General features: G+C 38.9%; 1 protein-coding gene across 1 annotated transcript; it reads right to left on the reverse strand.

Moving 5' to 3' along the window:
- Positions 1–495: 495 nt before the first annotated feature.
- ALDH1A1 (aldehyde dehydrogenase 1 family member A1) lies at positions 496–59,299 on the reverse strand. Its single transcript, XM_007077497.3, has 13 exons — positions 59,177–59,299; positions 45,240–45,344; positions 37,346–37,486; positions 35,024–35,153; positions 32,834–32,895; positions 30,932–31,060; positions 29,403–29,516; positions 24,652–24,754; positions 22,907–23,091; positions 18,179–18,343; positions 12,758–12,915; positions 5,832–5,906; positions 496–1,112 (listed from the first exon to the last, which is right to left on the reverse strand). Exons 1-13 carry the CDS (start codon positions 59,240–59,242, stop codon positions 1,040–1,042), a joined length of 1,506 nt encoding a protein of 501 aa, XP_007077559.2. The 5' UTR covers positions 59,243–59,299; the 3' UTR covers positions 496–1,039.
- Positions 59,300–72,089: the final 12,790 nt, after the last annotated feature.

The raw sequence follows: 72,089 nt of genomic DNA on the forward strand, positions 1-72,089 counted from the left end.
AAATTTCTTCCACGAGGTTCTTCCCAATTCCCTCAGTTAAAGGTCATCTCTACCCCATTGGTACATTATTATCACGCTCTTCAGTTTTCTTCAATTCTCATTCCCTTTCTATGCCCCATCACTAAAAAATTTTTTTTGGTGTATGGCGTCTTTGTTCCCCACTAAATCAAAGCATTTTGAGGTAATGGAACATCCACTATTCACCTGTTTTTTTTTTTTTCAATAATACCTAATGTAATGCACAGAACTATCTGCAAACTCAATAAATACTTGCTGAAAGACTGAAGCCATTTACTTTAAATGTTTACTATTGATTTCAAGAATTCCTCTAGAAAAGAAAATCTCTTTCTTTACCTATTTGAGAATGAGTGGTTTTGACTTTTCTTCTTAAATACATATTTGTGCCCAATTTAACATTGCTTTTGAATGACAGGGAGAGTAGAGTAAATCCCCATAACCAAAACTTCTACTTAAAAAATCCAAACTTGACAAAAATCATGCAAGGTTGTTTTTATTAAGCTTTACGTTTAGATTACAGCTAAGTATTTCAAGCAGGACTTCATTTGACAAGCAGACATGACATTCTAGGAAACATTTCAACAAACTCCAGTGACGTCAAAACTATTGGGAACAGAACACATCTACTCTGCAGTTCAAGGGTGTGTTGAGGACTTTAAGGGGTCATTAGAGAAAGAAGCTACATGGCAACTGGTCCTCTTCTATAACATGATTATTCTGGACAAGTAGCTACAAAGAGAAGCACGTAACTATCACAGAGCTTAGAGAGATCTTGCCTCAAATCCATCCTTTTTATTACCAATAGGACTTGGGGGTCACATATCAGAAGAAAAAGGATTCTTTCAGAATAAGCTACATGTCAAGTTTTCTATGTATAATCTTAATGCTAATACGATTAGCTTACGTTTTAAAACAAAATCAAGAAAAGAACAGTTTTATATTTAAAACCCACTACGATATATTAGCGACTGGAGGAGATGCTTATCCACTGAGGATTCTTTGCTCCACTCTTGTAGTTTCTTTATGAGTTCTTCTGAGAAATTTTCATTGTGACCGCCTTGACCTCTGTGTATTCGTGGAGACCATATTCTCCCCTAGACAGGGGGAAAACCCACAGAATTTAGCACAGCAGTACAATTGTACTAGTCCATGATTTGGTACACATTTGTTCTTGCCTATCTGGTTAGGGACAATGGAAAATATTTTCTGTGTACAGAAGCATTTCAAATAGTAGCCAGCCAGCCACCCATAAGATATCTGGTCTCACATAAATCCCCTTGTGGGGCAAATTTTCAATTTTTTTTTTTTTTTTGCATTTTAAATGACCGTGTACATTCTGTTGATTTGCACAGAAATTGTCCAGTTTTGACATTGTTCTATTTGACTATAAACAAACAGTCACCACACAAAAAAAGACGGTTCAGTCCAAGAAGAATTGTATCATTTCTAGTTTAGGTTCAAATAAACAAGACATATTAGTACAAGAGGAGAAGTAGTAATATACAATCACTTGAGTAGTGGAGTAAAACTGGAAATTCAAGTACAGCTTAGCTTAGTGTTTTTACTGTGTGTGATTGGCCTGGAAGTGATAAGGGGCCAAAAAATGGCCAGACTTCTATTTTCATTCTAAAGTGCCCTGATACGGTTTGACACAAAATATTCTCTAGCAGTAGTATTAACAGTATCTCTTGACTTTTGGGAAAACAAAACAAATCCTGACTTTTATTGTTATAGTTTTTCTTCCTCCCTCCCTCCCTTCCTTCCTTCCTTCCTTCCTTCCTCCCTTCCTCCCTCTCTCCCTCCCTTCTTTCTTTCTTTCTTTCTTTCTTTCTTTCTTTCTTTCTTCTTTCTTTCTGTTTTGTTTTGAAGGGAGAGAAGACAGGGTTCACTGGCCCAATTTCAGACCTTTGGGCTGCTTGTGGGTTTGGGGTTTTTCTATTCAGACAACCACTGCCATTTGCTTCTATAACTCTTAAATCCAAACCAAATGACCAAGAATTAACCTGAGTTAATCAATTAGGATCCTGGTACCCTATTATTGGGTTCATTGAGAGTTCCTACCCATTTTGGAAACTGTGATTTACCCTCTGCTGAAGAAATAACGAAAAGCATTGAGCTTCCTTATTCTCTGGATTATTTTGATGATAGGACTACATCGCATGTACATAGGAACACTCTTAAAATTATAACACTCAGGCACATGCAGGCTTGCAGAAGAAAATGATCTTGATCCTTTTCTACCCCTCCCATCTGGTGAGGTAGACAGGTATGTAGAAGACATCTTTTTCTCTTGGGTAACCTAATCTTCTTACACTGATTATTTTCCTGGGCAATTAAGCTTCTGAAAATACCTTCTAAAAGCTTCAATGAACATGTTCTTCAAAGTAATTAAAGGGCTTAGCCTCAGTTGTCTGAAACCCATTAAGGGATAATATTTTAGTAAGTATTTTGTCTCACAAAGTTAGATAAATTAACCCATGATTTCTGCCAATAGGCTTTCCATTGTATTTTGTTACAGGGACACTTGAAACTCTCAGGAGAGTACTAAGTGTCATTATTGTCATACTCAGGTTGAACTAAGTCCCACTCCGGAGTATTCCAATGCGTAGACATTCCTGTCTATAATATAACACAAAAACATCTGTTTGCATTTCTCGTTATCTTGCCAGTCTATGAGCTACTAGTTTTGTGCTAAATTCCTCAATGTGCCAATCACCTGGGACCTTATTAAAATGCTGATTCTGTTTCAGTAGTAGTATTTCCAACAAACTTACACGTGATAACCTTGCTTCTCACCCAAGGTCCACACTGTAGTAATAAGGTACTAGTAAATAAGCTACATCTGTTGTTTTTTTTTTTTTTCACTCTGTACCCAGAACTGAGCCTGGCACTACTTAAGTAAGCACAGAGGTAATGTTTGTTAGACTGACTTGGTGAACATAATCAAACAAAAAATATTCCTGCGAGCTTGGTTTGTAAGCCCAGTGGTTCACAACAATTTCATGCTCCCCTTTTCTCCAAGGGACAGGAGGAAAGAAAGAGCTTGTGAGGTGCCGAGAACCAACGGAGTTTGCAATGATATACTAGTAAAGTCACAAGTGACTTACGTTAACTGAAGTGAAAATTAGTACAATTACACACAGGAAGGAATGTCTACCACTTGACTCATTGCAGGGCCAGCACCATGATCTGAGACCCAAAGCCTGGTTTGGGCCCTTCGTATTACCACCACACTGAGGTCTGTGTATCACTATTTTTGGCTCTCTAAGGAATTTGTTCCCAACTGATCAATTATACCTTCCTATCTTTGAGGATAAATTGTAACTGAGCCCTTAGGAGTCGTGTGAGGTTATTGCTTCAGTAATTCTCTTTAAACATCTTGTAGCAAATGACTTGTTTATTAAGTTCACCAAATTTGGTTTCAAGTAGAAATTAACAGCATCCTCAACTGGAATTTTTGAAGGAAAAAATGACAGACTAACTCTTTTCTTTATATTTATACAGATGGAAAAAGGAATTATCTGTATTCATTTCCCAGAATTTTAAGAAATTACTGAAGTTTAATTCTGACATTCCATGCCCTCCCTTATTTGATTTCTGTATGCCTCAACCATAAAGTTGGACCAAACTATAATCAACAAAATTGACCTATTTGGTCCTTCTTCGTTATTTTGTCCCCTTTGATAGTTTTACCTTCAATATTCCTAGGGAAATGTCTTAGGTAGCTGGGCCAGCCACGAACTCCGCCCTTCAAAATAATCTAACCTTTGTTACAGCTTTTTGTACAAAGTGGTTCTGCCAAGGGACTCTCTAATAATGAATACTGTAAAGAAAAGAAACCAGGGAAGGAAGGAACCATTTGCCGAGTCCTCACCTTGTGACAGAATGCTGGCGACCAGGCACAGGGTGTGTCATTTCACTCTCAAACGACTATCTCAAGAGGCTTGCTAACATCGCCATTTTGAATAAGAGGAAATGGAGGCTCCAAAGTTGGACAACATGAAACAGGCTGCATGGCCAGCAAAAGGTGGAGTTGGGATACAAGTGCAGGTCGCTTAGTGTCCAATTAAGCTTCCTCTACCGGGCCATGCTCCCTTTATATGTTGATCCTTTGTCATTCCACCTCCCCAACGCCATTCTACAGATAGCCATGGCTTTTCACTGCTCTACTAATGAAATGTAAGCCAAGACTTCTTAATCTGTATCCTATTTAACTCTGGTATCATACTCTCCAACTCCACAAATCGTCGCCAGCCATCCAAATTCACAAACCCCTCCACGTGTCACATGTAACGTTGTGTTCAAGAATGCTCTCTTCTCTGCTTACTGACATCCTACATTTGTTTCCTGCCCTAGATCGAGTCCTGTATTTTCTGTAGGGTCAACTGCCAGTAAGTTCTTATCCACTGAGTTATCACAGGGGTTAATACTATAGAATCTTAAGTATGGAAAGGAGCTCGTAGACCTTCTACATCATTCTCCCATTCCTATCCCCACCCACAATTGCTGATTTTACCTGATGGATGAAAATTGTGGAAGATAGAGCCATGCCACAGATGTTATATTCTGGTGGTGCCCAGGTTTTCTGTCCTTCAGTGCTGTGTGCTCTGCATTTTATCTACTCTTCTACCTCATGACTTATGAACTCACAGTTTATGACTATTTACTTCATGTTGTGTATAGGTTATTTTGCACTACTTATCTTTTGACATATTCCTCCTGCCACCGCAATTATGTGGAGGATGGGATGTGGCATCATGTTTCTGGGGCTCCTGGGCAAGTACTTAACAAATGTGTATTGAGGAGAAGGATGGATCATTTTATCATCCTTCTTTTTTATTGGTTCTCCAAGGAGACTGCGTCATTTCAATTTCGCTGATTTATTCAAATGACAAAGTAGATGGCTACCTAATGCATTCATGACCTTTAGAAACTGAGACTCATTTGCTTTTGCTATTTACAGAATGAACAGCTTTAACTATGTTTGATTCCATAGGGTTTGTATATGATGTGTCTTTTTGCCGCATGACTTTTAAAATGTGTTGATAAATACAAGAAATGTTTAAGAAATAAAATGGTTAGAATTGTTTGAATAAAATCAACCAAACATTTTGTCACCCCTTTCTGTGTATACACGTGTATATGCACATTATAAAAAGTCTATACACCCAAGTTTCTAAAGCAACTAAAGGCTTGTAAATGATTTTGTATATATATTCTGAGCATAGTCATGACTATAAAACATGTTTTCCTTATTAAATTTCCCTTTCAGCTTATATTTTAGTACAAAAAGATAATTAATTGAGGTAATTTAAAATTTTAGATTCCACATCAAAAATATTTCAACACGTGAGAATCACTCTTCTTACGCTGAAAAGCTTTTTGAGATAAAGTCACATGATTTACTTGTTTAAGAGGCATATTTAAATGACTGGAGTGTTCTTATATATTCACACTTCTCACAGTCACCAACTTGTAGTTTCTGCCTCCTTTGTGGAAATGTTTCCCAGATGGATTACATTCTTATATACAGGAAGAAATCGTAAAAGTTGGCATTATTTCAATAACTAAGGTAAAGTGCTTAGCATGGTCCCTTATGAATAGTAGGAGCTTAATATGTTATATTTCCCCTATGCCATCACTTTTTTGCACTCATGGGCTAAATCCAGCTTTTAAAAGCTATTTGACAGTAGGAATTTCCAGGGAAGAACAGAGGTAGGTTTTAATTCAAATAGCAACTATGGATTAATTCCATTGAGTGACAACCATTTTTATCAAGGTAAACATTTGTCTTAATAGAAAGTGGTTCTTACAGTTCTCTTCCATTTCCAGACATCTTGAAACCACCAAAGGGGCACTGGGCAGATACCACGCTATAGCAATTCACCCTGAGGAAAAAAAGAAGTCTATGTAGATCATACATAACCTATGAAATAACTCCTAAATTTGGAATTTTAGAAATTCAGAAAGCTCTTTAACAACCTTGTTAATTTCAATGTTACATACTCATTGTTATTTAACAAAAAAGCAGTACTATAAATTAGAATGCAGAAGTATAAGTATATGGGTAAGTACTGCCTAGAAAGAAATACAATGGTACAGCTCTGTGTGTAGAGAGCCATTTTGAATGATAATAGGATAGCCAACATAGCATAGGAGAAAGGATATGGTTTGCCAGAGAATGGAGTCTGGTGGGTGGATATTCTTTACTGCCTATATTCATAACCTTTATAATTCTCTTGAGGACTGTGTACTCAACAGGCTAGAATCAGTTATCTTTTGCAATTGTAACATGTATCACATTCCTCAGTTTCCTTTTTTCATTAATTGCTTTCATACAACAGGCCTTGGCAGGAGTTGGATTTCACTATTAATTTGTTTTTTCCTTGCCGTATTTCATAAAATGTTTAAAGATGCTTGTATGAACAAATATAGTTACAAAAACATGAATAATTAGAATTAAAAAAAAAGTTACAGTAGAAAGTCAAGACAAGGAGGAAAGGTTAGAATGTAGTTTCGCAGGACATGAACAATTTGTTTAAATTTCCTCGTGGCCAAAGTCAACAGCAAAATTTAATTACCTATATGATTCTCATTATATATGAGGAAAAATATACTATTTAAAGGAGAAACAATATTTTTAAAGTATTTCCTCTCCTTTGATGTTATTATAATAGGCAAACAACAATGTGACTTCTAAATACATTGTATTACGCATGAAGTTTGGTTACTAATTTGATCCTGAAATAATATCCACAAATTTCCTCAGTAAAGCATTTACAATCCCGATTCCCAGAGCTCCATATTCTCACTGGACTACAGATTCTTATCCAAGTCTCTCCTTCTGGAGCATAGTTCCTTAAAAAAATGTATGCTTTCAAAAGACAACTTGTCCCAGTTTTGTTTAATTGCCCTTTAAACTGCAAAATAAGATCCCTACTCTGAAATTATGGGTAAAATCCCAGCAACCCTGGGATTCAGTAGTTATCTTGAATACACCATGTGGAAACTATGTCTGGGACAATGCCAGAACTAGAATTATGCTCTAGAATAAGTAGCAGTAAGAATATGCCTCTGTTTTAATAGCAGAGGAATTCCTGACTGGGGATTTCCATGCCACTGGGCAGAATGATGTCCTAAGCTTCTTGATCCAGCAGGCACATAGCATTCCAAAGTCAAAAACCTGAAACTTGTCTTTGTTGAAAGGTGCCGAAAATGAGTTTAGTCTTTTGACCCTATACTGGAAATGAAACTATTTTAGTTTAAGTAAATGGAGAACTAAGAAATATCCAGTTGGAGAAAACTGCAGATCAAAACAATCAGCCTGGCCAATTGGTTCTCCTTCCACAGTCCTTTCTTGTTATAAAGAAGGGAGGTTCCAAGCCCACAAATCCTGGCTTTGCCCCTTAGTACCCAGTTGGCACTGGGAAAGGTGTCTGGCTTCTCTAAATATATGCTTTCTCTCTGTACAACGGAAGTGACAATATTTAATTGGGTTATTTCAAGGTATAAGTAAGATGATGCATCAAATATGCTTCTTAGAATGCTTGGGACTGAGTAAGTTTTTAGTGACTGGAGATAATATTCATACATGCATTAGGAATGCTGAATCCTACAAATAATTTTATCGTAGGAAAATCCCACTGTAATCACTATCCTGACTGATTATTGCTTGACTTTAAGCCTCTGAAAGAAAACATCCCATTATAGAAAGAATCAGGCTTTTTGAGCAATTTCTCAGTCCTAGTCCCAGTCCTAGAATCACATGGGAGCTTTGAAAAATACTCTTTAAATAAAAATCCATATTGAATCACAGAGATTGATATAATTGATGGATTTTATGCGTACCACCCCACGCCGGATCAGTTTATTATTTTTAAAGCTCCCCAGATGACTAATGTACAGCTGGGTTGAGAATCACTACTTTAGAGTCTTGAAATAGGTCTGCATCTCGGCTGCCATTTATTGTGTTAGCTTTGATCAATGGCTGAACTTCACTAAACTTCAGTTTTTTCATTGACAAATTGCACAAATTACACAGATTAACAATTGCACAGTTGTTGTAAGGTGAAACGAGATAATGAACATAAGGAATGCAGAATAATGCCTAGCATAGAGTGTATTAATTAATGGTGACTCTCTTTGATTAGGAAAAAAGATTTCAGAGCTACGGAGAGAGGCAAGGACTGCTTGGCTGTCTCTTAAAGATAAATACCTTTCAATGTCCAGTGGATTTTTAACCTGAGTAGATGTGACTTATCATCAGGAAAGAAAATAAAACTTTGAATGTTGACACGACTGAGGGAACAAAGTGAGGTTTGGGGAGGGGGGAATTACCAAAAAAGCCATCCAGAGATTGGGGGCTGGACAGAAGTGTAGCAGTTTGTGAGGCATAGGCTTAAAGTATAAAATTCGGAGATATAAATAAAGATATAATATAAATCACAGGGCACCTGGGTGGCTTAGTTGGGTAAGCATCCGACTTCAGCTCAGGTCATGATCTCACGTCCATGGGTTTGAGCCCTGCGTCTGGCTCTGTGCTGACAGCTCAGAGCCTGGAGCCTGCTTCAGATTCTGTGTTTCTCTCTCTCTCTCTCTCTCTCTCTGCCCCTCTCCCTCTTGTGCAGCTCTCTCTCTCTTTTTCTCTCAAAATGGGTCTAAATCAGTTAAAAAGGAATAGACACGTTCCTCAAAACTCACTATGTTTTCCCAAATTAAGACCTTCAGACATTTCTAATAATCTTAGAAAAAGAAACTGAAATAAGAATTAAATGTTTTCTGACATAGGGACATTGAATAAATACTGTCCTAGCATTTAATTAACTTGATGAAAGCAGAACTTTCATCTCCTTTGTGTATAGCACAGTGCCAACTACCTAGAAATTAGTAACACTTATACTATATTAGCCAGACAATGAAATATTTTAGGGGAGCTATTTAGGAGGCCAGACAGAAAATACCCTTCCGAAGTTCTTCCAATATAGCAGGTTTTTAAAATTTTTTTTTAAATTTTTTAAACAAATTTGATTTTTGTTATTATTTTGTTTTGTATTGTTTTGTTTGTTTTTGGTGTGGTTTGGTTTTTAAGGCAGCAACTGCTTGTCTAATAGGACAGGTGAGTCTAGGAAAAAAAATCAAAGTCTGAAAAAATTCAAGTTAGGGGCAACTCAAAACAGTAGTATAAAAGCATCCTGAACTTACCTTTTTTCATGGATGCATATGTAAATAACCTAACTTTACACTTAAAGAAACCAAAAAAAAAAAAAAAAAAAAAAAAAGGAAAAATGAAGTCTAAAGTTGGTAGAAGGAAGGAAATAATAAAGATCATAGTGGAAATAAATGAAATAGAGACTGGAAAAATGGTAGAAAAGATCTATAAAATTAAGAGCATGTTACTTTTTTAAAAATGTTTATTTATTTATTTTGAGAGAGAGAGAGAGAGAGAGCCTGTGTGTGAGAGTGGGGAAGGGGACGAGGGAGGATGGGGTGTGGAATCCCAAACAGGATCCACCGTTAGTGCAGAGCCCCAAGTTGGGCTTGAAATCAGGACTGTGAGATCTTGACCTGAGCCAAAATTAAGAGTCAGATGCTTAACCAACTGAGCCATGCAGGTCCCCCAAGAGCATGTTCTTTAAAAAGATAAACCAATTGATAAATTTTGCCTAGACTCACCAAGAGCAAAAGAGAGAGATTTAAAAAATAAAATCAGAAATGAAAGAAGAAAAGTTATATCCAGTACCACAGAAATAAAAAAGATCATAAGAAAATACCATGAATTATACACCAATAAATTGGACTACTTAGAAGAAATACATAAATTCCAAAAAATATAAATCAGAGTTTTTCAGGATTGAATCATGAAGAATAGAAAATCTGAATAGACCAATTATTAATGAGGAAATTAAATCAGTTTTTAAAAAATTCCCAATAAACGTATTTCAGGACCAGACGACTTTACCAGTGAATTCTACAATACTTTCAAAGATTTAATATCTATCATTCTCAAACCCTTTCAAAAACTTAAAGACAAACTATTTTATTAGGCCACCACTACCCTGACACCAAAACCAGACAAGGACACCACCAAAAAAAAAAAAAAAAGAAAATGAATAGAAAATTATAGGCCAATATCCCTGATGAACATAGATGCAAAATCTCCAACAAAATATTAGCAAACCAAATTCAACGTTTGCATTAGCATTAAAAGAATCATACACCATGATCAAGTGGGATTTATTCCATGGATGCAAGGATGGTTCAATATCTGCCAATCAATCATCATGATACACCACATTAACAAAATGAAGGGTAAAAATCATATGATAAGCTCAATAGATGCATAAAAATTTTGACAAAATTCAACATCCATTAATGATAAAAACTCTCAAAAAGTGAGGATAGAGGGAATATAGCTCAATGTGATAAAAGCCATATATGACAAACCCACAGCTAACATCATACTCAATGGTGAAAAGCTGAAAGTTTTTCCTTTAAGATCAAGAACAAGACAAGGATATCCACTCTTATCACTTTTCTTCAACATAATATTGGAAGCCCTTACCTGAGTGATTAGGAAGAAAAGGAAAGAAAAGCTATCCAAATAGGAAAGGAAGAAGTAAAACTGTCACTACTTGCAGATGACATGATTTTATACATCGAAAACCTTATAGACTTCATAAAAAGACTCTACAAAAATCAGTTGCGTTTCTATACATTAAAAATGAAGTATCAAAAAAAGAGAAATTAAGAAAAAATACCATTTATAATTGTATGATAAAGAAAAATACCTAGGAAGAAATTTAACTAAGGAAGTAAAAGACCTGAAAACTATACTGAAAACTATAAAACCCTGATGAAAGAAATAGAAGACATAAATAAATGGAAAGATATTCTGTGCTCATGAATTGTAAGAATTACTATTGTTAAAATGTCCATACTCCCATAAGCGATCTACAGATTTAATACAATTCCTGTCAACATGTCCATGACATTTTTGACAGATACAGAACAAACAATTCTAAAATTTGTGTGGAACCACAAAAGATCCTTAAAAGCCAAAGCAATCTTGAAAAAGGAAAACAAATCTGGAGACATTAGTCTCCTCAATTTCAAACTATACTACAAAGCAATATTAATTAAAACAGTATGGTATTGGCATAAAAACAGACACACAGATCAATGGAACAGAATAGAAAACCCCCAAATAAGCCCATGCATATATACTGAATTGATTTATCACAAATGAGGCAAGAACGGACAATGGGAAAAGGACAGTCTCTTCAATCAGTGTTGTTGAGAAACATGCAAAATACTGGCTCTAGGCCACTGTTGGGCACCATACACAAAAAATAACTCAAAATAAATTGAAGACTTAAATTAAGACTTGAAACCATAAAAATATTAGAAAAAAACATAAGCAGTAAGCTACTTCAGTCTTGGTAATAAATTTTTGAGTCTGACTCTACAAGCAAAGTCAACAAAAGCGAAAGTAAACAAGTGGGGACTACAGCAACATAAAAGACTCAAGCGTCGCAAAGGAAACCAAATGAAAGGAAACAAAAGGAAAGTCCACCGAATGGGAGAAAGTATTTTCAGATCATCTATCTAATAAGAGATTGACATCCAAAACGCATAAAGAACTCATGCAACAAACAATCAAAAACCAGACAGTCCAGTAAAAAAACGGGGGAGATGATCTAACTAGACATTTTTCCAAAGAAGGTATGTAGATGGACAACAGACACATGAAAAGAGGCTCAACGTCCCTAATTATCGGGGGAATGCAAATCAAAACCGCTGGAGATATTGCCTCACACCTGTTAGAATGACTAGTTTCAAAAACGATAAGAAATAACAGTATTGGTGAGGATGTGAAGAAAAGGGAACTCTCTTGTGCTTTTGGCGAGGATGTGAATTGGTGGAGCCACTATGGAAAACAACAGAGAGATTCCTCAAAAGATTGAAAATAGAACTACCATATGATCCAGCAACTCTACTTCCGGGTATTTATCTAAAGAAAATAAAAATACTAGTTCGAAAAGACGTATGTGCCCCTATGTTCATTGCAACACTATTTGCAATAGCTAAGATATAGAAACAACCTAAGTCCCCGTCAACAGGTGACTGGATAAAGATGTATACGTATATAAAATGGAGTACTACTTAGCCATAAAAAAAGGGGATCGTGCCATTGGTGACAACACGGATGGACCTTGAAGGTATTATACTAAGTAAAATAAATCTGAGAAAAAACAAATACTGTAAGATTTCACTTACATTTGGAACTTTAAAAAATCCAAACAAAAGAAGACTTATAGATACTGGTGGTTGCCAGAAGGGCAGGGGTTTGGGGCGTGGAAGATATATGTGAAGGGGGGTCAAGATGTGCAAACTTCCAGGCATAAAATAAATAATTCATGGGGCTATGATATACAACATGGCAACTCTAGTTCATAACTTTGTATTGTATATTTGATAAAGTTGCCAAGACAGTAAATCTTAAAAGTTCTCACCACAAAAAAAAAAAAAATTAATTTTGTATAGTGACTGATGATAACTAGGTTATTGTAGTGATCACTTTGCAGTGGATACAAATATCAAATTATTGCGTCGTATGCCTGAAACTAATATAATGTGAATACCTCAAAAATAAATAAGTAAATAGAGAAACAAAAACGTTCAAAGTAACATGTTAACGCACTTAACAGTGAAAAGGCAAGATGATGTAGATTTGACTTACCACACTGTCCCAGCCTGCAGAGCGGAGGAGACTGTTATGGCTTTATCCACATCTTTGGTAAAGATCCCTGCTGATAAGCCATAAAGGGTATTGTTTGCTCTCTTGATCACTTCATCTAAAGATTTAAATTTCATGATTTGCTGCACTGGTCCAAATATCTATACCGTAAAAAGAAAATGAATGAAATAAATCAGAGTAGCAGGTGAAAACTAAATGTTTTACATGGTATTGTAGTTTTATTCCCCTACAAACTATCCCCGATCAAGATTTTATTTTGTATTTTAAAATTTAGGAATCAAAATGGTAGGTCCTGGGATGGCAGGTAAGGACAGGCAATGGTCATGGGTTAAATTCCCTTTGGAACAAAATGGAGCACAGATAAATAAGGCAATATTTATTTTCTTGGTGTTGGAATTAGACTTCCAAGACTTACCGTTGCGTAGAAAGTTACTAACTTTGAGTTTCTTTTACCTTTAGGAATGTGTTATATTCTCTCTCTTGTTTTCTTCATCATCCAAATCACTACCTAAACAGTAAACCCAAGAAACCAATACTTGTTCTACTGGATAAATGAGTAAAGCAACAATGGATAATAATTATAATTATTTGTCTTAGCTATCAGTGTACCGCCAACTGAAATCTATTGGACTTAGATCTTTTCACAATCAGTCAAATTAGGTGAAACAACATGAATTTTTGTTCAGCTCCTACTCTTCGGCCAAATCTTATGCAACTCACATATACCAAACCATATAGTCTATTACTGAAAGAGCTTAAACCTTCAACCACTAACCAAAACATGGTTTCATTAACAACGACCATAATCACAGGATAGGAAACAAAAATCACAGTTTGCTCATTCAAGCCTAAACTACTCTTTCACTTTTGCTGGATTCTCTAGTTAGCTCAGCCCGAAGTCAACTTATTCTTTATCTCCTCCCCAGATGGGAGAAAAGCGACTGAGTTTTCTCTTAAAACTTAAACTCCTGTATTATGTTTCTATAAAGCATATATTAAAACTAAAGGAAGAGGGGTCCTTCGGAGTGTTATGAGAATTTTCTGGGAAATGGAAATCAGGGGAGGCAAAGATCAGTGTTCATCACTGACCTAAGTATTGGGAGTTGGGGGCTACCATTCCACAGAGGCTGAGTGCAAATCCTAAGGCTGTGAATCTAATTATAATACCGTAACCTGGGAACCAGATATATAGCAGCAACCGTAATAAGTATGTTAATATCTTACATAATTTTAATTGAGTACAGCACGTGGCTCAAGTCTTCTTTGAAACAAGCAAAGCTACTCTACTATGTATATTATGGGGACACAATAAATGCGTCCTGGATTGAATGGTGTTTTACTTTGTTCTTTCCCATGGTATGCAAGAACGGCAGTTCTAATAAGACAAATATTTGTCAACACACGCAAAAATTATATGCAAATAAATGCAAAAAATCAGTGGAGGGCTGAATTGATGTGGAGAAACTGTTTGGTTATCCGTATGCATCTGTTTTGTTATGGTTTATTTTTCCTATTTGTTTACCGTTTGCAAATCTGATTCTGCACTTCCCCTCTTCCTTGATAACATTTTGGGGGGTAGAGAAAATAACTCTCCCAGATTCTCTATTGTATCACAAACATGAAATACAAGTTCACTGAATGAAAAGATTCTGATTCAGTATGTTTGAGTTGGCAGGGCCTTGCTGCTGTAATGCATATTGTGTAACACCTTCGTAGCCCAAAGTCAATGAATCGATCTCTGGATTTGCTAAAACCCTTCTCTCCATGAGGTAGATTATTCATAATTCCCAAGTGCAAATTAGCCTTTCCTAGTTACATATCATATCTCTGGATAATATCTTCTTGATGTCAATTGGTTTGTGCTCACAAAATATTTAGCTGAAATATATTTGTCTAGGAAAATTACGAAGTGTAAGAGCTGAAAACAGGGCCAAGAACATAGGGAAGGTAAGGAGTAATGTAGGGGACGAATGTTGTTTTCGATTATACGGATGGCTTTTATGTGGAAAAGGGCAGAGTGCAGATATGAGGCCAATAGATAGAACATAAGAGGAGGGATTCGTAGGCCGCCAGAAGCAGAACTTTCTAACGCTTAGCATTGTCTAAACATGGAAAAGCCTAAGAAATAATGAGTTACCCATTGATGGATTTGTTTAAAGAGACACTGGCTGGCCATTAGTCAGGAGCAAACGGATGGACATAGTGGAGATTGGAGAGGTGGGCTTAAGAGATCCTTCTAGTTTGATGAAGCTACCTACAATTCTGTAACAGTAAGAAGTCACCTAAGCTCTTTGCATCTTAATTACCTCATTTATAAATTTGACTTTTGGCTTAAATCATTCGTAATGTTCCTTGTAACATTCACATTCTATCACCTTTTAGCAGAAAGTTTCCCACATGCTCCATGGGGTTCTACAATGTCCGGTTAAGTGGAATTGGATGGATAACGAAGCTGGTATGAGCAAAAGTAGGTCACAGTAGAAAGAGCGGGGAACGGGGGTCATGAGAATCGGCTGTACTCCTAAGCTGCCTTTAGCTAGCCATGTGACCTACCCCTTTCTGCTCCAGAACTTAGGTTTTTCATTTACTATTTAGGACAAGAATCCCAAATCATAGTTGAGTCTGTGGATCAAAGGCAAACTCAAGACCCAGAACACATAACAATACAAAAAGGTTCAAAAAAGTTTGACATGTTATATTCATAGGGGTAATAAAATATGTATAATGTGTAGACGCTGAAAACAACTACCATGTCGTTACTTAGGAAAATTCTTGGACCGAAATATTATGTTTAATTTTATTTAATAACCAGTCATAACAATGTAATATAGGAATTATACACTTTATAAATGCCCTGAGGTTTTTATTAGAAAAATACTACCACTCTAAATAGGTGAAAATAATAAAAGAGAGCATTTGTTTCTGGGAAGAAAAGACTAAAGAAAAGAATATAATAATACTCCTCTCAAGAGGTTGATGTGAGAATGAAATGAGAATATTTTACATTATAGTAAATATTTTATATTTATTTATAAAAATATATTTATATACACTAAACTTTATAAAAAATAAATACAAATGTCATAAATATAAATATGTATTGATGATATAAATAAAATATTTATATTTAATATATTTCATAGGAACATATTTATGTTTTATATTGGTCCTGATAAGTCACTTAGCACTATATCTGGCATATAATAAGTAATCACTAAATGGTTCTTATTATAAAACAAACAAAACTATAGACCAATATCCCTCAGACTAAAGACGAATATCAACCACAGCAAAGGTTCTTGAAAAGCATTAACAAATAGTATTCAGCAATACATACAAAGAATTACACACCATTACCAAGTGAGATTCATTCCAGAGATGTACGGCTGGTTCATTATTCAAAAATCAATTAATATAATACACCACATTGGTAGAATGAAGAAAAAAAATACCGCATAATCATCTCAGTTAACACAGAAAAAGCATTTGACAAAACCATTCTCCTTTGGCTCTCAACAAATTAGAAGAAAGGCACTTCCCAAACCTGATTAAGGGCATTTACAAAAATCTCACAGCTAACATCACATTCAATGGCAAAGACTGAATGCTTTTCCCCCTCGATAGAGAACAAAGCAAAGGTGTCCGCTCTTGCTACTCTTATTCAACATAGTGCTAAACAGCTAAAATCAAAAACAATCGCAACATTAATGTGAGCGAGGGTGCAGGGAAACTGGGTTGCTCATACATTGCTAATGGGAACGTGAAAGTGTTCAGCCACTCTGGAAACCAGTTTGCCAGTTTCTTTAAAACTTCCGTCTAGGGGCGCCTGGGTGGCTCAGTCGGTTAAGCGGCCGACTTCGGCTCAGGTCATGATCTCACGGTCCGTGAGTTCGAGCCCGTGTCGGGCTCTGTGCTCACAGCTCAGAGCCTGGAGCCTGTTTCAGAGTCTGTGTCTCCCTCTCTCTGACCCTCCCCCGTTCATGCTCGGTCTCTCTCTGTCTCAAAAATAAATAAACGTTAAAAAAAAAATTAAAAAAAAAAACAAAAAAAACAAAAAAAACTTCCGTCTACCATACGGCCCAGTAATTGTACTCCTGGGCATTCATCCCAGAGAAAGGAAGACTTAGGTTCTTACAAAAACATGCACACCCATGTTTATAGCAGCGTTATTCATAGTAGCCCCAAATGGAAAACAATCCACACGTTCTTCTGTAGGTGAATGGTTAAATGGCGGTACATCCATACAACAGAGTACTACTCTGCAGTAAAAAAGAACAAACTATCCTTACATGCAACGACGTAGTTGAATCTGTAGAAAGTTAAGCGGAGTGAGAAAAACACCAAAAAAGCCAATCCTGAAGGGTTGCATGGAGAATGAATCTATTTATGTAAAATTCTTGAAACAACAAAGTAATAGAAATGGAGAACAGATAAGTGGTTAAGGGAACGCCTAGGGTGAAGGACAGTGTGGTGTAGGAGGCACATGGATTTGACTCGAAAGGAAACATGAAGGATTTATGTGGTGAGGAGACGTTCGGTGTTTTGCCTGTTTCAATGTCAACATACCTGCTGTAATGTTATGCTATAGTTGTGCAAGATGTTCCCATTTGAAGGAGACAGGGTAAAAAGCACATGGGACCCGTCTGCATCATTTCTCATAACAGCAGTTGAATCTACAATTACCTCAAAATAAGAGGCTTAATTTTGTTTCAAGTATTTTTTTTTTTTTTTACTTCTAGCTATAGTGTATATTAGTTTCAGGAGTAGAATTTAATGTTCATCACTCACCTATAACACCCAGTGCATATCACAATTAAGTGCCTTCATTAAAAAAAAAAAAAATCCTGCCTATCTGGGGCACCTGGGTGGCTCAGTCGGTTAAGTGTCCAACTTTTGACGCAGGTCATGATCTCATGGTTCATGAGTTCGAACCCCGTGTCTGGGTCTGTGGTGGCACTGCAAAGCCTGCTTGAGATTTCTGCCCCTCCAAACTCTCTCACTCTTTCTCTCTCTAAATAAATAAATAAACTTAAAAAAATTTTTAAAATCCTTCATATCATGTAATAATAATCAATCCAATAATCTTCAAATATATTATTTCCAGAGGAGAAAAAGAAACAATGAAGATGAAGTTTTCTTCATCTCTCAGGCTGTGGAAGAATCACCTAGAAGTTATTAAGCATCCTGATCTGCCCTTGGCTGGAAACTCTTGGCCAGCTCATGACTCCCTTACTATTTTGAGTCTTGATCACAAATAAACGTTTATCGGTAACAGAAATGGAAAGTTACATGCAAACCAATAACGATGTTCAAAGAACTGAGAATTTTAAAGGGACACTTTGTACCCACACACGTATTGAAAACTTGGCAACAAAGGGAACAGAGCAGGATGAAAGCATTTACCTCCTCTTTGGCGATGCGCATCTCGTCTGTAACATTAGAGAAAACTGTGGGCTGGATGAAGTAGCCTTTATTCCCCCAGGGGCCTCCACCGCATTCCAATTTGGCCCCTTCTTTCTTCCCACTCTCAATGAGGTCAAGTATTTTTTCATATTGTTCCTTGTCAATCTATTTGAAAAATATCATACGGAGCGGAAAATAAGTGAATGAATTAAGAAAGCAAGTTTATGGAAGTAATACATCACCCAGCCTGTTAATGAGGGCTTCAAAATGCTCGAATATTGTTATGAAGTCAAATATCCTATCAAAATAGCTGACAGAGGCTCAGATTAATTCTTTGTTTATTCTCCTGACTTTTCTGGAAAGAACACTTAAAGATAAATATTTGTATTTAGTATCTGTTTTATAGTTACATAAGGAAAGCACATGATCACTGCAAACAAGTGTTATTTATTTACATTATTTATGTATTTATCCTGGAAAAATGCCTGTTCATAGTCAAACATACTTAGTTGACTACTGTAGTCCAAAGTGAAATAAAGAGTGAAAGGAAAAAAGAACTTTGGGAATGGGTTTAATTAAATATGGCAATTGGCAAGCAGATGTTTTGGGACTTGGCCGATCCCTAGACCTCTCTTTGGTTCTCCTCATTCCTATCTCCTCTGGCCAGATCCATGCTGACCACAGTCTGGTCATCCTCTTCAGTTCAGGTCCCTCTCAGCAGGTTAAGGTTTAGTTTTAAAGGAAAAAGATTAGGGGCGCCTGCCTGGCTCAGTCGGTTAAGCATCCAATTTCAGCTCAGGTCACAACTTCAGCTCAGGTCATGACTTCGGCTCAGGTCATGATCTCACGGTTCGTGAGTTAGAGCCCCGTGTATCTGTGCTGACAGCTCAGAGCCTGAAGCCTGCTTCGGATTCTGTGTCTTCCTCTCTCTCTGCCCCTCCCCTTCTCTCTCTCTCAAAAATAAACAAACATTATTAAAAATTTTTAAAGGAAAACGATTGAAGATCCAGGAGTCAAGTGGGGGGGGGGACCCTCTTGCTAGCTCAACTTGTCTTTTCTCACTACTTAAAAAGTGTTGCTCTTTATCATCTTTTACCCTGCAATCTCCCCCATCTTCTAAATCCCAGAAAAAGGTTTCAAAGACCTCTGACCACACAAACCAGCTCCCATATCCAATTAGATTACGTGCTATCTGAAACCAGAAAAGGTTTTCTAAAATCTGGCACAATATTCGGTACGACGTTGCTCAATCCTCCGTAGTGCACGATATTTAATTGAATAGTCTCCAAAGAAAACGTTCTTTCATTTCCAGCAAATTAAGGAAGTCGTAGGGTTGGTTTAAGAACTGTTGGTTTGATATTTAAATTGCTGCATAATATCTTCTACAGCCAGACTAAGTGGTGCTGTTAGTTCTGCCTGGTGAAAATATTCTGGTTTGTCAGCAAATAACCAAGCATCCGTGTGTCTCCGTGCAAAGCTTCCCTGGCCTATTCCAAAATATTCACTTGACTGTGGCCTCAAAACAATCATGATTGTTATGGCCCTAAGCCATAACCTTTCCCTGCCTATGACCAGAGTGGGTACTTGGTGACCGTGCTAGTCTGGCTTATGCACTGGGAGGTAAAGGCTGAAAGGATTTGACTATTGGAAGACTTCGATGGCCAATAACCTCTAAAAATATAGGAATTCATCTTTTACTGGCTGGCTACCGACAATGTGGTTCTCTAACCAGCAACTTTAGCATTACTTGGTGGCGAAAATGCATTTCTCAGGCCTCACCCAAGACCTACTGTGTCAGAATTGGCCTTTTTAACAAGATCCTCTGGTGATTCAAATGCACAGGAAAGATTGGGAATGTTGCATTAGAGCTAGGCCTAGTGAGGGAAGTTTTCATTTATACTTCGGGACATACTCAGTTGAGTCCCGCTGATTTTGATCCACCATACATACTAATCTTCCTCAGAAGGTTTCAGACTGGCCATATCTGAATTTGGCTCTCCTTTTGGCCCTCAGGAACTTCTCAATAATGCTAGGATGTAGCAGGGGCTCTCTACTGTGCGATGGGCCGTTAGCCCATGGGCTAGTCTGTGAAATGTAATAGGGCATGGCGTTGTAATAGCCTCAGAGTATACATTTTGATGTGTTTGAATGCGCAAATTCTCTCATTCCTTAGGGTTCGTGGGCTGAGAAAGAAGACAAAGGGGGAAATGACACGGACACATCCTTCAACTTATTTGGAGACCACAGATCAACAAAAGCAATGAGAGCAGATATATGGAGTTATTGATCTGTGATAATAATTGTCACCACAGTTGTAAATGGGAACCTGCAATTCTCATTTATTTAACAGACATTTGAGCATGTACTGTGAACCAGGCACTTAGATAGATGCTTTATATAGATTATTGCATTTCACTGCACAATGACCCTACAAGATTGGTGTTACTACTCCCATTTTACAGATGAGAAAACAGAGCCTCAGGGAGGTTAGATTTTAAATCCAACCTCGATTTCCAAAGCCCATCTCTCCGCATTAAGACAAATGCAACTGTGCTGATAATGTTACAACATTTAATATTGGTATCATTACTTCTTTTTCAAATGAAAATATAGATATTTCCAGGTGTTTAAAAAGGCACATTTTGGGCTGTGAAATCAAATTGGAAAATCACTTTACCCATTAAGAAATTTATATATATGTATATATAATACACTGTACACATATGTATATATGTGTGTGTATATATGTAATATGTATTTACATATACTTGTATCTATAAATGTACTTAGTGCATAAATGTCTCTTTCTGTAAGTTTTGTCTTATAACAACAGATATTTTTAAGGGTGAAGAAGTTTCAAGGCCTTTTCAGTCTTCTCAAAAATCTACTTATTCTACTTACTCAGTAAAACTTGCGATGAAAATCTATTTGCTTATAGAGATTAAGGCCTCATATTAAGCAGTTAGATCACTGTTTACTTAAGATCCTATGAATAGGAATTTTCTTAAAGTCTATTTTAACTCCCTTCTCTTAGGAAGAATGAGGTATTCTAGATCAATTTTTGAGCCTCTGGTTGAATTGCACGGATCCCCCAATGGGAGAGTGTATTGCCCAACAATGTTTAATATTAAGTATCTTACATATTCTATTCTCTTCATTTCCCCTTTCTTTCCTTCCCTGTTCCTCTTTAGATCTATCTATCTATCATCTATCTATCAATACATCAAATGGGAAAAATGCTTTACTTTTACATAGATAGGTAGTCATTTATAGAGAGAAATAATCAAACTGAAAGCTTAGAATCCCATCCTTCTTTTAGAATTGGAGACCAAATCAAAATCAAATTTATTATATGTCTTGGCATCCATTTGAAAACCTACCTAATATGAGCAAAATCATCAATTACTTCTATGTACTCATTAACTCAAAGATAAAAACAAAACACATGTGATTGAGATAAATCAATGTATTACTTCATTTGCCAGCTGAGTTATTTTAGAGCTTTTAGATTTCAATACCTGGCATTGTCTAAATCCTAAGATTTTCCTACTTGGCTATCTTGCATGAGCAGAAGAACCCAAAACATCCTTTTAACCTTTCCAGACTGTAAACTCCATGAGGTCAGGTATCATATCCTCCTTGTTCCTTTTGGCTTTGCCAGGTACTTATCCCAGTAAATTCAGTATTTTGGTAAACCACATTTATTTTTGGTTTAGTAAGTTAAGATTAGTGTTTGCTTCAAATCAACAGCATGGAACAGTGTATAACTTTTAGTGTGAAAGAATAGAGACTCTAAGCTTATTGTCTAGACTCTAGAGAAGGATTTCTAAACAGCAGCCTTATTGGCATTTTATGGCAGATAACTCTTAGTTGTGGGGCTCGCCTGTTGCATTGTAAGATGTTTTATAGCATCTCTGGCCTCTACCCTCTACTAGATACCAGTAGAAACATCCCCTTTCCCAACTGAGAACCACTGCTCTACATCAAGGTCCCAGAGGGTTGGAGTAAATTTAGAACCAAAGATCCAGGAGCTTGCATAACAGACAATGAACAGGAAGGAAGGAAAGGGCAAAGATAGCTTTTGGACAAGAACAAGACTCTCATGTTGATAATGGGTCTAAGAAGACAGAAAAAACTGGGAAGCCTAGGGTTGTTGGAGAACTAGGGTTCTCCACCTAAAATGAGAAGTTTGTCACAGAGCCAGGAACTCAGGACCTTCTAGGACACCCAGGCCACCATTAGAAGGCCAATCAGAGTAACTGAAGACTGGAGAGAGTTTAGAGGTATGCTTCCTGCCCACATCTGTGGGATGTAAACTGAGAAAAAGGACTGACTCAGAGGAAGATATAAATGATAGGACTGTATACAAACTTCCAAAGTGGACGGAGACCACATACAGGAATCAAGAGGTGTGCAGGTGGGGAAAAACAAGAAACCTACAGCATTTGTTGTTTCTCCTCACATCTTTCATTTCCGACATGCTTCTAAACTGTTTCAAGACATGAAGAGGGGGCAACACACAAGAAAGGATGCTTTCTTTAAATCGGGTGCTGTATTTATTTATTTATTTATTTATTTATTTATTTTTGTTAAATACCAAACTGATACAGTATTGTCACCTAGGAAGATCTGTGGCAAGGAAATAATCTTATTCAGTAATAAGTAAGCCTGAAGAGGGCACTTTATTCTTGTCCTCTGTGAAGGCTATTCCTTCCATTTTATACTCACTTGAGGGCCTTGGCTGACTCCTGGGGTCAGAGGATTTCCAAGAACGTATTTTTTAGCCCGTTCAACACTCCTTCGAACAAACTCATCATAAATTGATTCTTCCACAAAGAGTCTGGATGCAGCTATGCAACACTGGCCTTGGTGGTAGAATAATCCATGGTGGGAAAATTCAGTGGCATTATCCACTGCAAAGAAGACGCTCACATTGAAGAAGAGTTATTTTCTAAAGGTTACATATTTTTATACATATCTGTCAGAGGCAATATGGTGGTGTAGAAAACTTATGAGTTGCAGAGTCAGACATAAATTCAATACATCCCACCTCTTATCATCCAGGTGACAAATTACCTTTTCTAATCCTCTCTGTGATATGGAAATGATAGCAAAAAATATAGAATCTAAAAAAAATTGTGGTTATTATTACAATTTTGATATAGGTATTACCAAGAATATAGAAAGTGTCACAAGATCCAATCCCACTGCAAACGATTTTTATAAATATCTCCATTTATACTTAGTTAGGTGACTATGAATATTTCAGGCTCCAAGTTTTAACTACATGACAAAGAAAATATGAACTATCAATTGCATTAAATAACTTAAAAATATTTTTAGACACCCTGATCAATAGGAAAAGTGTTATTTCTGAAAAAAATTGATATCCAGAATCATTCACCAAGCTTTAGAACCCTGTTCCAGTAAAAACATTCTCCAACTTTATTTAAAATATATTGTATTATTTCATATATGCCTCTAAGCTCTTCTTCCCTATGTATTTGAGATGGTAGAATGGGTCTTGAAAGGGAGGAAAAGGTTGCGTCATTATTAAGTCCTAAACAACCTGAAGAAAGTTTTCTCTGCATTTTAATTTTTTTAAATGCTGAAAACTTAATTGAACATATGTCAGTCGAGTGCTGTTGTATTTCTTTTGTGAACTAACCACACCTACTTACGTTGTAGTGGAAACAGTTCACAGAATGTTTTGGTAAAAATCAGGAATCTCGTTTGTAGACTATATAATAAGGTAGTGTGGTCTGAAAAGCTTCAGTTACAACCACATTCAGCCATTTTTGTTCATTGCCACATACCTCAACTGCTAAAGAAAGAGCTAGATGAATGCTTGACAACCTATTTCTGCTAATTGACATCCATTTAGAAAATAACTATGGGATTTTACTCGGTAATATACTGAGAATGAACCTGGGATATTGTATAGTGGAGTCAGATCATGATTGGAGATTGAATATATGTAAATTTGACTACACTTGCTAGGAAGAGGAAGAGAGGGAGAAATTCCTTGAATAATAGGCGTCATTTTCCCCTGGCCATTTCATTTAATGTGTGTATGACCCAGAGCGAAGGGAAAGGACAAATGTGAAATTTACTGTCTCCCTAGCTGGTCCCAGTACAATTTCACCACGCCTAACCCAATGCCAATATTTAAAGGCATAGACTTAATTAAGAATACACCATGGCTCCTAAGTGCAAAACAGTTAGTTTGCCTGGAGTTCAGCTGAGGAAATAGCAAACTATTCCAAATCACGAGGAAAGAGTGTCTGTGTTAGACTTATCTAGGTGTTGTACTTTAGGACAGTTTGAGAGACTTTCACGAGTAATTCTAGATTCTCATTAATGCCTTACATTTTGACGTTAGGGGCAAACCCTTTTATAAACTTCAGGTTCTCCGTATGGCATTACGGGACACCAAGGTGAGGGGTGAAAAGTTAAGAGTGGCTTTCACTCACAGTCGGCGTCGGCAAACACAATGCAGGGGCTCTTTCCACCAAGCTCCAGCGTCACCCTCTTCAGATTGCTTTTCCCGGCAGCTTCTTTGATCATTTTGCCAACCTGTAATGGAGCATTACAAAGGAGGAGGCTTAGTGTGCTCCCGTGAAGGTGGGTCTATTTGGCATTCGAAATTTAGACAATGTTTGTGCCATAGTTACGTTTCATTAGGGAGAGACATTAGTGGCATTTTTTAAGACTGGCACCTTCAGATATCAAAGGTTCCTGCAACCGAGCACACACGATGAATCCGGAAAACGCTCCTGAGAAAAGATCCACCGCTGACCTTGATGAACACCACTGGACAGGAGGTAGTTTTCATTTTAATCAGAACTTCCCCTTTCTACTGATGGACTTGAGATGTCACGGTCCAGCCAAAACTTACCTACTTTAATTTTATCCCTCTACTGCAATCCAGAGAACTCTGTCCGAACGGTCATATTCACTGACCCCCAAATCTCATCTCTGTTTCTCATCACGTGCTCCTTGTGACCTGGGTTGACTCCAGTCCTGCCCTTCCTTGGGGTCCAGCTGATATCTGAACACTTCTTTGAAGCCTGCTCTGTTGACTCTGGGTAGACATGACCTTTTCTTCCTCTTTTGCCCCATACAACGCTCATGAGGATTGCTTCAGTGTCTACCTCGGATTGTATTATTTGTGTCCATATCAATTTCCCAAACAGGTATCACCTCCTTGGTAGCAGTGATAAAATCCTATCATTGTGTATTTCTTGTTAACACTATCTGTTGCGGTGGGGGTTTGTTTAACTATGAACTGACTGACAGGTATCTCTCTCTCTCTCTCTCTTTTCCTCTCTCTGTCTCCCCCCTGCATTCTTCCCTTCCCCTCTCCCTCCACACCTTTGAACAGTAGAGCTAGAAAAAAGAAATTGGATCTGTGCTCTCTGCTGCTACTTCAGCTAGCTGGAATCCTACTGTTCTGGTTTCTTCTTTAATGCTTGCTGCCTCTCTTCAGAGAAAGACATTGTTTTCATTTTTTTTCTTTGTGGATCACATCCCATCAAGATTATTTTCTGTAGTTGTTTTATTTTTCCATCTCTAAAACCTGGCCTGCTTTACAACTATTTCCTCTTCATTAGTTTTATTGAAGTCCGAATGTACTTAAATGATCTTTGCTTTGCTTTTTTGAGAGATGATTCATTTTATCTTGCTTCTGGGTTTCTTTTCCTATTCGACACATCAGAGTTAAATAAAAAGTTTCTATCCCAATGGAACAAAAGATAAGTAGATGCTTGCTGAGTGTGTGTTTGATTTTTACGTGGTTACTGAGCCGAATGCTACTGTGCATTACAGAGTAAAGCATTAATTAATCTGTCAATGTTTTTATCTTATTTCAAGATGTTGTGCACAAACCCTTTAATATGGGTGAATAAAGAGAAACTAACATGCTTGCAGTGGGGAAATCCTGTCTGAAATTTTTCTTATATACCATTTTCTTTCTGTAATATATTTCTTATTCAATTTTCATTTAAGATGATTAAGAATTCTGTATTTCCTACATAATATGCTTTTCTTTTCCTCCTTTGAATTTAATTCTTTCTGCATCTTTTTTTTTTCTTAATTTTTTAACTTAGAAACATTTACTGGGGAAACTTGATTAAAGTAGGTAAGTTTTGCCTTGGGGAAGGGAATAAGATTGGAGATATTTTTCTTAAAGCCACATATGTCAGAAGAATGAGAATGAAGAATGGCTAGAAGTATGAGTAAGAGTCATCTGCTTAGGACAAGTTTAGATGGCAAACAAAAGGTTTGTTTGAGTTTTCTCAAAGGTCTAGCTAACGCTAAAAGAAGGAAACATCAATTTTTGTCTTGTGATTTTGTTCCTTTACTTGGAAAAAAGTAAAGGTTTATCATTTTTCTTAAAAAAGCTCTGCAATGAGAAGGATAAGAACCTTCAAGACCATGGTCAACAATATGTGGCATGATAACGTGGCATTGCCATGTGGGGCAGAAACAGCAGATGCTCATGAAAATAGCCGAGCTTATCTCACCATGCACAGTGTATGTTGGATTCTGTTTTAAACGAATCGAATGAGGCATGAACATTCTTCTCTTACCAGAAGGATTTTTAGAAAGAGTGTCATTGCTATAAGGACCACGCAAGATGGAATCCCCTGTTTGCCTCTTTCACGGCCCTTGGTGAGTTTCTTGCTATCTGCTAAACACAAACCTGAAGCTAAAAGAGAGCCCAGGAAGACCGAGTTTTCTGCGTGGCCTCTAAAATCATCTTGGTTACACTTGATTATTTAATGCTTATTCAGAAGTAGTTACTGTACTGGTTTCTGCAGATAACAATGCATAAAATAGTCTTTGAGGATGGTCAGCAAAGGAGAGAGATCCACGACCAAGCAAAGAGCACGAGCTATTATAATCATGTACCATGGTTAATGGGGACACAGGAGGGGAGGTTCAAATTCAGGATGAGGGCACCTGGGTGGCTCAGTCGGTTAAACATCTGACTCTTGATTTCAGCTTGGATCATGAGCTCACAGTTTGTGGGATGGAGCCTCGTGTCAGGCTCTGCACTGACAGCACAGAGCCTGCTTGGGATTCTCTCTCTCCCTCTCTCTCAGCCTCTCTCCGTCTCTCTCTCTCTCAATAACAAATAAATAAGCATTTTAAAAATTCAGCATGCCCCCGGAACTGCAGAGAGAGCCATAGAGGTAACATGTGGCAACAGCCTTATCATAGCAGGTGTGGCCACCAGTGGGCACAACCCTGGAAGAAGGGAACGATACATCTGAGTCCTCTATAGGGTGCTCGCTAGTAAGGTGTTTACTACTCATTAGCTCTGTCAATTTTATTCTGTACACTAAGGTAGACATTATTATTCCCACTCACAAATTAGAAATGCAAGTTTAGCAATGATACTTAACTTTCGGAAGACACACTGCGTAAAGGGATAGAGTCAGAATTTGAGCCCAGATGTTGCCTAGGCTGTTAACCTCAAAGTTTTTCTATTTTTGGCAGGTAAAGTCCCCCAAAATGCTGCAGGGGCCTGGGGATGGGCCAAGACAAATAGGCAGTGGTTCCAGAGAGGGGGTCAGGCAACAGCCCAGATGAACTAGAGAATGAGTGGGCATGGGATCTAGAGGAGGAAATATGCATGGAGTCCTTTGGGGGAAGGTCTAGAATGCTCAGTTGAGGAGTTTGTACCTTCCTGCCCTTATCTCCTCTGCTATGATTCAGATCTGTGACTTTACCACTTTCTAACTTATTGCCATGTCTCATTTCCAATTATTTTGTCCCACCGAATGCAGGATTTGCTTTCCCTCACATCAACTAGGGGTTTGCAGAATGTAAACTTTTTCTATTCTATGTCTATGAAATGTAAGAAAAAGTACATAAGTATTTAATTTTTTAAAAAAATCAAGAAGACTAACTTTTGATTTTCCACCATTTAAAAAAAATTTTTAATGTTTTATTTATTTTTGAGAAAGAGAGAGACAGAGTGTGAGCAGGGCAGGGGCAGAGAGAGAGAATAGCTGAAGCAGGCTCCAGGCTCCGAGCTGTCAGCGCAGAGCCCGATGCGGGGCTCAAACCCATAGACCGCGAGACCATGACCTGAGTCGAAGTCAGACGCTTAACCAACTGAGCCCCCCCAGGCGCCCCTCCACCATTTTAATTCTCTATGTAGATGTTTCTTTATACTGGAGTGGCTAAGTAGGAGTATAAAATAATCCAATTAGCTTCTCCTCATTATCTAGAATGTTCTTCTTGCTTCTCAATCTCCAAGGGAGTTAAAAAAGTAACCCCTCTTCAAAATTCAGAGCAAGTCCTAACACCTACGTAGACATCACCATTCCTTATTCCTTCCTGTGAATGCCCTCAGAGCAGTCAACACATATCATAGTATCTTATCACGTCTTGCTGTGTATCTTATTTCTAACAGCCACTTTATAGGAAAGCATTCTCATTCTTCAAACTTTCTACTGAATACCAGTAAAAGGTTTGCACTGATCTTCTAACAATGTCACATAATCCAATAAGAGGACTCAAATTGTGTTTTACTTGGTACAGTATGATTTTACCACTGTCTTTTGCTTGTAATAGGAAATCATCTCAATAGGTGGGAATCTATTCTCCCAAACTCCACTTTCCAGGAAGCGCTCTCTCTCTCTCCTTCCTGCCTCTTCTTGCAGTGCCCATGGCTGAGACCCTGTTCTTTAGCCTTCCAGAAGGTCGCACTGGAGCCAAAAAGGCATAGAAGTTAGGCTAAACCAGCAGTAACATTCAGGAAGCTGAGTTGCTGGCTCCCTTTCAGAACGATCAAGAAACAGAGAACCCCAAATAAGGAGCTAAGGGTGATGTTCTGCAATTTAATTTTCGTAATCTACAGGGTAAAATTACATTCATTCATACAAATCACTGTGGCTCTATTTAGAATTTCTATCATAAACCATACTAATCACATGACAGGGTCCAATCGGCTATAGTTCTCATCAGGGAAAGGAATGAACATTCTAAAAGCAGTTCACTGTAGTCCGAGTTTGTCACAGGTATTCCGTTTCATCTCAACTACATCTGCTTATGTTCTATAAACACGTCTGAAGGCTTGAATAAGGAACAAATCATTAAAAAGAACTTTTGTTTTAAAGAAACGTCGGCTTAAAAACAGTTACATAAAACACACGCTTCTGACACCTGGAGACACAGACATTCCTCACTACTGGCCCCAGTAACTGATTACCTCTGTAGATCCTGTGAAGGCCACTTTGTCTATGTCCATGTGGGAAGAAATGGCCGCCCCTGCGGTAGGTCCATAACCAGGCACAATGTTCACTACTCCTGGAGGGAAACCTGCCTGAAGATACAAAGTAAAATATTTACAACAGAACTGAGAATCTCATTCTAGGACAAAAAAGAGGAGTGTATGGGATCAAAGTTGCCTCTTTATGCCGAGCTTATGAGTTTCTCTACCAGGAAAGATTCGTTTATGTGGTTTTATTATTATTATTTCATTTCTCAGCCCACTTAAAATAACCTCAAGAGTTGCATTGCTGGGGAAGTATTTCTCCTCGGGGTAAGACCATGTTTGACTTTTATGGGTCATTGCCCCAGTGATGGCTGTCTCAAGTTTCCTAACGGTAACTCAGAAAGATAGTATGGGTAAAAGAGCTTGGTAAATTACTCACATAGAAGGAAAGCAATGCGTTTATTAACCTATCGGCAAATCTAAAAGGATCTTACATTTTTAGTTTCTAGCTATTGATTGTACAGGGCATACCAACTGGGTGGCGAAAGCCTACTGGCAATATTTAATCAGTAAAACATTAGATAAGAATTGTCATCCCGTGCATGATTAAGTGGCACAGACTGATTTCACTCCTGGTTAAAAAAATGATGAGGTAGAAAACAGTGTGTACCTGAGATGGGCACAGTCACATTTCATGTTGTAGGCACCAACATGCCCCATTTTGATATATCTTTGCCTTGTTTTTTAAAGTGAAGAATAGTTTTAAGATTTACACTCAGGTTTTTAAAATTTAAGTGTCTAGTAACTAAAGCTTGTTTTCTAAGTTCTGGAAAGACATGAAGGACAATGGGCAATAAATTGTTTGCAAGAAAAAAGATATGAACACAATCCAGACAGTGGATGGAAATAAATTTCACATGCAAATTTTTTTTTGCCCCTTGTTAAGCGAGAAGGCAAATGCAGAGGAAACTGGAATAGAAAACAGAATATAAACATGTCCCCTTGTGGGTAGATGTGTTCAAAAATTATGTGGCACGATATTACAAGGGAGCAGAGAGGACTCCAACCTTCAAATGGACTAGTTTTTTTTTTTTAATTTTAAATCGCAGAACCTCCAGGCCATCGGTACCGGTTATAAACGAATTTTCATTTCAACATTCGAAAGAAGGATACTTCAGTTTCAACATGAAGTCACATTCATGAGAGTTAGGCCAAAGAAACAAACAAGGGGCGCGGTCTCCCAAAAATGAATAAACATTAAAAAATTTTTAAAAAGAAACAAACAAAAGTGATCATAAGGTGACTGTTTGACATGAAGCCTTTGAATCTGGCATCTTACCTCCATTTGGGCAGAGGTTCATTTGGGCTGATTGCAAAAAATCTCAACTGGCAGCCATATTAAATTTGTCTTCATCACTGGCCGGGAGCCATTGGGAGGTAGTTTAGGGGAGCACGAAGTGAGGTCTTCTTATTGTAAGTGAAGCCTCCCGAGTTCTTGTGCATATTTTGATGGGGGAACTCACCTCTTGTATTAAAGATGCCACGTGAAGAGCAGTGAGAGGAGTTTGCTCTGCAGGTTTGACAACCACTGTATTTCCGCAGCTAAGGGCAGGCCCTATCTTCCAAATGAGCATGACCAACGGGAAATTCCACTAGAAAGCAATATATAACAATAGATTCTTTGTATCACTGAAAGCTACCTTTGCCAATCTAACTTCTACATTATCCACTACCCATCGATGTGAAATAATAATTGTGGTAGTTTTGTGCGGTCAACTGGTGTATTCGAATTCAGTTAATTGCTAAAAGCAAACTCATAAATGCTAAAAAGCTCCAAATAAGCTAGATGTGGGACGGGAGTGGAAGAGAGCCATACAATTTTATCAAGGGCTGTTATTATGAGTTCTTCATCTACTGGAGGGGAAAAAAAAATCACTGCATGGTTTAAAAATCAAACGTTGCTATTAAACACACTAGAAGTTATCTGTATGTGTTTGAAAAGTGTGATTATTCCTCCCTCCTTATAGATCATTTATTGTAACTACACACCCAATAGTAAGACTTAACAGTGACCTGAAACTAATATAACACTGTATGTCAGCTATACTTCAATAATAAAAATTATATGTATGTGAGTGTGTGTGGGGGTATGGGGGTATGTGGGTATGTGTTTATTTCTAAGACAAATATCTCACTAAAGACATTAAAGTTTAGCGTCTGGTGGCTAAGAACTTGGTTCAAATCTCAGCTCAGTCACTGACTAGCCCAGTGAACTCAGACAAGTTGCATGCTCTCCTTGGATGATTTCTTCATCTGTAAGTACTGATAAAAATCCTCTCTACTTTGGAAGGTCATCCTGAGGATTCTTCAAGAAAGTAGGCCAAAGACTTAACAGACTGACCGATTCATCATAGTCATGCAATAAATATTAGCCATTATTAGTGCCCAGGGTTTTGTAGTTTTTATTAATTTTATTGAGATTTGTGAAGTAATGAGCAATTTCATTCAAAAAATTGTATGTATGCATTTCAGTCTCATTGGAGCAGAAGATAATTCATTGTGACTTCCTCATTTAAAAACTTCACGGGTGGCTGTGTGGTTCCATCAGTTAAGCAACCAACCCCTGATTTCAGCTCAGGTCATGATCTCATGATTCAGAGATGGAGACTCGTATTGGGCTCTTTGCTGACAACCTGGAACCAGCTTGGGATTCTCTCTCTTCCTCTCTCTCTGCTCATTCCCTACTCGCACCTGCTCTCTTTCTCTCTCTCAAAATAAATAAACATTTTTAAAAAATAATCAAAAACTTCAGAATACTCTGCCAACTTTTTATTTGGCCTCTTTGAATATGTTGGCGAAATCAGTTAGGTAGCCTCCTCTTTTGGGGGTTTAAAAGAAAATCTTCATGATTCTGCTTAAAAATACTACTAAAGGTAGGATACATTTCATACAGTGGTCCAACAGTTCCTTCCATTTTAATTGAAAACAGGCATTTAGGACATGAACACCGGCTGCTACTATTCTCCATGATAAGTCTCAATGAGGAGATAAAAAGTGAAGAATAGAAGCAGAGAAGTTGGTGATGACCACTTTGGTTACATGTGAAACACGGGTCTTAAAAAGAGTATATAACACAGCATTTTAAAAACAAGCCATACAGTAAATGTCAATGTCAATGCTGAAACACACTCAAGTACTGAAACACTCAAGAGATACACCACAATATAGACACGATTCTGGACTAACTCATTTGTACCTAAAGAGTTCAGTCACAGGGAGACCTAAGCTCATCAGTTACTACATTTGGTCCACATTTAGCAAATCTCTGAGAACGTATTTATGTTGGATAAAGCTTCTTTACCAAATGAAACAGAATTCTATTTTTTCTTTTTTAAAATGGAAAATGATATAGAAAACCAACTTACAGGAATGATTTGGCCACATACACCAATAGGCTCATGTCTTGTATAAGTAAAAAAGTTTCCATCTGGAAAATAAAATAATCATTTATGGACAAGTATATTTGACATACATGGGATGGTGGCTTGGGTTGATACTTACAGAAAGGTATACACAATAACTAAAAACAAAAACAAGGGTGCCTGGGTGGCTCAGTCAGTTAAGCATCTGACTTCAGCTCAGGTCATGATCTCATGGCTCATGAGTTCGAGCCCCACGTCTGGCTCTGTGCTGACAATTCAGAGCCTGGAGCCTGCTTTGGATTCTGTGTCTCCTTCTCTCTCTGCCTCTCCCCAACTCACACTCTATCTCTATCTCTCTCCAAATAAACAAACATTGAAAAAAATAATAATAAAAACAAAACCAAAAATTTAGGAAACCCAGAAAACATATCTGCAACCACTTACAAAATGAAAAATTGTGTTCTGAAATACTAATTTGAAATGAGAGGAACCATAAAACTGATATAGGTCAAGGAAAAGATGTGAAACCAGAAAATATCTGAAAGATATTTAGTTCTATCTCTCACCCATGTAGAAGGGCTATTTATTCTAAATTATCCTCATTCTCAAAGTTTACTTTCTTTCTTAAGAAAAAAGGTAAAAGGGGGGCACCTAGGTGCCCCTGTCAGTTGAGCATCAGACTCTTGGTTTCAGCTCAGGTCATGATCATGGTTTGTGAGTTCCAGCCCCGTGCTGGGCTCTGTGCAGACAGTGCAGAGCCTCCTTGGGATTCTCTGTTTCTCTCCCTCTTTCTCTGCCCCAACCCCACTCATGCACGTGCACACACACATGTGCTCTCTCTCTCTCTTTTTCTCTTTCTCAAAATAGATAAATAAACTTAAAAAAAAAAGAAAAAGAAAAAAGGTAAAAGGTGTATGACTAAGAAAATACCTGTTAGAGTGCTATTTCTAACAGTTCTAACTTCTATCAGTAATGGCAGAATTTTTTTGAAGTAAAACTAATAAAATTAGAAGAGAGTAGAATTAAAAAAAATATATCTCCCTACAAGCCTATTGCTGATTCTAAAGGCTTTTTTTTTCCTACCAAAAAATAAAAGCAGACTCTATTAATCCATGAAAAAAAATGCCAGAAGTAAAAGACATTGCTAAAAAAAGTGTCAGAAGTAAAAGACATTGCTTTGCAATCTGGATTTCATTGATTGATATACCTCAAAGTTTGATGTGGTCATTCTGAGGTTACATGGCACATTTTGTTCTGTTCTATTCTAGTTCTCACAAAAACTTCCTGGCTATCATAGCAAGAAAGCTCTTTATCAAGTCTATTTGTACTTAAAATGGTTTCTCCCTCGTCAAAGGGTAAAGCAAGAATTTCTAACATAGCCACATTTCTTGTTTTTTACCATGGTCTCACTCCCCACCCCCCCCTTTTAATTCCTGGCTATCACTTTTAACCTGCTGGAGGCTGTCATGAGATTGAAAATACCCAGGAGGGCCAGCCCAGGGGGTGTTGTACTTCTACAGCCAGTAAGTGCATTTATAGGAATTAAATTCTACCCATCATGTTTTCCAAACTGATGCTTCTTTATATTCATATCTCATTATGTGCATGCTCTACTGAAATAATAAAACACATACATACACATCTACTCACACAAATTCTTAAATTGGGCTGTAAACACAGTCTCATCTTACTTTGAAGCTACTTGAAATAAATCAATGTGAATTGGTTTGTTTAATTAATCTGCTGTAACTACTGAGTTAGACCAGGCACAGATGACCATAACTGACTCACTCTGGAACATGCAAAGACACTTAAATAATTACATTATAGGAGGGGTATAAATGCCACTACTGGAATACACAATAAATAATTTGAGGCCAGCTTTGAACAGTTTGTGCCATGAGAGAGACAATTGCCCTAATTCAGTGATTGTGGGCACAAGACTGGTCTTGCTTTAAAATTGTCTAACACATCTGTAGTGGTACTTTCTGTGTGACTATGCAGAAACAATGTTAAAAAGCTATGTGATAAATCTTAGCAGAAGTTCAGAGCTGCATCGTCTCAAAGTCAGGGTGAAAATAAGACTGCCTTTTTGGGTGACATCTTTAAAAAGGAGGGTTTGGAATAATTCAGCTCTACAGTTATCTTCTCGCACCTACCCCCCATCCCTGGTGGTTTCTCAAAGCTCCTTACCGATGGGTATCGTGCGACCCTGGATCTTGTCAGCCCACCCTGCACAGTAGCGTAATGTCGTTATGCAGCCCCCTAAATCCATCTGATATGCGTTGGAGAATAGTTTTCCACCATTCATTGACTCCATTGTCTGAAAAAGAAATCAAACCTCAAACATAAACTTCCACAAACATTTTAGATTAAAAAATACAGCGTTATTATTTTGAATGATCATGTGTTAGAGAATTTTGGAAATAGAGAGAAATCCTGTAAGCCATCTTATATCACCTTCCCTTTCTAACAAAGGGGGTAAAACAAAAAAGAGCTAAAATGACTTACTTAGACTTGCTTAAGGTCACATACCAAGATCCAGATAGAAAGGGCAGTGAGATTCTGGTTACTAACCCCTACCTAGTGTTCCTTCCTTCTATCTCATTCTGACTGTCCTCCAGCTGACCAGCTTTCTAGGAATCGGTTCCAATTTGATAGACACGCAGTTGGTGAGAGTGAGTGCAACTATGTGCACTGTTGGATCAGAGCCCCAACAAAATTTCACTTAGTGCATAAATACAACTGTGGGACAGTTAAGTGTCGGGGACTATTAATAGTGCCTCAATGATTGGGGCGCCTGGGTGGCTCAGTCAGTTGAGTGTCCGACTTCGGCTCGGGTCATGATCTCGCCATTTCTGGGTTCGAGTCCTGAGTCGGGCTCTTGTTGACAGCTTGGAGCCTGGAGCCTGCTTCAGATTCTGTGTCTCCCTCTCTCTCTCTCTGCCCCTCCCCTACTCTCTCTCTCTCTCTCTCTCTCTCTCTCTCTCTCAAAAATAAAAAAAAAACATTAAAAAAATTAAAAACAATAGTGCCTCAATGATTTTTAATTTTTGCATGCCATTTGGATATAATCAATCAAGTTACACAAACTTCAGTGACCCCTGCGTCTTTTAGTTCATGAGTTTTCTTCAGCAGAAGTTTTAATTGTGAAACTCCCAGTTTTGCCACTATTATCATAATTCTTGTTTGAGTGGTCAGGCTGTAAAGCGCAACATTTTCTGGTCTAGTGCTCTAACCGTCTATTGGTATCAGATGACCTGTCTTCCTTTCCTCCTTTCCTTAAGCAGGAACTCTTAAGAGCTCTTTGGGACCTCATGTCCTGCCAGGGCAGGAATGTCCAGGTGACAAACTGTTAAAACAGCTCCTCATTTATCAGACAATCTTCTGTCTCTGCATTATGTTGTGAGCCACCTCAAAACTTAGATCAAATGTGATTTTCGTGTCCTGATTTTCTTTCCCCCTTAGGATCTTATCAGACAGAGGGAGCAAGCCCTCTACACTCCACAGAACAGCTAAATAAGAAAAGTCAAGTTTTGGCAAATTCTGCTTTCTTCCTCCAGGACATTTTGGTTAATGTAATATTATTGTGTGTAACTCCTAAGTCCACACTTTTGCATACTTTGAATTATGCTGAACCTTTAAATAATAAATAGTTCTTTGATTAACTATAATTGCTCCTGTTGATTTAAAAATAAGTATAGAGGCTTCTTTGTTACTGCCAGTAAGAGATTCTAAAGGTAATAAAAATTTGCTCTGAAACTTGATCTTGGTTGGTATTGGTTTAGGTTCAATTGGCTTCACTATAATACCTAACTAAGAAGAAAATAAGGAAACACCCCGCCCATTTTACTTACTGACTCATCTAACTGCCAAAATGTTTTTTTTTATCAGTATACATTAAAATATAATTATCATAAGCCATGCACGATTGGATTTCTTTCCTTATTCTTCACCTTTTTCAACTGTAAAGAGAATATCATTTAATCGAGATCATTGTGGATGCATACATTTCAGGAGGGGAAAAAGCAGCCATTTATTTATTAAGTGTCTTGGTGGGCTAGATTAAAGAGAAATAGGTTTATTTTAGAGAAATATTCTGGGCACCTTTGACAAATTGTATGAGATTTTCCATAAAAAGAGTCCCGTGTTCAAGTAAGTTGGAGAAACCCAGCGTACTATTCTAGGCTATTAACTGCATGTGACCTCGTTGAAGGCTCTAAGGAATTCTAGAATAGAGAAAAGAAATTTGTGTAAGTTGGTTTAACTTGGATTGCCAAGGGTTAGACTGTAGAATCTACACAAGTAGAAATTAACATCGTCTGGAACTAGAGTGCAGATTACCACTCGAGAATAAGCTCACTGATAAGATTTTCTGTAGTGGAGCTGGTCGAGGTCTTTTCGTTTTGTTTGTAGTGAGCATGTAGTGATGACTAAAACATAACCGACGTGCCAATCCAAACAATGAGTACTTTCTAGAGATCTCGCTACCTGCACAGTTTGATTAATACTCACTGCCAGGAGAAGACGATCTCTTTCAATTAAGTCAGCCAACTTGTATATTAGCCGCCCTCTCTCTGAAGCATTCATGGTGCGCCATGGAGAGCCGATCTGAAAAGCCTGTCTTGCGGCCTTCACTGCTTTGTCAATATCCTCCTGTAAGCCAAAGGGAATTCAATTCAGTAGCCTAAACGCGTTAGCGAATCCAATGGCAGGAACCCTATAGAACAGACTAAAGGTCCTCATAAGTAGATGCTGTGTCCTCATTAGCCCAATGTCTAGCACATTGTACAAACTGAAGTATCGTATACTGGAATTATATACCTGCTGCCTAATCTTTGGAATGATGAATTCCACACACAGAACTCAGGCTTGATTTCCTAGAATAGAAATATTATAGTATTTAAGTATTGCTATCACTGAAAGGCTTCCCATACATATATCAAATCATGTTCTAATTACTTTACACACATTAACTTATTTGATTCTTTTCTTAAGTGTTTATTTATTTCTGAGAGAGAGAGAGAGAGAAAGCACAAGCAGAGGAGGGGCAGAGGGAGAAGGGGACAGAGGATCTGAAGTGGGCTCCTCACTAATGGCACAAGAGCCTCAACGCTGGGCTCAAACTCCCAAATCGTGAGACTATGACCTGAGCCGAAGTGGGATACTTAACGGACTGAGCCCCCTAGGTGCCCCAATTCATTTGATTCTTAAGAATTTTGTGAGACAAATACGTTCCCCATTTTACCGATGAAGAAAGTGAAGCAAAGAGAGAGAGGAAGTTTGCCCAAGGTCAGTGGCAGGAAGTGGCAGAAGGGAATTTTAAACGGAGCGCCTCTGACTGTAGGGACTGCTCTTCACCACTACGTGATACTGCTTTGGTGACTGTGTTACCAAGAGTTCCAGGGAAAGCTCAAGATAGACTAAAATGGTGTGTATCTTCTTGGATGGTCGGTGACCCTAAAGCCTATACACTTTCATCTGGAACCTACTGCAGGTGTATAGGAACTGGGTTTTGCTGTTGAAGGGTAAAAATCATAATCGTGTGTTCATTCCTCTTGTGTAGAGAGAATAAAGCATAGCAGAGTGAAACTGGTATACAGAAGGAGCTGTCTACATCTGGTTTCAGCTCAGGTCATGATCTCATGATTCGTGAGTTCGAGCCCTGCGTCGGGCTCTGTGCTGGCAGCTTGGAGCCTGCTTGGGATTCTTTCTGTCTCTCCCCCTTCCCCTCTCCCCTGCTTGCGCGCTCTCTCTCTCTAAAAATACATAATTTTTTTTTCGAAATTAAAAGAAGTGTAATCTGGTGTGATGCAGTGATAATATTCACCGAGCACAAGTAAACATGCTTTCACTATAATACATCACACACTTGTTTATCTCACTGCCTAACCTTTGAGGTTAAATATGTATATAGTCATATTTTGGGTATTCAGCTGATCACATTGATTGTTTATATTTGGACGTTGTTTTAGGCCATGGGTTCTAACCTTTTCCAAGTTATTTTCAGACAGCAGTGTTTGGAAAAAACACACACACACACAAGAGTCTGAAATTGCCAGCAGGATCTGTGGATACCACAGCTTATAAAATATATGCTGGCCTCTCGAAGGGATATGGGAAAAAATGACTTCAAGACAATTAACTCTGTCATATGGAAAATACATTCCTGAAATAAAGACCTTTTTGTGGTTGTGTCCTTTGGGTTATAATCCTCCTTTTCTCCTATCTTCTATTTTATCTTGCAGGCATAGAAATAGAGTAATGGTGGTTAATACATAGATTTGGAAGAAAACAACTCAAGTTTGAATTCTGTTTCCTCATCTATTATCTCTGTGAGTTTTGGGATATCCATCCTTCCTTCCATCCATCCATCCTTCCACCCATCCAAAAATATGTCAAACACTATTCTGTAAGTCTCGGCATCAGGTTGCTAATGATAAAATAGCGAAGATGGGAGACTGTCCTTTTGAAAATTAAATAAGGTAACACTGGAAACACATTTTCTATGTGACAGACATTACATTGAGTGTTCACTAAGTGGTAGCACGTGCTATCATATTTGCGGCAAAACAACCTTAAAACAACTCTCAGTTCTAGTATATTTTAATTTTTTCCTTTCAGTTTTCACTACCCTGTATCATTTTAGGGCTTTATTATCTCATACTGCTGCTAATCTTCCCATGTCCATTATCTTCTCTCACCAAACTGTCTTTTCTACTGCTATCAGGCTAATCTTCCTCAAACAATTTTACGTGATCCCTTTCCCTTTCAAATATTTGCAACGTCTCCCCTTGCCCTACCGTCCTAAGGCCCGACTCCTCTTCTTGATTTTCAAGACCCAACGTTATGGGGCACCACCTCACCTCACCTACCCAAACTTGTGTTTACATTTTTTTCTCCTCTGTCTAGCCCAACTGCTTCTCATCTTTGCTCCTGCCATTCTCCTTCCCTAGAATGTTCTACCAGCACACTCCTTTACTTTGAAAATTCTACATGTTTTTTAAGACCCAGCTCAGGGGCAGCTGGGTGTCTCAGTCGGTTGAGCTTCTGACCCAACTTCGGCTCAGGTCATGATCTCACGGTTCATGAGTTTGAGGCTCACATCGGGCTCTGTGCTGACAGCTCAGAGCCTGGAGCCTGCTTCCGATTCTGGGTCTTCCTCTCTCTGCCCTTCCCCCACTCACACTCTGTTTCTCTCTTTCTCAAAAATAAACATTAAAAAAAAAAAGACCCAGCTCAAAGACCAGAATCTACCTAAGCTCTTGCCAGGCTAATCCAGCTTGATAATAGCTACTAGTTAAGGGTTTACCAAGCTCTACGCACTAAGTGACACCCTCCGTAACCGCACAGTTTCTACCACGGTTAAGCACCACGCACCTTGCTTTATAGGACATGAAATGCAGCAGGAAACCTAGCAACCAAAATTAGATCTCACATCTGGCTCCAAAATCCAATTTCATAGCTTTGCAAGAATATCCTGATAGTGATCTTTGCAATGAATATTTATTGCTATCTGTATTAAAAGCTGTGCTATTCCTTCCTATTCTGGGCCTACAATAGGCAGTTAATAAATATTTAATAATTTAATGACCTATCTTTTAAACTCTTCATATTACATTGATTTTATAGAAGAGTGCTCCTGATATAAATAATTTGCTTATATTGACATTCACATCGTAAATCATACTTTAATCAATGCCATTATGTAACAGAGCCTTTACATTAACCGTATTAGGCATGAAGCTTGTTGTTACAAACATAATAAAAGTTTTACGACTAGTATCTCTTGGCTTTTTATTCCGGGACTATAGCATCTGCAAGGACATTAGCTTTTTAATCAACCAGTAAACAATTTGGCACATTCAGATTTGCCACCATCAACAACGCTTTTGCCTTAGAGTGTTTAAAATGTTCCTTTTTTTGAAGTAAGGGACTAAAGCTGAATGTATGAAAGCGGATTGAATGAAGATAAAATATGAAAGTCCTCTTAAACATGGTTAAGGAAAGACAAACTTTTCTATCACTCCCAGGATGTGCATTTCCATATTAAATCCATTCCAATTTGGAGAAAATAGTTCTCAGACCAGTTTTACTTTTACACTTGTCATAAGCACTTACTTTAATGGACATTTACTTTTATCCCCACCAATTATTTGTTAGGTCATGCTTAGTATTAAAAGCAGTTTTCAGGATTAGTCAATATAGCCTAAAAGAGCCAGTGAAGTGAAAAGAAAACAGTTCCCACCCACATCAGTGCTTTGCTTTGTAACTTCCATTTGTTCTTGCCCCTCCTCCTTTCTTTATAACACCATTGAAAGGCGGTATATAGCCCATTGTTAGCTCCATTCTGCTCATAAATTAAATCCCCAAAACCTCTTGGCTCATTATCTAAAGAGTCAGTTCCAGAATATTAGGTTTACGGTGACTGTGTAATTTACTAGATTTGTACCTTTCACTAAGCAACGTTAGAAGTTAATACACATTTGTCGGCAAAACTGTGAGACCAGCAATAATTACTTAGAAAGAAACGTTAGTAGATTACCCCTGAAAGAGAACACAATGACAAGAGTGCTAAATATTAAGCAAACTGTTGCTTACCCTGAACAGTTTATATCATAAACAACTGAACTCAAATGATCAAGTATCCAGCAACTCGATTAGCATTGTGACCTGATTTGAAGCTTTGCTGGATGTTAATGAGTGTCCCTGATCTACATTTGCACAGACAATGCTGCTCTGCTATGAGCAGGAGTAAAATTGCCAAAAAGCACACAGCAAACAAATGACCAACGTTTCTAAAGCTTCAGGTTTGAACATCAGCTCTCCCTCACTACGGTTTAGGAAGAAGGTAAATGCCACCACGATGCCAAGAAAAGTCCTCAGACTGCCTGAGGAGATTCAGCTGGAACTCCTGGCACAGATTTGTTTCAATGATGAAACTAAAGTTGGAAGCCCGTGGCAAAGAGAGATGTCCAAGGCACCAGAGCCAAAGCATCCGGAATACTTGTTCTGTTGTTAATTGCAAACTGCAACCAGTTCTGCGGTCTTACTCCTGAGTAGCATTTATGCCTCTGGAGAGAAAGAGGAGGCAGCTGTCAGGGGGCTCAAATGTACCTTACCTTGCCCTTTATTGTTTTCCCCACCACCCCAGAGTCTCCAGAGCTACTCAAGCAACAAGAAGGACACTTGATGTAATATGGTGCTTTAATGCAGCGCTGCGTAGATCTCTGGAAGTCTCTGATAAAACGTCATTCCTCTTTGCTGAATGTGAAGAACACATTTTCCTCTTATTTCTAGGAATAGCCCAAAGAACACAGACTTCCAGGTCTCCTGGAGCATGTGACCAGGGACCATCAGTATATCTCTGCTCAAGTTTGGTCTTGTCACATTTCATAGAGGTGCAGAGTGATGATCACAGTGCAGGTTCCAACTCTAACATTTTACTTATTAAGTCCATGCCCTCCATTAAATGCTAACAGAGGGGATACAACTTAATACCTAGTTCAGTGGTTCTCCAAGTATTTTCCTCCACCTCCACCCCAACCAACTGGCAACATCAGAGTCACCTGAGAATCTGTCAGAAATGCAAATTCTCAGGCCCCACCCTAGAATTATGGAAACAAACTCTAGGGGTGGGTGAGGCCCAGCCATCTGTGTTTCAACAAGCCTTCCAGGGAATTCTGTTGCACGCAAAATTGTGAGAGCCACTGCCTTAGTCAACAGTTAATTTAGTACTAGATCTTTAAGATGAGGTGTGTGGAGTATATGGAAGCTCAGAGCTTGACGGAGGAGATTAGCTCATTCATCCGTTACCTGGAGAGTGTTAGACCCCGAAAATATAAAGGTGAGATGCAGTGTTGGTCTCTACAAGAAGCATGCCGTCTCAGACAAATTAACCCAAACCTATACAACACAAGGGTGATAATATAGGTGCGTATAATGTCCTCTAATGACACAGGAAGAGGGCAATGCTACCTGGGAAGTTTGGGGTGTTTTAAAGAAGTGTAAAACCCTATAAAGACTGAGGTTTTTGGGGGTGCCTGGGTGGCTCAGTCAGTTAAGCGTTCGACGTCCGCTCAGGTCATGATCTCAGAGTTCGTGGGTTCGAGCCCCATGTCGGGCTCTGTTCTAACAGCTCAGAGCCTGGAGCCTGCTTCCAATTCTGTGTCTCCCTCTTTCTCTGCCCCTCCCCCATCGCACTCTGTCTCTCTCTTTCTCAAACAAAAAAAAAGACATTAAAAATTTTTTAAAAAAAGACTGAGGCTTTTTTATGTGCCTGGCAATGTTAAAACATTTTACATCTTTTCTTATTTAACCTCCCCCAAGTTTTCCCTATCTCTTCATTTTACCCAAAAAGCAACAGAAACTCAACGAGGGTAAATAAAGTATGGAGCAGCTGTGGTCTCGCTGCAGATAATGATCTGAACTGGGTTCCAAGGGCTGCACCGTGACCTTGGCAGTCATGGAGGCTGATTCTGGGCGTGGTGAAGGTGGGACTCCTACGTTTTGGGGGAGGCCTGAGAAAAAGCCAAAACCAAGAGAGTTGTGGTTTGTTTGTTTGTTTGTTTCCCCAGAGCTGGTAAGAAGCCCGTGAAGAATTTATGTACGGATAAACTCTGGTGTATACACAAAGTGAAATCTGAAAGCAGGTGACATTTGTCTCCCTTCTATTAGGCTTCTACTTCTCAAGCTGTCGACCCTTCTGGCTAAACTCTGCATTCTTGCCCCTTGAGGCACGGATCTTATGTCTTCTGATAATACTGCCACCTGAATCCAGGCGCTTCTCTAAACCCAAACGAGCCTCTCAGGTCTATGGCTATCTTAAAATAGATCTGCAAGGCTTAATCTCACCTCGGTGATCTCACCAAGTGGGTAGAAGGTAATGAAAGAGTGGGAGCTGGGTAGGAACATGGCACTGACCCAGCGAACCGAACATTGTGCCACAAAAGGTATGCACTTTGGATTGTTATCCTGACTTCATCTTTCAGTGGTCTTTTTACATAGTGAAATAATTTACCTTTTGATACCTTACGAGACAGAGATTTAAAGCTTGATAACATTTGGACTACTAAAGACTGAGAAACAGGGGCGCCTGGGTGGCTCATTCAGTTGAGCATCTGACCCTTAATTTCAGATCAGGTCATGATACCAGGGTCTTGGGATAGAGCCCCGTAACAGTCTGCATGCTGAGTGCAAAGCCTTTTTGGGATTCTCTCTCCCTTTCTCTGCCTCTCCTCTGCTCACACTCTTTCTCTCTTTCTATAAAATTAAATTAAATTAAATTATTAAATTAAAATTTAAAAAAAAGACTGAGAAACACATATACATTTTAAGGTATATATTCATATAAAAATTTTGAAGGCTTTTACTCTCCTCATGCCCAGGCTATTTAATATTACCCTATCTTACTTTTATAATAATCACAAAGTAAGGTTGCCCTGCCAGTCTCAAGCTCTGGGGTCAGAAGGACAGCCTTTGAATACTGATTTTGTTATTTATTAGCAACATCACCTAAAGTAAATTAGCCAGCTTGTCCGTTCTGCTATTTCATTATCATTTGTGAAAGTGGTCGCAAATGATAGGTTTCCCACTGGGATGCTTGAAGATTAAATTAATATTTAGAATTTTTTTAAAAAAATGATAAAAATTGGATTTTGTTGTTATTAGCGTGATTAGATAGAGAGCAACAATACCTTTAATGGTTCAGTTTTAGTGATTTAAAAGTTCAATTTTTAAAGGTACTAATCAATGTTCTTTCAATGATTTTTAATCAACTAACTTGGCAATATACCATTTCAAACGTCCTACATTGTTTCCTTAGTTTCATTTTGCAACTTAAAAAAGAACAATTTTAAATCTTTATTTTTTTAAGTTTATTTGTATTTATTTTGAGAGAGAGATAGAGAGCAAGTGAGGGAGGGGCAGAGAGAGAAGGAGACAGAATCCCAAACAAGCTTCGTGTTGTCAGCGCAGAGCCCGATGCAGGGCTTGAACCCACAAACCATGAGGTCGTGACCTCAGCCGAAATCAAGAGTCGGACGCTTAACCGACTGAGGCACCCAGGCGCTCCAAAAAAAGAAAAAAATTTTATAAGAATAAGGGATTTCTCTACTCTATCCGTCTATGACCAATCACTTTACATATAGTCTGTTTGTACAATAAACCCCAATATTATTTAAATTGAAGAGCGAGCAAGGAGAAATAGTGTAAAAAAACCCAGCACAACACACCCAGAAACCTAGGCTCATCATTATCACAAGGCTACGGGTGCCCTTTATGTACCAAGAAAATTTTCCCACAGGGCCCCAGAAATGGTATTTTCATGACATGTTACAAGTTGTGGCCTGTTTGGGAGCTCAGGATGTTGACCAACAAAGAAACCCGGCCTATGTGCTGCGAAACCCACCTTATCTCCTTCTTCTACTTCACAGAGTTTCTCTTCGGTTGCAGGATTAAAGACAGGAAATTTCTTGCCACTCACTGAATTATGCCACTCATTGTTTATGAAAATCTATAGAGAGGAAAAGAAAGGAGCATTTAAATATGCAGCAACTTTCAGAAGTTCTTTTACAGACTTACAGCATTTCAATAGGCCTAAGTGAGGCCAATGTTAAAACCTTACCTCCTTCACCTACCTCACCTGCCCCACCCTACAAGGCATTTGGGGCCGTTCAAGACATTTATACACACGGACACACAGGCGTGTGCATGCGTGTGTACACACACTTATTAAAACAAAGCAATACTTTGAAATTACACTGAGGTATGAGGTCGTTTGAACCCTAGAAAATACAGACCAGAGAAAAAAATCTACAAATAGTGCTTCTATCTGAGTTTGAGGTAAGGGCAGAGGCTTTGGTGGCTTTAATTTCGATTAATCATCTCAATTTTTCACTTCAGATTCTGAAGTTTCTCATGTTGGGCTGCTGGAGATTTGGTATCATAAGTGACTATTTTCTGATCCTTTATTTTACTGTTTTAAAGGTAGGTTTTAAAAGAAGTTTGCGTAGAAAAAAAAATTGGTGAGTGAAATGTTTTCATTGACTTTTTCAAGGCATAAGGGTTGTATTCTTTTAAAGAGATTATCTAATCATTTATTTGCCCTCAGATAAAATCAGGCACTAGATTTCTTAGTGATATCTAAGAGACTTGCATCTAAATAGACAGAGGGGTCTAGAAAACATGGGATTTTGTTCTGTGTATGAAAGAATAGTAATATTTTAAAATGTTAGTATGTCATTTAAAAAGTATGAGTTTCAACCTTTGCTTCATTATGGAGCCTAATAGGGCCTTGATGTGTCATTTTACAGAGTAAAAATATTTTGCAAAGCTTAATTAAGAAGTCCTCCTTTTGTGGTAAATAAAGTTATGTTTTGTTTCTGGAAAAAGCTAGAATTTCTTGTCCCTTCTCTCATTTCATTATTTCTTGTTTATTCCCCTTTTTCTTATTTAGTTTTGAAACATAAAAGTCACCAAAAGCATGCTATTGAACATTATGTATTACAACCTTCCATTAGATTTATTATTACAACGTGAATTATTGTATCTAATTGTGAATCACAGAATCACTGTGATTCATGCAGTTTTAAATGAAGGGTGACATATGCACTATATTTTTAACATATATCTTAATTCAGACACCGCCCCTTACTTGATATTTAAAGATAAGTTATTAACAGTGCAACCCAGAGGAAGAAAGTATTGAAACACTGCCCCCCTCCCCCAAACCGAGGTTTAAATTTGTTGCTATACTAAATACAAATCAGTTGGCTATTAAAAATTCCCCAGTGGTAGCTATCAAGATTATACATTTTTAGTTTAGTTACTCATATTGTACATATTTCAAATAACCTGTGAATTTACACTAACTTAGCTATTCTATGAAGTCATGTCTATACCATAGCTTAATATTCTGTCAAATTAATAAAATGTATATTATCATGTATCCTTAAATGCTTAAGTACAATTAATTCTATATTCTGTAATTGACAAGATTACTTACACAGCCTGATCTCAAAACTGTTTCCCTGGTCTCCTAAACTTCCATCGTAAAACTTGTCACTTTTTTGAAAAGTCATTTTTAAATGTCTCCCCTCTCTCCTAGGCTGTAAGCTTTGTAAGATAAGGTCAAGAACTATGTTGGTCTGGGGGCGCCTGGGTGGCGCAGTCGGTTAAGCGTCCGACTTCAGCCAGGTCACGATCTCACGGTCCGTGAGTTCGAGCCCCGCGTCAGGCTCTGGGCTGATGGCTCGGAGCCTGGAGCCTGTTTCCGATTCTGTGTCTCCCTCTCTCTCTGCCCCTCCCCCGTTCATGCTCTGTCTCTCTCTGTCCCAAAAATAAATAAAAAACGTTGAAAAAAAAAGAACTATGTTGGTCTGGTTTTCTGGTTTATCCACACAGTCCAATACAATCTCAGCCTTCAGGTGATTTTTTTTTTTTTTAATTTTAACGTTTATTTATTTTTGAGACAGAGAGAGACAGAGCATGAACAGGGGAGGGGCAGAGAGAGAGGGAGACACAGAATCTGAAACAGGCTCCAGGCTCTGAGCCGTCAGCACAGAGCCCGATGCGGGGCTCGAACTCACCGACCGTGAGAGATCATGACCTGAGCCGAAGTCGGATGCTTAACCGACCGAGCCACCCAGGCGCCCCTTCCTTCAGGTGATTTTTAAGGTCCATCAAAGATTCTTGAATAAATAACTTAAAATTGAATCAAAAGACCAACAATCCAGTAGCTACACATGGGTAAGACCAATAATATTCTGCACATGAGCACACTATGATATTTGTGATTTGCTGGAAAAAAAAAACAAAGGGAAGGATGATCTTTCTTATCTGCCTATTCACACCAACACAATTATTTGTATGTCAAAACAGCATCAGCCCAGGTGTTTAGAGGAGCTCGAAAAACTGTAGTGCTAGCCTGGAATTGACAGGGAAAAAATGTGCATGAATAAATAAAGAGGGAGGGGGGTGCATAGCAGTTCTGATGAGGAGACTAGAGGTTCAAGGACACAACCATGGAGGTGTGGGAAAGGGTAATGGCACGCAGCTAATGTCCTTCATGAAAAACATGATGTCATCTGAGTTCACCTCGAAGAAAGATAAATTCAATACTGACTTGCCCTGGGGCACCTGGGTGGCTCAATCAGTTAAGCCTCTGACTTTGGCTCAGGTCATGATCTCCCGGTTTGTGAGCTTGAGCCCCCCGTGAGTTCAAGCCCTGCATCTGGTTCTCTGTTGTCAGGGCGGAGCCCCCCTGGGATCCTCTGTCCCCTCTCCCTCTCTGCCCCTCCCCTGCTCACACACACGTGCTCTCTCTCTCTCAAATATAAATAAACATTTTTAAAAAGAATTAAAAAGCTACTGACTTGCCCAACAAGTGCATCAGCATTCTAGCCCTCATGAACACATTTTAGAGAATCTTGTAATTACTTTTAAAGAGTATTTTCCTTTATGCATCCCTAGTCCTTACTTTCTTGTATTTTTCTTCCCAAGGGATGGCTGGGAAACATCTTAAACAATGTGTCCCAAATTCGTTTCACTGTCATCCCTAGCTTTATGCTGCTTACACATTCTCTCTCTCTCTCTTTCTCCTTCTCTCTCTCTCTCTCACAGGCACACACACACACACACACACACACACACACTTTCCCTCTCCTGTTAATGGCACACACAATTCCTAGTTATCCTTTGGTATCACTTTGTCTTATACTCTCATAAAAAGATGGCTTGTTCTTCCTGCCCCCACCTCTGCCTCATTAAAATATAATCTCCCCCCCCCACCCTTATCATAATCTTCCTAAACCAACCCAATTCACATTTTGGCCACTCCTTGGGACACTTAGGTGGTTCTTCTAGGTTTTCCAGATATGCTTCTCCTAACCATAAATAGCCCCAATATGCTTTTCCAACTTTTTATTTTTTTCCTCATTTACCCTGTATTTTAGTTTCATCCTACTGTCGCAAACACCATGCCCTTCTGCTGCATGCTGTTCCTTTATTTATTCATGCTGTTCCTCAGGCTGAAGTTTCACTGTTTTCTTCTACTCATACTTCAAGCCTCACTGATTTATTTATGCTGTTTATTTATTTATTTACTCATGCTGTTCCTCAGGCTGGAGTTTCACTGTTTTCTTCTACTCATACTTCAAGTCTCACTTAAAGTATCATCGCCTCGTGATGATTTCCCTAGTTGGTCCAATTGGACTTAACATTCTTTTCCCCTCTTTCCTCAACTAGCCTTTCATATCCTGCTATTAAATTACTTATGTTCTTCCAAATAGTGAGTAAATACCTGAGGCCCCTGGAAGGTACCATGGGAAAGCATGAGAGAGTGAGCCCCTGCCTTCAAGGGGCTTGTGATCAAAGAAGAGCACGTATTCACATCAGGATCAGCCAGTAAAAAAATGGAAGGTTGTAGGGTAAAGACCAGAGCAGTGCTCTAGTCAGTAAATTGCAGGGTGGAACTCACAAAAGGGTAGGAAATGGGCCAGAAGAATGCATCCCTGAAGGATAGGATCGGATTGGTGGAAAGAAGGGGAACAAGAGCAAAGGAAGGAACCAGCCTCTGGACACGTGTAACACACGGGACACAGGCAGAGAATTTGTGGAAACAAGTCATAGATAAATTTCGATGATGAAAAGGACGCCAGATTGTAGTGAATCTTGATCTGGTCTGTAGAGTGAGAAGGTTGGACTCTGTTCTGGATGTAATAAGGGCATGACAGGATCAAATGGGTGTTTTAGGAATGCTGATGTGAATGTACCCAACATGGATTTGAAGCAGAGCAGCCAGAGTCCCAGGAGATTAGCTGGGAGACAATTTTTAACATTCCAGGCGTGCGTCCATAAGGCTGGAGAGTATACTGAGATAGCAATACAGTCTTAGGATTACGAGATATATGCGTTCTCCCCCAAACAGGGGCCTTTCGGCAAACAAACAGAGCCCAGCATACATAATGAGATGACCAAGGTGGCTGTAAAGGCCAGGTACCCTCCCTTCCTTTTCTTCTCCTCAGCCATGGAGAAGTGTTTGGGCAAGAACTACCTTAATGACCTTTTTCTTTCTGCTTTAATTTTGTGGGTCTTACATTTGACATCTGCCTTCCAGCTAACTGTGTGACCAAATGTTTGTGAATAATCATCTTTTCTGTTGTATAAGATGGTTATGTGAAGCCGTGTAGCCTAACGGATGTTTGGTATAATAATCATGAAACCTATTTCAGGCCCGTGGAAATGACCTATTATGGTGACAACCTCATTTTCCATTTGTTGTTTGCCTTCAGCAAGTTTTGGGGGGAAAGGGATCATCGTATAAAAGAAAAAAAATCTTGGGTCCTATTTAACTGTTGTATTAACTACTTGCTAATTATGAGTTTGGGACGCAGGATACTTGTGAATAATATATGTAACTAGACCTCAGCTTAAAGTTCACAATATTGATTGGGAATTAGAGACTCCTATGCATGCTGTTAGACATCAAGTGCTTCTCATTTGGGGAAACAATCAATGGGAATGTGGAGGAAACTTAAAAATTGATTTTTACTTTTTAAATTTTAGATATGTCAGCCTTTAAGGGATGCCTCATGACCTTTGATTTTAAAAAGAAGTGGCCGTTTCCTGAATGCAGTTTAGTGCCCAAGAATACATCATAATTTTGAGAGAAAAAAAAGGGCTTTCCAGGGTAAAAATTATGTCTTAATGTGTTTGGCATAAAGTTACAATTCTAAATAAATAAGCCCTTTCCTCAAAATATTTCTGGCTTGGATCAAGCCGAATTTGACTAATAGGCAAAATAAAACCTATTAGCCTTTCCTGTTGATAGAACATTTTGGAACCTGTTGGCTTAAAGGGGAGAGAGGCCCTGACTCCCTCCAATAGATATCCAAGGTGCCCTAAGGTCACATCACCTCTTTGGGGCTACAGCAGTGGCTTTAGATCCTCTAAGGGAAGCCAGCGCTTTCTCAGTGGCAGAGGGATGTTAATAGCTCACATTTTCAATGCACAGAGAATTTCTTTTGCGATACACCAAGGGTGAGGGAGGGTAACGGAATTCCCCGTCTTATGTCCCCTGTGTGCATTTCCAAAACTGAGAACCTGGGTCACAGCATGTGGAGTGATGGGTAAATGTACAGGAAGGGGTATATGCTGTAAATGTGCAAACTCTTCTCAGCATTAGGCACCTACAAAAGTACCAAAGACTTTGGAGGGGGAGGGGGGATATTAAGATGGGGCATGAATAATAGGAGAGGCTGAACAAAAGTCAGGCGGAGGTGTTAAACATTTAAAAGAATCAAAGCTACATCTCTGGCAACTACTTTCACCCCAAACCCTGAGGCAGCAAAGCAAAATGTTGAGACTGAAAGTAAAAAAAGAAAAAAGAAAAAGAAAAAAAAATCTAAAAGGAAATTAAGGAGGAAATAACAGGAGGGAGGAAAATATTTAACTGTAGTCAGAGGAATGAAAACAATGGGAGTGACCAAAACAATTGTAGGAGAAAGAAAATTTTCCTTTCGTTTCTGCTTTATATTAGAGTCTGACTTCAGTAACACGAATGTATACTCTTTTACTCTTGTTTGAAAAAGCCCTTCAGCTTTTTCAACTCGGGAAAGGAAAAGATGAGAAGGCATGTCTGTTTCGAACCACAACTTCCCTATGTTCCACAGGTGACAAAAGTACTCATCAATGACCTCTGCTCATCACGCATACACCGTATCAAAGAGGTAAGATGCAGAAGCACCAGAAAGTTCATACTTTTTTTCTCTGTATATTTCACGATATTAAGGTTCAACAATACAATTGCTTGCATGGGAGCCTTCTCCCTTCCAAAGAGAGTGCCAGATAGAGAGCTCAGTTCAGTTATGTGTTGTTCGCCTTGTTTCAATTTCATAGTAAGAATCAGGAGAGCAGTGGAAATAGTCCCATGATTGGACCTGGATGGAGGGGGGAGTTGGTAGTTGTTCAGGCAAAGTTTTGACATCTGTGATATTTGTGCAGATAGATTCCCAGGAAACAAATTTTCGTTAACGATTTCAGCATTACAATACAGTCATCAGGTAGAGATATTACAGCGTGTGATCAGAAAACCAAATATTAGCAACAATTTACATCCCTTGCAAACAGTGTCTGTGGGGGGGAGATTTTGATACACAGACGTGCTCACAATATATCGGTTTATGGCATCAGGGTTCACACAAATATCTGCTCCTCTGATATTTTAGCAGTGGCTCGAGTTATCAAGCAACCATTGCCCGTGTTCTTTTGAACATGGCTCTATGTTGCTACTTAAACCTGGTAAGTGGGTGAGGGATTTGGCCATAATTATACCAGCATCATGAAAACCCAAACTGCCACCATCAGCAACACCACCACAAGCCAGGTGACTGCTGCTTTGAGAGAAAGGTATCACCATTTTATCAATGCCTGTTTTCCCATGAGGTTTCAGGTATGCATCTGTATTACATTAGCCCACAGCTTACTCATGCCACATCGGAGGCACGACCTTAACTTTGGGTCCCTCTGCAAAGGAGCTTTTTCCCATAATCCCTAAGAGTCTTCTCACACAGCCCTCTCATTCTGGCAAGAAGGTACTGACAAATCCAGTAGGTGAAGTCCAGTTTAAAGAAATCACGTGAACACTTGAAGTGGCAAGACTCCTCGTGAAATTGGGCTCAAACCATCCCTTAGAGCATCCGTTATTCACTTTAGGATTGCTGCTGATTAGGTTTCTTGAAGCAGGCAGGTGCCAGAGAATGAAATGATTTGCCAAGACAGTAGTCCTCAGAGATGAGCTAAAACATTGCATTTGTACTGAATGGTTACCTCCTGGGAGCAAAATCAATGTTGGTTCCACCATGGGCTCGTGGCCACCACCTGGCTCCTGTTGGACTCAGGCATTTTCTGAAGGGGGAAGGTCAGTGATTCTGAGCTGGCTGCATGTAAGTTTCTGAGAGAAAGAGAAAGTCAGGTCCCTAAGCAGCTAGGTGATGGTCATTACAGGTAAAATTATGAGGTTGACCCAAAACTATTAGGCCATTACTGTTGGTCAAGTGGCCACACTTTGAGTGGCATCAGCAAAACGTGGAAGTCTGTTAGACATGCAGAATCTGAAGGGCGTCTGGGGGGCTCGGTTGGTTAAGCATCTGACCTTGGCTCAGGTCACCATCTCACAGTTTGTGAGTTTGAGTCCCGCGTCGGGCTCCATTTTGATAGTGTGGAGCCTGGAGCCTGCTTCGGATTCTGTGTCTGCCTCTGTCTCAGACCCTCCCCCACTCGTGCTCTGTCTCTCTTTTTCTCAAAAATAAATTAAAAAAAAAAAAAAAGAAATGCAGAATCTCAGACCTCACTGCAGAATCAGAAGTTACATTTCAGCAAGAATCCTCCCTGAATCACCTGCATAGTCAAATTCGAGAAGCGCTACCCTAGAGCGCCTTCTCTCTTGTTGGTCCACCTGTCTGGGGATCTAGTGCCCAAATCATACCTCTTCTTTCATCATCCAAATGTCCACTCTCTCAATCAGAGTGAGGAAGGCACAATACAAATGAAGCAATGGGTCTGAAAGCTCTTGTTAGAGACCATCCAGGAGGATGCGAGTAGGACCGCGGCTAGTGTGTAGGGGGAAATGGTATAGTGTGGAAAAGTATCAGCTCTGAAATGAGAAGCTTCGAAATCCAGTTCATTCCATCCATGCCTCCTGAGGGCCATGTGACCTTGAGCAAATCACTGAAGATGTCTGCACTCCGGTTCCCTCAGCTTTAAAATGGGACACTAGTAACATGTTCTAACTCCCTCCCACGGGTTACTTAGGAGCCTCAAATGAGAGCAGTAGATGTAAGCATTTTTAAACTATGGCAGGCGTTGCAAGAATTCATTCCATGTCCATCAGGAATAGAATCCCTAGAGGATTGCAGGAGTCATCTTGGGAAGGAGAGGGTTAAAGAGAGCCTGGACCAAGCAGCTAATAAGTGCCGGGCGTTTTCCACAAATTCCCTCACTTAATTCTCACGGCCACTTTCCAAGGTAGTTATTATTATTCCCAATTTTCAGACAGGGTAACTGAAACTCAAGGAGATTAGAAGCCTGGCCAAGGTCATAGCATGAAATAAGTAGAAGAGCTGGAAATCGAAGCCTCGTTTATCTTGTTAAGCCACCGTCCCTTGCAGCCACCCAGCGATTTGTTCGACTGCTTGCAAGCCAAAAGCAAACACAATATTGCCTCAATCAGAAGGGAGTTAGCAACATTTCCCAAGTGAAAGCAGGGCCTCCGCACAGTCAGCTTTGCCTTGAACTTGAGTCCCGTTCTGTTTGAAGCAGCCCTCCGTGGTCTCCCTCCTACAAAATCCGTCAGGCGGTCTGGCCACAGCCTCCTCCTCCAGCCTCACCTGCTCTATTCTCTGCCTCCCTTTACTACAGCCCTGTTAGCTTTTTGATAGATCTTTGAACACAGCAGGCTCTTCCCTGTAAAGGACTTTGCACCTGCCCTCACCTCCGGTTCCTTGTTCTCCCCCCAACCCCCTACCCCCACCCCCACCCCCAGGTCTCCAAGGACACTTTATGCTCTGCATCAATCAGGCTCACCTTAAATGTCCCTTTCTTAAAGAGACCTTCCCGAACAGCTCATCAAAAGCAAGCTCTTCCCGGCAGTTGTCCTCTTTAGCATTTATCAAAATTTATGATGAAACTATTCACTGACTTGCTTGTTTTCTTCCCCACACCCTCCAAGAACATAAGCTCCCTAAGGCAAGAACCCTATTAGCCTCCTTATACATCCGACCAAGCACAGAGTGGTAATTCAGTGACTTGTTAAATAAACGGAAGGGAAAATGGGAGGAGGGAAGAGAATGGGGTAGCTGGAAATGCACGCAGCCTGAATTTGTTTGCTGTAAGAATTTAAAGAGGAGATACTGGCCCGTGGCCCCTAGTGTGCAGTGATTTATAACTCTTCTCTACCAAAAAAGTGTCTTTAACTCCGATGTGTTATACGATGATACCAGAAATCTAGGAAGGTCATCTCTTACTCCAAACAAAAGTGATTCCATAGGAGTTGAAGACACATAGTTCCCATAGACATTGCACACCTATTTCTAAATCCTCTGCATCACAGCCTCTCCCAGCCCAAACCCCACCTTTTCAATCAAAGCGGAATGTCTGTTTGCTTCCAAGCTTCCCTATTGTTCTCCTTTTTTTTTTTTTTTTTCCTCAGTTGGCCGCCAACTTCCTCCTGTTGGCCCGGGAACAGCTGAGCAGCAGCTGGAAAGGCTCATGGTCAAGTCCCCTCCAGTAATCAGGAATGGACAAATGAGAGTCAGAATAAAGGACAGAATAATCCAGCAACCCCATGTTCCCAAGTAATGGTCTGGATCTTAGACAAGACACTTGGTGTGAGGGCTTGTCCCATTCAAAGTCTAGCTGTGTCACTTTCCAGCTGTATGTTTTGTTTTTTTTTTAACGTTTATTTATTTTGAGAAAGAGAGGGAGAGAGAGAGTGAGAGAGAGAGAGAGAGAGAGAGAGAGAATGAGCGGGGGAGGGGCAGAGAAAGACAGAGAGAGAGAATCCCAAGCAGGCTTCTCTCTGTCAGCAGAGCCCGACATGAGGCTCCACCGCAGGACCATGAGATCATGACCCGAGTGAAAATCAAGAGTTGGACGCTTAACTGACCGACCCACCCAGGCGCCCCTCTAGCAGTATGATTTAAGGCAAGTTTCTTGGCCACTCTGGTCCTCAGTCTCCTCATCTAAAAAACAAGAAAAAGAACCTCCTCCTAGGGTTATCCTAAGAAGTAAACAGAATCAATGCAAATAACTTAGTCATTAGTACAGCGTAAACACAACGAATTTTAGCTACAACTATTTCCTGCGTGTAAGTGCCTGTGTCTGTAAGTGTATGAAATGTCATTAGCAGATGAACATCTTTTCTGGTATGAACATCTTATTGTTCAGTGAGTTAAGGTAAACATTTTGGGGTCTGAATCCCATCCGAGAAAGCTTATCTTCTTGAATTTTCTATTTCTCTCTGTCTGTCTGTCTCTCTCTCCCTCTCTCTCTCTTTTTTAAGGTAAAACAACAATGTTGCAAAGTGAGAACGGAAAACAAAGTTACTGAATCCTGTAAGAGAAAAGTTTTGATCCCTGAAATAGTGGATAAACCCTGGGAACTTCGCACCAATGTGATAGGTCTTGGAAAGGCTTGGAAAGGCTGAGGTCTTGGAAAGGCTGAGTAAAAGAAGATTCTGGAAAATTGGAAAGAATGCAGAAAAATAAATAGGACTGGGATAACCAATGTTAATCAATCACTTCCCATGTGCCAGGCACTATTTCAAACGCTTTATATGCTTTCAACTCACTTAATGCTTTTATCTCCCTTAGGAAATTGGGACCTTTATTATTACCATTTGACACAGAAGGAAACCGAGGCAGAGGGAGGCAGTGTAGTTTGCCCAACAATCACATAAGTGTCGAAGAAGATCTTCATTTAAAGCCTCAGTAAAACGGATGAGCTGGTAGATATGGGATTCATTTACAATTGCAAAGGGGAAAAATCAGGTTAAGAATGGAATCCGAGTTTATGTGGATTCATAATGATGTTATTAAGGTTTTAACTTCTAAAAATGTTTGTATCTTTTTAAAACAACTTCTTAACGCTGACCTCTGTTTTACCCACCCCAACAACAATAAAAACATAATCAGACTGTAATAGAGAATAAGTCATAAAAGATATGCAACACTGACTTCTTTGGTTTGGGTGAAAAGCAGTCTCAAACTTGAGAGTGGGGAGTTGCAATCACTTTTTTGTTACTCAACCCTGCTCTTCTGTCCCTCCTCTCCACCTTGCCCCAGTGATCGAGATTATTTCTGGTGACAATAGAGAAAGACATTAACATAGTAAGAGACAGATAACAGAGTTTAAGGGCTGGCCATTGAAGGTAATTCCACACACACTGTAAAATGTCTCCTTCCATGGTTTGCAATCAGGCAACTTAGTGAATAACCATCATTTTTCCAACTCCTCTTGCAAGTACAAATTCAGTACGATTCTTCAGTGGGGCACAGTAAAAAGCGAATGCAAAGGCATTTGAAAAGCTCACCCATTTAGATTTAATTACATACATAACTGGTGTCCTCCCAAGTGTAAAAACGCTGTAACTAATAAATCAGACAATAAAATGCTATCTGAGCAGAACAGATTTATAGAGAAGATGTGTGAGCAAACAAAATTCACTCCCTTGCATTGGGTATTTCTACCCAGAAAAGTTCTTAAAAACAAGAACAAATGGCTGCTCTTTGAATTGTACCTTCTTTTGAACACTCAGGGCTCTCATTTTCCTTGGAGGGGTGTTCTCCTCTACCGGCTTTGAAGTGAACAGGAGATTCCAATCTTAAAAAACATCTCTCTGTGTTAAAGGATCGCCAGATCTGTGTTTGCATGCTAGATTTTTAAGGTCCATTTCATTTATCCACTACTGTTTTTTACATGCTCAGTTCACAGCTACTAAATGAAGCTTAATGCAGTAGAAAGAATATTTCACTTTAGAGCTTCCTCAAGGTACACATAACAAAGAAGATCGCAAACTTCTGCAAAGCAGTTTTTTTAATTTTTTTTAAATGTTTATTTATTTTTGAGAGAGAGAGAGACACAGCACGAGCAGGGGGAGGGGCAGAGAGAGATGGAGACACAGAATCCGAAGCAGGCTCCAGGCTCTGAGCTGCCAGCACAGAGCCTGATGTGGGGCTCGAACTCACAGACTGTGAGATCATGACCTGAGCTGAAGTTGGATGCCCAACCGACTGAGCCACCCGGGCGCTCCACCATTTTTTTAAAATGTGACATTCTGGAACTACGAAAATATCTTCCCAAGTATATCATAGGGGGAAAAAAAGACCTTGTAATAATAGTAGTAAGATCATTTTTAGTCATTGCCAATGATTTTGACATTTATGAAATGCATTTCTTAATGTGCCTGCTTTAGATGGGATGTTTTGTGAATGACCAATTTGGAGTAAGGAAGCTCGGAAGACTGAAGTCTTGTCATCTTTTGGGCACACCTTTCCCAAGTGCAAATTGTTGGAGGGTATGGACTCACCCCCCTTTTCCATGTTTGCATTTGGAATAAAATTAAATTCAAAACATGTTTTCCTTTTGAATAAAACATCATAAAAATAACACCTCAATACATTTTCTAGCTGCTGATCACCAAGTTAAAGGCACAATCTGATCTCGGCAGATACTTTTCCTAAGGAAAAGAATCAGTCAGCTGAGCAACTTCCTCATCTGTTGTGCTTATGAAAATGAAAATGTAACCGACCTTAGGATTTCAAAACCGTCCCTGGTTACAAGTAAGGGAAGAAATCAACAATAGTGGGGCTTTTGCTTTATCATTAAGTTGTATTGCTCTTGATTTTTCATTGGCTAATTCAGAAAGCAAAATGGCTCTCCCTAAGTTGGAACGGTGCCTCTCTTCGCTTGCTGTCCGTAGTGTACCATAAAGCCAATTTAAGTGATTTTGTTCAGATTGGTTTGTTTGCCCGTTTTATCTGTTCGCTTGGGAGTTCTAGACTCTCACAGGAATGCAGGCATATAACAGGGTGAAACAGGCAAAGTTCAGAGATACTTTTGAACAACTCAAACAGGATCCATTTCCTCGTTCTTCCTAGCTGTGGATTTTTAAGTCCAGGTCTGGCTCCTGCTCTGGTTTCTCTAAATATTTATCAGTTAACAATTATGCATCTGCTCCAATGGCAACAAACTTGGCCGAAGAAAGAAATAAGAATGCTTTCTTTCCCTAGATATGCTAAATAATGCAAGTCTATTTGGGGTTTTTGAAACAGGAGCTTTCCTCCAATTATCAGACGTGGGTCCTTTGATTTTGGCACTCATTAAACATATAGAAAAACCATTTACTTCAGCGTGCGGTTTCTCCTTTAAAAAAAAAAGGATCATTTCCTAAAAAAAAGAAAAAGATCATTTCCTATTTGTTTGGCTCTTTCCAGTAAGTTTCTCTAGTAAGTATTGGCCTCTCTTATCATGCATGCTGGGTTACACTGAAGTTAATAGAACTGCTTAGTAAAGTCTACTGAACCCTGGTGCAAGAACCTTTCACACAGAAGAGAATTCCTTTCACTGAGAAATATTTTAAGAAATAAATTTAGGAAAAGTTGCCTGGTACGATCTAGAAGTCATTATTTGATCAAGATACCAAACCCAAACCTGCATTTTGCAAGCCTTTTATTTTTGTATTTGCAAAGGGCTCTTTATACAAGGTTTACTTACATTGACCTTTTATGCTTTCCACACATGTAGTTTTTAGCAACCTGAAGCAAAGCAGCAAATATAAATTGTACTAACCTTAGTATATTTATATGTCAAATTGGTGAGTGGGACAGGTAAGTCTGGCGTGCCTGAAGACGACATTTCTGGTTCGGCTGCTGGAACACAGGTGACAGGCTCAGCGATTTGGTTCTGATAGAGCCCTTGGCTTTATTTGTTCCTTTTTATCTGCACGGGCTAAGGTTTATTTGCATACTGGAATATGATTGGATGAACAAACTCGGAGCAAAAAGAAAACGACACTACTTATTTGTAACACCTAGGGCAGGAAGCCCTTGACTTTAAACTTAAATCCTTAAGAAACCAGTGCTCCAGCATTGAAACTACATCTGGAGACAGGGCACTATTTGCAGACGAATTAATTGACAAAGCCGAAACCTGTGATAAGGATATGCGGTGCAGCTGCTCTGGCCACTAAGGCCAGTTATTATTTTTTTGGCTTTTCATGCTTTTTTATGCTACTGTGAAACTTTCCGTTCTCTGACAGACTTGGAATCAGAGAATTTGAGGATTGGAAAAGAGTCTCAGAGGGCACTTGTTCTCAGAAGAAGCTGGTGAGGGGAGGTCCCTGGCCAGGTGTCCTCAGGACAATGCTGGCAGCCAATCAGTCCATGAGCCAGAAAAGCAGAGTGGGAAGAAAGTCCCTCTGTACAGACCCTACCTCGAGTCAGGTTTAAAAGATCCTACCAATCGCGTGTATTCTTGGTGCTGGGTAAGCAGACCTACTGTGATTGCAGAAGCTCCGAGTTATCTTTGTTATATAGGAGAACAGAAAGGTCAGCAGGAATTTTACAGATCTCCGAGTACACTGTCACACACAGTCACCCGTATAGCAAGATGGCAAGAGCGTCTGTTAAAACCATCTAAAATGAAAGTAACCCTTGGTTTTGGAAGTTGGCTGTATTTATCAGTGATTGATACAGGCAGTTGTACAAAAAGTGGACTTAAACAGGACCCTAAGTCGTTCAATTTCTTAGAATGAATGTTTCAGTCTGGGAACATTAAAAAAAAAAAATTAACCGCACTCGTCCCATTTTAAACACAAGACTTTATTGTATTGAAGCTCAAGCAAAAGTTACAATAGGAACACGATGGAAAACCACGGATACTCTTAATTCTGATTATTGAGAGTTGAGAATGACAATTTCTTTTTCCGGGAAAAATTGCCAGCTCTCCCAAATATGGGATTTAGGTAGGGAAATGTAGGCTTATTAAACAGTTGCTCCAAATCAGGCACAGGAGCCTTACTTTCTCTTTCCATTCTTGCTTGGTTCCCCATTTTGCAGATAAGGAGAGAGCAAGTAGCTTGCTTAAGATCACAGATCCAACAAGTGCAAAACCAGAATTTCATTTCCCAGTTGGGTTCCCTAAGTGAATAGTCACCCTCACGCACACTTACAGTTATTAGCCCTTTTACTCATCTAAGATAGAGTCAGCAAACATTTTCTCTTAAAGAGACAGAAAATGTTTTCTGCTTCTCTGGCCCAGATGGTTTCTGTTGTAACTTACTCGATTCTACATGCAAGAAACTATAGACAATAGATACATTAATGGGTATAGGTGTTTTCCAATAAAATTTTATTTACAAAAACAGGAGGCAGGCCAGATCGGGCTCATGGGCCAGCCCTCAATTTCTGAAACCACCATCTCCAAGGACCATGCCTGTCGCACCACGTGCTTGAAGTCCAGATAGAAACGTCTGTGTTATTTCACTATTTTTCTCTTTGTCTCTGTCCCTGCCTCTTTCTCTTGCTCTCTTTTTGGAAAATCTAATTGTTTTGTCTTTTAAAAATGTGTTTTGAGTTAAATGCACAATTATACAACAGCTATTACATAACTTGCAGAGCGGTGCTCCGGCCATGCCCAAACAGCTGTGTTTTGCTGCTGTCTTTCTGTTTCCAGCTTTACAGCGGTCTGTGGATGCAAACACTGGTTCACTTGCTGTCCAACACACTTGTCGTGTCAGCTCACTAGCTGCATGCTCGTCCTTGATTTTATTTCACTGAATAATTACATAAGAAGATTTCCCTTCACAGCAGACATTACTGAAGGCAGGTAAAAAGAACAGCTTTGGAAACAGGTTACCACACCTGCCCATTTGATTTCAACAAATATTTACCAAGTATCTTTTCATGGGTGAAGCACCGTGATCGTAGTATCAGGAACTCTCCAACTTTAATCTTACTTGAAGGGCAAATTTTGTTTTTCTGCCCAGAAACCACAGGGCCTGCGATCTCTACTTTTGAAGGAAGCATCGGCCTGTCCCGAGAGCTTGCCTTGTGGAATAGTGTATTCCTGGGAATGGTTGCACGGATGGAAGGCTTTATCAGACCACTTCCCTCCTTCACACACCGCACACGGCTTTGGTGAGAGCACAGGGGAGACCCACTTTAAGACTGGACTCAGGGGTGTGCATTTTTATTTTATTTTTATTGCTTTTTTAAACATTTATTTCTGAGACAGACAGACAGAGCGCAAGCAGGGGAGGGACAGAGAGAGGTTGACAGAATCCGAAACAGCTTCCAGGCTGTCAGCACAGAGCCCGATGTGGGGCTCGAACTCAGGAACTGTGAGATCATGACCTGGGTCGAAGTTGAACGCTCAACCGACTGAGCCATCCAGGCACCCCTGTTGCATTTTTATATGTATGGGACTTGAAGTTGGGAGTAATAAACAAAAGATGTTTAATCTTCCTTACCTTCGTATGGACAAGCTAAATTACACACACACACACACACACACGCACAGATGGGGCAGAGGGATGGGGCAGAAAGAGAAACATAATTTATTCTTTTCTTGAATCTCATAACTTCTTCCAGTCCTTTGTGAAAGCTGTCATTATACCAAGAAACATACAAACTATGACTCCAGCTACTGTTGAAACTACTGCCTTATTTTATAAGGAATCCCTCCAGAGCTCCATTCAAGACTTAGTCGCTGGAAAGATAATGGAACCTTACCTTCTCCCACCCACCCACATGGAGTAGTTAAAATAGAAACCACTCAAATTTGTGAAACAAACATAACTATTTGGTCAAATAAAAAATAGCTTCTTTTTACATTTTCTGCTCTCAAAATCCAGGGTCGATTTGTCGGAGCTAAATTTTTATGCTGGGTGACATCTCCCTCCCTGGCTCCTCAGTGCTGCCCTAAGCATGGCTGGATGAGTCTGCCGGTTGGTTAATCCAGAAATGGATATATCCCTCTGCTTTGGATCGCTGCGATTTCTGCAGACACCACATTGTTCTTATGCCTACTGGGGCTTTAATAATTTGGAAAAAGTGGGTCTTGTATGTGGCGACAGGATCTGTGCTTGGTTGGCGTGCTGGTGTTAAAAATGGAGGTGGAAGGCAGCATTTGAGTACAGGAGCGAACGTATTTGAGGGCCAACTTCTGTTCCTCCGCCATTCTTCTCCAATTAGCAATATCTCCTCACCTCTGATTTCTCCTGCCCTTCACACACCCTTCCATTGTTCTCTCTTTGTTTTGGCAGATGCCCCTCTTATCTGACACAATCAGGACACTGATCAACTAGTAAAGTCACCGAAACAAACAGTAGGCTAAAGCCTCCCTCAGATCCTGAGTTTAGCTTCTATAGGTGTTTGCTAAATTTTACGGGCCAAAGACATTTCTTAGAACTGGGTCAGCTGCCAGAGTTTGAAATAATCTTGCATGGCCTTCACAGTGCACTTGTTTCCTCCAAGTGGAGAGAGAAATTAAAGACACTAACGGCATTTTTGAGGCAATGTGAATGTAGACTACTTTGAGATTTTTATGACATTTCCCATGTTGTTTTACCATGGTCTTGTGCGTAGATTACACAGGAACATGCTGAACAACTTGACAAGGTTAGGTGTTTGTGTAACACTCAGTTTTACACATAGTTTTCATAAATGCAACACTCCTTTTCCTCCAGATAAATCTCCAATTTAAATTACATTTAATTCAATCATGCAATTGAAACTCTAGGGCTCATGTGAATGATCAGGTTTTGGAGCAGAGATGTGACTATTGGTAAGCAGAGGAAACTGTGCCTTAAACTGGGTGAATACAAACGTAAGTGTCAATGCTGTGGTTTTGCTTTTTTACTTTTTCAACATATATTAGAAAAGTTTATTTATTTTGAGACACACAGAGAGAGAGAGAGAGAGAGAGAGAGAGAGCATGCACACACATGCACATGCATGCCCATGAGCTGGGGAGGGGCAGAGAGAGGGAGAGAGAGACAGAATCCCAAGCAAGGCTCCACACTGTCAAGGTAGAGCCGAATGAGGGGCTTGAACTCACAAACCATGAGATCATGACCTGAGCCGAAATCAAGAGCCAGACGCTTAACCAACTGAGCCACCTAAGCGCCCCAGCTTTTTCAACACTTTAAAAAAAACATTTAAAGTCAAACATACCATACATATATAGAAAACTGTAAAAATCATAAGCGTACGTTTCAATAAATACTCATAAAATGAACAAAACAAAATCACCATTTAAGTCAGGGAACAGAGCAATATCAGTACCTCAAAGCCCACCTTGTATATCGTCCCATCTTTATCCCCTTTTCTCTCACCCTACATTAAGATATCACCAATAGCCTAACTTATAATGCCATGCATTCTTTTTTTCTTTTTCCTGAACTTTCCTGGCTTTACTTGTCAGCTGCCTGTTGGGCACCTGAGCTGCATGTCACATAGTCATATACCTGGGTTTCCAAACTCAAGAGCCTACATATTTGTTTCATGTGAACCCATGCAGTGTATAACAAGAAAACGAGAAACATTTGAAACGTTTCTTCTTTTAGTTTAAAAAATTAAAACCTAGATTTTAACTTCCTAAAGGAGAAGACCCAAGGAGTGGTGTTAGCCTGCTGGCCCACTGAAATCACCCAGGGAATTCAAAACAACATAAAACAAGGCAAAACAAAACAAGGCAGAGATTCCGATTCCCTGGGAGTGGTTTGAGCCCAGATATCAGTATGCATGCAAAGGTCCTGTGGTAGTTCTGAAGCGTAGTCAGCTGTCAGAACCACTGACGCAGTTCTGGCTCCACTTTGTCAAGGTCCAAAGTTGCAGCAACATCCACTTCTCACGGAAGACTTCTACAAAATGCAAAGTCTCAGACCTCATCTCAGACCTACTGAATCAGAATCTTTGGACATAGAGCCCAGCAGTCTGTACTTTAATGAGCCCTTCAGGTGATTCTGAGTCAAGCTTAGGTTTGAGAACCGCTGCGCTCTGACATAGACCCGACCTATCTCTGTTATAAACAGGATGTTGCGCTCAATTAACTTAACCTAGTCCTTTCGTTTATATTTTAAGAACCCTAACTGAACCTGGTATCATTTCCCAAAATCGAATCTCTTTCTTGAATTTCCTGTTTCTGATCATGCAAAAACGGTACCACCAAACTTCAGGCATCTATTTTTATTGGTTAACCTAAAAATTTTAACACACTTAGAAGCATATGTATACATTTAATCACCATCTCACACAAAATTTAAGGACTCTGAAAATTTTATCTCTTGATTCTCTATTCCTGTTCTACATGTTATATGCCTGTTACAAATTTTTGTTCCACTGCCCCAAAGGAATCATAATTATATAATTATTGCCCTGTTCAATCAATTCCTATTTTACTTTACTTAATTATATAAAAATTTCTTTGGCCATTGCTCATTCTTTTACCTTAGCCCTTTCTTCTGCTATAGTTTTCTTCTTTGAGAGTCTCATAGAGGCTCACATTCTTGTCTTCTTGTCAGGAGATTGTCAATGTTGGTAGTATTTCAAAGAACTTTTGGCTCTGTTGGTTTTCTCTACTGTATGTTCACTTGTTTGACTAATTTCTGTTCATAACCTCACTTTCTTTCATTCTCTTCTCTCGACATTTGTCCTTTTTCTAACTTCTTCTTCTTTTTTTAATGTTTAATGTTTTATTTTTGAGAAAGAGAGCATGAGCAGGGGAGGGGCAGAGAGAGAGGGAGACCCAGAATCTGAAGCAGGCTCCAGGCTCTGAGTTATAGGCACAGAGCCCCATGTGGGGCTCGAACTCATGAACTGTGAGACCTTGACCTGAATGGAAGTCAGACGTTTAACTGACTGAGCCACCCAGGTGTCCCTTTTTCTAACTTCTCGATACTTACATCATTTTATTTTCATCCTTCTTCCCTCTAAAGTTCTATATTTCCCTCGGTGAGTGTCTTTAGTGACATCTACAAGTTAAATATAGTATTTTCATTTTTGCTCAATTAAAGATACTTTCAAATTTCCATTGTGATTTCTTCCCTGACTCATGATTTATTTGGAAGTGCACTTCTTCGTTTCTCTGTTGGCTGGCAATAAACAACCCCTCAATCATTGCAGTTCACATTAGTAGGGCTATATTTTAATCTGCTTATAAAGTTAGCATCTCTACGTCTTCCTAGGAAATTGAACTTTTTTATCATTATAAGCTCTCTCTGCTCCTCTTTATGATTTTGCCCTAGAGTTTCCTTGGAGAGATTATCCCTATAGTAGCTTTTCCTTCAGTTAGGGTTTGCATAATATGTCGTCTTCCATCTCCTTACTTAATCTCTGCATATTCCCAGTGTTCATAGCAGCATTACCAACAGCAGCCAAATTATGGCAAGAGCCCAAGTGTCCATCGACTGACAAATGGATAAAGAAGATGTGGTTTATATATGCAATGGAGTATTACTCGGCAATCAAAAAGAATGAAATCTTGCCATTTGCAACAACGTGGATGGAACTGGAGTGTATCATGCTAAGCAAAATAAGTCAGAGAAAGACAAATACCATATGATTTCATGCATATGTGGACTTTAAGAAACAAAACAGAGGAACCTAGGGGAAGAGAAGGAAAAATAAGATACAAACAGAGAGGGAGGCAAGCCATACGAGACTTGTAAACACAGAGAACAAACTGAGGGTTGCTGGAGGGGTGTGGGGTGGGGGGATGCGGTGAGTGGGTGATGGGCTTTGCGGAGGGCACTTGTTGGGAAGAGCAGTGGGTTTTGTGTGTGGGTGATGAATTGCTGGATCCTACTCCTGAAACCATTATGACACTGCATGTTAACTAACTTGGATTTAAACAAAATTAAAAATAAATAAATAAATAAATAAATAAATAAAGCAAAAAAAAAAAAAGTCTGTATCTTTATGTCTTGCATATGGTTCTTCAAATGGCCCATAGTTGGGTTTTATTTACCTATGCAATTTTATAAACATTCTTTTTTAATTGGATCATTTCCTTTATTGATATACAATATACAGACAAATTTATGTTTAAAAATTCTACCATCTTATGAAATACTTTGGTCTTACTTACTCTATGTTCTTTTTCTCTCTTTTCTTACCTTTTTTCTAAAAAGTAGTTTAAATTAACTTAAGATATAAGTCTTAAAATTAGGGGCACCAGGGTGGCTCAGTGGGTTGAGTGTCGGACTTTGGCTCAGGTCATGATCTCACAGTTCTGGAGTTCGAGCCCCGCGTCAGGCTCTGTGCTGACAGCTCGGAGCCTGGAGCCTGCTTCGGATTCTCTGTCTCTCCTTCTCTTTCTGCATCTCACCTGCTCGCACTCTGTCTCTCTCTCAAAAATAAATAAACATTGAAATTTTTTTTAAATTAAACCAAACTAATGTTAATTTTACATTTAGTGTACATTCATTTTAATTAATTTAAAAATTAATTCCTCATTCCCTCTATCAGCTTAGGGATTACATATTGCCTTTATTGTTATTTTAATGGATCTTTGAGATACTAAGGGTATTTTGTCACTTATCAGAGTCTAAAATTAATTGGTGCTTTTACTTTTTTCTTCGGTTCGTCCAAATACTTGAAACACTTTATTTACATCCCTCCCCATATCCATGTGATTGCTGATAGATGTTTATTTACATGTTTGTGTGCATGGCAATCTTACTTTTTTCCACTCCACTCCCATTTCATCACTGCCTCAAATCTTACCTCTCTTGCTCCCTGGTTTCTGATTTAGTTTAACCAGTAGAAATGAGGGGTGGGGGTGGGGGTGGGGGAGGAGGTGCTGACCGGAGAATGACGTGTAGGAGGAGAGGAAAGCCCGAGTGCTTCCTCCCTTGCTTCTTTTTTGTCTGAGCGACACTCTGGTGCTTTCTGGCACATTCTGGCACGTTCTGGCATGTTCTGGCAGGGCGGCATCTTCCTCCCAAGACCGAGGCCCTGCTGAGTGTCCCTCCCTGTGGAGCGTTGGCTTCTACAACTCCCTTATTTACTGGGCTCTGAGAACACCATTTCCACGTCTATATCTTCGGGTTCTGAGGTCTTCAGTACCCTTCATGGACTGCCCACGTTGTGTAAAGAGTCCCTTCATTAAATCATCTTCAAAACTCCAGCCAGGTGTGCCTTCTGTTTTTTTGCAGTGACCCTGAAAGGATTTTTAGAACTTCAGAGGCCTCTTTTTTTGAGGGTGGGGGTGGGTGGGAGGAAGGTTCTATAATTAGTTATGTATAATAACAATAAGTACCAACAAGCCATTATGCAAAACAAAATACTGGGAAGATAACCTACACGTATACTTGTGGTCCTTCATCTGATTGCTCTGTCCCCTCATTCTCACCCAAATGGGAGAATTATGAAGCCTGTATTCATTATTCTCTTGACTGACTTCCATTGTGTTTCTAGGTGCTCCACAAAGTTATTTCTAACTTTATAAAAATGAACTTATGTTTTCCTTAAATATTATACCAATAAGAGTCATCCATATTATTGAATATCACTGGAGGTTCTTTATTTTGACTGCTGGATATTATACCTTTCTGATAATAGTTTATTCATCCAGTCTTTTGATAATGGGTTTTTGGGGATTGCTATTGTGAATAGTGCTTCTATAAAAAATATTTTTGTGTATATTTCTCTTGACTGTATATATCTGAAATCAAATTTTCTGGTTCTTAAGGAACATGAGTGTTACACTTTGGGATATAACGCCAAAGCGTCTCTATCAATTTAGGCTTCCGCCTTCAATGGAAAAAGGACTCTGTGGATCTATATTCTCTAGCATTTGCTAGTGTTTTCTCATTTGGATAGATTTTTATAATGGGTTTTGTTTGTTTATATGTAAAAACCCACTGTTAGTTTAAAGAAGGTTCTGTTTTATTTTTACTTTAGTCACAGCTTCTGTTTTATTATGAATGTGTTGAATGTTGTAAACTTATTTTCTTTCATATCACCTTAACTTTTCATGTTTCTTTTTTCTTTTTAAATTCTGTATGTTGTCAGTTACATTTATGGATTTTGCTAATATTAAAAAATCCCTGCATGCAGGAGATAAAGCTAAATTGGATTTACATTTGATGACTTACACTGGAATGAAAATATCAGTATATCTAGAAATGTACAATAATAAAATTGCCATGTATTAAAATCTGCGAGGCCCAGCAAAAAAGGGAAACACTTCAAAGGAAATTTTTGTTCCTGAAAACTTAAGTTAAAGAAGAATTTTTCAAATTGAATATTCATTTTAAATAGCTAAGAAATCCATAGCAGTATGTACCTAAAGGAAGTAGAAAGAAGGAGATAATAAAAGTAAAGACAGGTATTAATTAAATGGGGAAAAAAAAAGAGAGACAAAATAGAGAAAATTAACAAAGCCAAAGGGTTGACATTTTGGACAAAATAATAAGATGGAATCCTTTGCAAGACTGACCAATAGAAGAGAAAAAAGGTACAAAAATATGTTGATTAAAATGGGACATGCTTGCAGATAAAATAATGATTTTTTTTTAAAAAAAGGAAAATAGTATCAACAACTGCATATGAATTAGGCAATTGTTCCTGCACCATTTATTGAAAAAACTATTTCTTTTCCATGAGGTTACCTTTGTACCTCTGTAGAAAATCAACTGTCCACCTATATGTAGGCTTATTTATGGATTCTCTATTGCATTCCATTAATCTCTTTCTCTGTCTTTAGACCAGTACCACACTGTTGTAATAACTATCACTTTATCATGAGTCTTAAAATCGGGCAGTGTTGTCCCTCCAACATTGTTCTTTTGCAAAGTTGTTTGTGTTTTTTTTGATCCTATTTATTTCTTTATAAATCTTACAATCAGTCTTTCAATCTCCCTAAAAGGCTTCTGGGATTTCAATTGGGATTCCATTGAAACTTCTCCCTTCTCCTGGGACTCCAGCCATATTTTATAGATCATATCACTGTATCCTTTACTCATGTACCTTCTCTTCTCCATTTTTCCTTATTTTGTCTGTCCAGGCTTCATTTATGGAAAATTTCTTCTATCCAAATGGATTTACTAATTCTTCCTTTATCTATATCCAATATTTTTTAATGTTTATTCATTTATTTTGAGAGAGAGGAGGGTAGAACACGAGCAGAGGAGGGGCAGAGACAGAGAATCTCAAGCAAGCTCCATGCTTTCAGGGCAGAGCCCGATGCAGGGCTCAATCTCATGAACCACGAGACCATGCCTTGAGCCAAAATCAAGAGTCAGACGTTTAACCGACTGAGCCACCCAGGTGCCCCAATCTGCATCCAATTTTTATTAAATAATTCACCCAGGCAGCTTTTGATAATGGCCATTTTTAGTTCAAGACATCTTCCTTTATTATCATTTTTTTTTTTTAGTTTCCAGGTCTCATGAAATTTTCAATTTTGTCTTTTAAATCCAGATCTTTTGAAGTCTATGTCTGATAATCCCAATATCTTAAGCCTCTGCACTGAGAAATACATCTTGTCCTTTATTCTTTATGGCTTTTTTTCATGTCGTCTTCCCCTCTTCTGGCTCTGCTCGCTCTTTGGCATGAAGCATTCGATTGAAAAATTTGTTTCTAGAAACAATCAGAGAACTACAATGATGTTATCTTCTCCCAAAGAATGTGTGTATTTGCTACTGCTAGACTCCTGGTATCTCTAGGTCTCTCCTAACAACTCTGGGCCTTAGTATTCTAGAATCAAAGTAGAAGGGTTTCATCAAGGCTACCCTTTCCGTCTCTGCATGCTCTGGGCTAAGTGCCACCAGATTGTCAAATGGGCAGCACAGCCTTACTCAGATGTTATATATCCGCAATGAGGAAATGCCCCCAATGTGAAGATTGTCCAAACAGTGGGCTTCCTTTTCAGGACTTCCATCCTGCCCTGGAATCTGGCCTGAGAGCATTTCACTATCTGTTAGCAAGTTTTGCTTATAAGACACTTGTTTAAATAAATATTTTGTCCAGAGATTCTCATTGCTCTTCAGTGGAGGGTTCAGTCCAAATTATTTGTTCTGCCATTATCAGAGTCAGTTATTGAGAAAATTTTCTCAGTTTTTAAAATGAAAGTTAGGTTAAATGATAATTCTAGATTGGCAGCTTTGTTTTTCTGTCAGTCATTTATCAGTACTCTCTGTTTTTTTCATGGTACTCTCATTTTTACTATGATATGTCTAAATGTATGTTTTATTTTTATACTTTTTAGGGTTTATTTTGATACCTAAATCTGAGTTTTATGGCCTTCGTTAGTTTTGGCGATTTTCAGTCTTTCTTCCTGTTACGCGTATGTTGTATCTTCTGATTTTAGCTTCTGTATTATTGAATTTCTGTTTTCTGTTTCCCACATCTTGCTTTCTCTGTGTGGTGTATTAAACCTTTTCCTCAAATCTATACTCGAGTTTACTTAATCTCTATTCAGCTGTTTTTAATCTGCTATTTAGGGCATCCGTTAAGCTTTTCATTTCAGTGACTATGTTTTGTTTTGTTTTTTCTTTCTAGAATTTCATTTGATTATCTTAAAAATCATCGTATTCTTTTTGGTGTTGTCTTGTGTTGATTTAAATAAGATGAAGAGTCTGAAATCATCATTTAACTAAAGAATTCAACAGAATCACAGATGTATTATATCTTTACACAGAAATGCTAACAAAACAAAAGCCTAATGTACTTCTGGGCTAATAGTGAAACCTCAGAATATTTGTCAGTACAAATAGAATTACTTGGGTAAAACACATAAAAGTCCACTGAGGTTATATTTCACAAAACACAGCACCAGTCTCCAAAGTCTCAATGTCATTGAAGGCTCATGTGTAGAAATAACACTTCCAAGAATGTGTTATGAAATAGAGCAGAGTTATTCATTTTTATACAAATCTCCATAGCAGAAAGGAGAATCACAGAGACGTTTCAGTGAGTGTTCTTAATTCACCACTTTATCAGAACTACATTTAAGATGCGAAATTATTTTTGCTACTCTGTACTGGAAGGGGGAAGAAGGAACATTGGATTGTTAGCCTTCTGATATTTCTTTCATTAGCATTTGGGAGGGACCGTAGCTTCAAGGCTAAGTGATAGGACACAGACAGCGAGTATAAGCCTTTGTTTATGAAATCTCAAAGAAGAAAGAATTTTTTTACACCCACAGCCTAGGCTAAGGAACTCTGGCCATGCCGTTGCCTAGTCACCCAGTCATTCAGAGGGCATATTTTTCTATTACTTTCTTTAATGAGCGTCAATCATTCCAGGAAGTCGAGTTTCTTGGTTTCTATCTCCTCTTCATGCAACCTTGACTGCTCTCCTTACTTGGCTATCAAGGCAACACATTCTCAAGGGCAGGAATAGTTTGTCCCAATTTTTAGTTTCCTCTCTTCTTTTGTCTTCTGGGGATTTCTCTTGCTTTCTTTTTGGGCCAAATATTCTTTTGATAGCTATTTGTTATATTTTTATCTTGCATTTTTAGTTGTGTTTTTTAAGGAGAATTTCCACATAATCTAGTCTGCTAAAGTGAGTGAAATAGAAATTACTTTTCCAAAAGAACACAGTCATTAACAAAAAGTAAACCTGGGGCACCTGTGTGGCTCAGTCAGTTAAGCGTCTGACCTCAGCTCAGGTCATGATCTCACAGTTTGTGGGTTCGAGCCCGTGGCTGGCTCTGTGCTGACAGCTCAGAGCCTGGAGCCTGCTTCTGATCTCTG

Source organism: Panthera tigris, chromosome D4 (assembly GCF_018350195.1).
Source record: "Panthera tigris isolate Pti1 chromosome D4, P.tigris_Pti1_mat1.1, whole genome shotgun sequence".
Lineage (NCBI taxonomy): Eukaryota > Metazoa > Chordata > Mammalia > Carnivora > Felidae > Panthera > Panthera tigris.

Coding starts and splice junctions, on each gene's coding strand:
- ALDH1A1 (XM_007077497.3), bottom strand. CDS start 59,242: ATGTCGTCTTCAGGCACGCCAGACTTACCTGTCCCACTCACCAATTTG. Junction 35,154..37,345: donor GAGATCGTCTTCTCCTGGCA/GTGAGTATTAAT, acceptor TTTCTTTTTCAG/ACAATGGAGTCAATGAATGG. Junction 29,517..30,931: donor TGGCATCTTTAATACAAGAG/GTGAGTTCCCCC, acceptor TTGTATCTTCAG/GCAGGTTTCCCTCCAGGAGT.